The 72,089-nt window shown below is 43.8% G+C and overlaps 3 protein-coding genes across 4 annotated transcripts; 2 read left to right on the forward strand and 1 right to left on the reverse strand.

The window, feature by feature from the left end:
• Window positions 1–27,105: 27,105 nt before the first annotated feature.
• Window positions 27,106–39,817, reverse strand: ralba (v-ral simian leukemia viral oncogene homolog Ba (ras related)). The gene is made up of 5 exons (XM_028991237.1): window positions 39,712–39,817; window positions 30,790–30,958; window positions 29,975–30,183; window positions 28,656–28,833; window positions 27,106–28,156 (listed from the first exon to the last, which is right to left on the reverse strand). Exons 2-5 carry the CDS (start codon window positions 30,901–30,903, stop codon window positions 28,037–28,039), a joined length of 621 nt encoding a protein of 206 aa, XP_028847070.1. The 5' UTR covers window positions 30,904–30,958; window positions 39,712–39,817; the 3' UTR covers window positions 27,106–28,036.
• Window positions 39,818–41,399: 1,582 nt separating this feature from the next.
• klhdc3l (kelch domain containing 3-like) lies at window positions 41,400–48,599 on the forward strand. Of its 2 annotated transcripts, none has more exons than XM_028990258.1 (8): window positions 41,400–41,876; window positions 43,715–43,878; window positions 43,956–44,038; window positions 45,038–45,116; window positions 45,241–45,287; window positions 45,799–45,919; window positions 47,549–47,735; window positions 47,918–48,599. In XM_028990258.1, the coding sequence occupies exons 1-8, from the start codon at window positions 41,854–41,856 to the stop codon at window positions 48,486–48,488; spliced, it is 1,275 nt and encodes a 424-aa protein (XP_028846091.1). In that variant the 5' UTR covers window positions 41,400–41,853; the 3' UTR covers window positions 48,489–48,599. The 2 variants fall into 2 exon arrangements, with proteins under 2 accessions (XP_028846091.1, XP_028846090.1); XM_028990257.1 differs by lacking the exon at window positions 41,400–41,876 and adding an exon at window positions 42,266–42,847.
• Window positions 48,600–50,497: 1,898 nt separating this feature from the next.
• Window positions 50,498–57,095, forward strand: inhbb (inhibin subunit beta B). Its single transcript, XM_028992119.1, has 2 exons — window positions 50,498–51,388; window positions 54,915–57,095. Exons 1-2 carry the CDS (start codon window positions 51,001–51,003, stop codon window positions 55,694–55,696), a joined length of 1,170 nt encoding a protein of 389 aa, XP_028847952.1. The 5' UTR covers window positions 50,498–51,000; the 3' UTR covers window positions 55,697–57,095.
• The last annotated feature ends 14,994 nt before the right edge of the window (window positions 57,096–72,089 follow it).

The raw sequence follows: 72,089 nt of genomic DNA on the forward strand, positions 1-72,089 counted from the left end.
AGAAAAGGAAAAAAATGGTTGTGTTCCCTCTCCAGACTTTAATCTGGAACATGAACCTTGAGAATATAGCTGTCTCTGTGCAGATGGACAGTGGACAGAGCAGCATGGACAGAGTAGATAAGTGGCTAGTATTAAAATATGCCTCAACTATTTGGCAGACCTACTCCAGTCCTACACTCCACCCCATTCTATTGTCTGTTCCTGGGCCGCCCCACGTCTATGGAATGACCTACCAATCAGTGTCAGACAGGCGCCGTCAACCCCTGCGTTTAAAAAACTCACTTTTACACCCTGGCTTTTAACCCAGTGTTTTATTTGGTTTCTTATATGGTCCTTTCTTTACTCTTTTACTATGCTGTCTTAAATGTTTTCAGTTTTATCTGACCCCTTGTTTAATTCAAATTGCTGCATTATCTGTCTTATTTTATTTGATTCTATATTATTTTATGTCGGTCTATGTCATTTTAATTTTACAGCACTTTGGTCAGCTCCTTTGTTGTGTTAAAGTGCTTTCTAAATAAGTATGGTATGGTACGGTACGGTACGGTACGTTACGGTATGGTGAACCAAAGCAATTTTCAGGCATGTTCCCTTAAACCAGGTATAATTATAGTCAGGGATGGACACAGGTCTCACAATATCATGCTCTGATGCCTAATTCTCAGCACAATTTGATCCAATATCTGCTAATTGTAACTTGTGCAATTATTTTGATGTGTTGTCTAACATCCATTGGTGTACATTGCGGTTGACCTAGTATTAGTGCAACTTGATGTGTTGAAGACCAACTTTTGGTATTTTGGTTTACAACCACTCTACATAAAAGCCAAATGAATAAATGAGAGGAGAAATCTGGTTCATCTATTTGTTGAAAGAAAATTGATGAAACACAAACCATTTTGTCAATCTTTCCATTATCATAATAGCTTTATTGGCATTTTTCATGGTTTCCCATGTTGAACATGATGCCAGATGAAAATGGCTGAGGTGAAAATTGTCAGTTGCTGCTTTGGCCACAAGTTTTCATGGCATCACATACTCCTGTGGGACTCAGCTATCAGCCCTGGTTTCTAGTGGACATTCCAGGCTCTGTTTGTCTATGTGAAAGTTGGATGTGTACAGTGCATATGGAAAGTATCCACAGTCTTATTCCAAAATGGATTAAATGCTTTTTTTATGTTTCCCATCCAACCTGATGAAGCTTGAGATGTGCTGCAAAGAGAAATAGGCAGAACTGGCCAAGGATAGGTGTGCCAAGCTTTTTTTTTTTTTCATTAAATTTGTCAAGTAAACTTTTTCACATTGTCGTTGTGGGGTGTTGTGTGTAGTATTCTGTGGAAAAAATCCTTTATTCCATTTTGAAATAAGGCTGTAACATAAAATGTGGAAACAGACGGCCCTGTAATGCACAGTATATGACCGTCAGCACTATCCTACAATCCCATGTGTTGTGCTGTGTGCAGTCACCATAGCACTGTGCACAAAAAAATGAAATCTGTTCATTCATTCACTCATTCTCTTTAGAGTTCGCTACATGGCAGAATAATTATGGAATGGAGGCAAAAAGTCATTAAGGACTTAGATGTTGTAATGGATTGGATGACATGGCTAATTAATGTGAAACTGGAGCATGAAAGGAGTCTCATTGGATGGAGCAGATCTTAATATTTGCTACATAATTATGCTGCGGATATATCTTCACATGTGTAAAATGTACCGGAAACACCATTACCATGCTGTTCCCTCAAAAAGGTACTAATCTGTCATTTTTAAGGCACAATCTGACACGGTCCCAGCACGGGACCAGAACATGAGCGAGTGTTGGATGAAACGAGAACACAAGGAGGCAGGTAGGTTTTCTCCAGTTTAATATGCGAACGAGAGCCGGCGTGAGCTGTAACACCACACGGATGCTGACATTTGCGTTTTAGATTGAATTAGGGAAGGGACAGGATGGAGGGAAGAGTTGAGTGGAAAGGAGATGAACAGGATGAGTCTTACGGGTTGAGATGGAGAATGTGCCGAGTCGAGTTGACGGATGCCAATCAATGAATGAGCGGCTGGCAGTGGCCCTCTTGCCAATTTATAGGAGTCACGTTACCTCATCTCCATATTGCTCCCAGTCACATGGATGGAATCATGTGACAGAATCTCAGAAAATGACGGTGCTACAACTGAAATACGTACACAACCAACAGATATATTGAAATTATTTAGTCAGAACCAAAGAATGGTCAAATCCCTTTCCGTGGTGTTATAAATACTTCAAATTAATACAAATACAATCATCAGACATTTACGGCATTTATCCATCAACCATCGACTGAGTTATTAGAATGCATTCATTAAAACCAAAACATGATTTTTTAAATTCAAAATACATGACATCAAACATGCATCTAAACTTATGCGTTCGTCATAGACACAAACAATTATAAAAGCCTCACTGAGGCATCCGAATTTTTTACATGCATTTTGATACAGTGAAGTAATTTGCTCTTTAACACTTAAATACATTCAAAACTGCTTTATTATGGATTCTCAAATCTATTTGAATTGTACAGTTAGATGGACATGAAGTTTGTGACCAGTAAATACAATACAAAATATTGTACTGCACTATATTAGTGAATTTGATTTTTAGTGGACATTTATTTCAGTGCTATACACTACACAGTGCACTAGATATTGGGCTAGAGTGTGGACATTTTGGACACAGGGCTTGTCTCATACTAAGAATGCATTTAACCATTTTAGATGCCTATCATGGAATCATGTCATTGGAATTCGTTGAAATAGCTCTTGATCACAATATTGCTCAAATGAAAGTGAAAGACAAGTGATTGTCATTGTGAGACACTGCAGCACAGCACATGGTGACACAACGAAATGTGTTCTCTGCTTTTAACCATCACCTTTGGTGAGCAGTGGGCAGCCATGACAGGCTCCCGGGGAGCAGTGTGTGGGGATGGTGCTTTGCTCAGTGGCACCTTGGCGGATCGGGATTCAAACTGGCAACCTTCTAATTACAGGTCCGCTTCCTTACCCGCTAGGTCAACCACTGTCCCAATTGTATTCATATGTTTTTCATATGTATTTCTAACTTACCTTTACTGTTTGTTATTTTGCACTAATTGTGCAACTCACATCCATGGTTGCTAAAGATTGTCTTGTGAGAGCCTACTTGCTATATCCAAAATGTCCAATATTTTCAATTCATTCATTTCTTTTGGAAGTCAACTGAATTCTTAATGTCTGTCAATTAATCATGAACAGCCCTAGGAGGCACCCTTACATTGAGCTGCTTGCTGCCATCGCACCATGAGCATCTGAAACATAAAACGTACCAGCCTACGGCATAGTGCTTGATGGATCTGAACAGGGATTACACTTTATATCCAAGGAAACAATCAATTTTTTTTTCCTGAACTCTGTTCCCTTCCCATACAGGCAATGCCAGGCCTACACGCAATCTTAGAGAGAGCTTTGCTCTCGGCAGCAGTTTACGGGATGATCTTCCTTCCAAATAGAAGAGCACAAAGAGCCTGCAGTGGCTTTGGTTACAGCTGATAATTGTGCTTGAGAACACTTCTGATATTTCTCCTTTGGGTATGTCTTTTACAAGGGTGCCTCCCACATAAGTGGGTCTCACAGAGCAAGTAGATCACAATTGAAATTGCTAATTACTCATATGAGGCAGGCAACAAAGACAGTCAGGCTGAATTCAGCAGCCCACACTGTCGTTTAATGATCCCCTCGCTCTCTTTTCTTTCCAACTTCCAACTGGAGGGGCTTAGTAGGCGTTTCATGATGTCTCAGTACTTTTGCTGGACTCTTCTGTTAGAGTGCACTTTAACACAGTCAACTTATTAAGCATTCAAGAAACAAGCTGTATTAAAAAAAAAAAAAACCTTTAAAAACTGGCAGAAGGAATTAGCATAGCTGACTTGAAGATAGGAAACTATCTGGCCTTTTTGTCGGTTTGTAACTAATTCTGTCACCCAGAACTCAGTCTTTAATGATGTTTGGAAATTATGTATTGATGGGCATGAGTTTAAATCATCCACAATGACGAAGTAGCGCAGGGCTCATCAGCCCTGATGCTGGAGGACTCGCTTTTGGTTAAAATCTCGCTCATCTCACTTTTTAACACCCAGTTCTTGAACTGAATCAGTTGTGGTAGAGCATGGAAAGTAGATTATGTTCTGGGTGATAGAAATATATCACCCATCCCAGTTCGTTCCAGTGGTAGTTATCTCTGTATGTTGATCCTGAGGACGTTAAAAAACAAATACCACGCTTAGTACCAGTTTAAAAGTAGAGCCCAGAGTGCTTGAATACGTGTTTGCAACTCAGGCCATTGATGGAGCTCTTGGGCTGGTTTTAATATTTTGCACAGTTGGTTGCATTAGAATTTTGTATTATTATTGGCTGTATATCGTTAAATCACTGGCACTGCATATTAGGTCACTTCTGACATATGGGGGCTGTGTGAATGCTGAGGTTGGAAGATGCTTTTGTTGCAAAGTGTCCTACGTCAATGAATGATTCTCTGAAACATAGCCATAGATTTGCACATATGCAAATGGTGTGTGTTCCTCCCAGGTGTGCTGAGGCAAACCCTTGGTGAGGGGACGGCTTTAGAGAACTGGGTCCCCCATGATTAAGAGCCCCTCTTTGCCTAGGTGGCTTTCCCCCCAGAGACGCATCATCCCACTGATAGCTTCCCTGCTATTCCCCTCAGACAAATGACAGGAAGCGACTGGAGAGTCCTCCCTTTATTCATGCATTTATGCACCAGTGATTAAATGTGGGCTGTGGTACATGGAGAAATATGATCCAGTGTAAAACTCTACAGCCATATTGTCCTGTTCATTGCTTAAATATATGACCCTTTACACAGCAGTTTAGAATTCGCTAGCAGATGAAGTTAATCGGGATTAAAAATTGCATTTCAAGCCTCGTGGCGCATCAGAAGTGGGCGGAAAAGAACAAGAGAGCTGCTCGCATCTCATTGGCTTTTGTGAAACAAAACCACTCGAGTGTTGTTTGTTAATTCATTTTGATAATGCAGGCCCACAGAAGGGCGAGTATTTGAACTCGCCAAACTAATTACTACCTTTAATACCAGATACCATTGATGCTTCTCGCGCGCAGAGCATTTCTCGCCCACTGCCTATGGAGTGACCTATATGCAAATGTTACGTCAAGCAAGAGTCAGGCACCAGTTGAGAGGAGGAGGAGGAAGAAAAAGAGAGAGAGAGGCATCACATGGCGCGAGAGCACTCAGCCAGGAAATGGAACAAAGGTCCACCGAGCCCCTGCAGACCACTCGCCTCCACTGACTTATGTCAGAAGGCCGACATTCTTGGTACTGTGCTATCGGCAACTGGAAAGTTGCATAATTAGTAGTACAAATGTACGTGTTTTTTTTTTTAACTGGGCAATTGCACCACAGATAAATGCCTTGTGACATTAGCGTGGCAGTTCCAGGCTTTGGTTTCACTTAAATGCGAGGCAAGCGATGAAGTAAAAAAGAAAAAACTAATAATGAAAAAAAGACAAGCCCACCGTACAAAACACAGGGACAACAGCATGTGGATCTATTGTGCTCTTGAACTGCACTCGAGTGAGCACACAGCTGCTCTTTACATTGAAACGGAATCGGGACTCCTTAATTAACGTGATGCTACAAAGTCCTCTAATGGCCGATTAGCTGTAAAAAAAAAATAAAAAAATGGTTAGTGTTTCAGGAGCAAGTGCAATGCAGCTCATAAAAAAATCTATTGCAGGGCCGTGAGCCTTAAATACGCTCCTCGGTGCAACTCGCCGTATAGGTAAACGCCGTTAACTAATTAAAGAGTGAACAGGGTTCAACAGTTCATTATCATTATCGTTACCTGCTGTACGCGCCGCTGGTTAGAGGCCCGACTGCAGTTGTTGTACCCAACCGAAGGCGATATCCATCACATGGAGCTGCAGAAAGTGGGTAATGTGATGCAGAGAGCCACAAAAACTGGTCACCTACTAGTTTTAGGCGGTGATATTTAAATGGAAAACTTGTATACAGCTGCTTCAATGAGAAAAACACATTTAATATATGGTATATGGCCATGAAATGGTTGCCATCAAAATGACGACATGACATTTTTAAAGACTGAATGAAAATTAGTAATATATGAATGAAACAATATCCTTCAGGGATCTGCTTGCCATGCATCTCTGGAGGCAAGCTGAAGCTGGTTTTCCATGGAGCTCCTATGTGGTCCATTTTAAAATTCTATCAATCCACCCTAAGTGCACAAATCAATCTGAGCCTGTGTTTATTACCTCAAAAAGATTATGATAAAAAAAAAATATTAGTAACAATTTAACTAATCATAATACAGTAAAACCTCTGCATAAGATAAAAAAATTTTAGACGGTAGCAGCAGAATCCCATTGCACACATCATTGTCAATCAGACAGTGAGGGCAGTGGTGGCCTAGCGGTTAAGGAAGCGGCCCTGTAATCAGAAGGTTGCTGGTTCGAATCCCGAGCCGGCAAGGTGCCACTGAGGTGCCACTGAGCAAAGCACCGTCCCCACACACTGCTCCCCGGGCGCTTGTCATGGCTGCCCACTGCTCACTCAGGGTGATGGGTTAAATGCAGAGGACAAATTTCACTGTGTGCACTGTGTGCTGTGCTGCTGTGTATCACATGTGACAATCACATGTGACAATGTCTTGGTGTCCACCAAAACATTCTTAGCCCTACAAGGCTGTCCAGGCTCAACATCAGGTTCAATAAAATAGGCACCCAGAAAGTTTAACTGAAAGTTGCATGTTGTAATTTGCTTGATTGTAAGTTATGCTGTAATCGTGGTTAATTTACATAAACTCTAGTTTTAGACTTGCAGACTTTTTTCGTTGAAGTTATTAAATTTTCATTTTCATTGAGTTGTTAAATCAAAACATTTTCATGAGAAAAATGATATGGTTCCCCATACACGATTGTAAATTTCTGCTTGTGTTTAAGCCAAAAAATTTGTTATGAATAAGTAAACCTCAAAAAGTATTGCATTTCTATAAAGGGAGGAAAGCCACGCATTACCAGGATTCTCTTTTAATCTCTAACCCTGCCCTTTATTCAAGATTTAGTGCTAGAACAGCATTTGACATTTTCCTTTTCCCTTTCAGCCAGATGCCTCATTGTCTGATGCAGCTCTATTTCATCCGCAGCTAACTGCCATTTGTTCCACCCCGGTTGCCTGTTTAAGCAGAGTCGGTCGAGTTTTTATTTCATTATCTCGTTGCAGCATGCAGGCAGAACCCAACCGCCTCGAAAATAAAATTAATAAAGTACTGACAGCTAGTTTTAAAGGACGAGCCATTCAGCCTGCTCAATTTTGCATGACCTTTGACCTGTCAATCAACAAGAAGCATCACCACTAACAAGTGTGACAGTCTGCTGTAGTTGTGGTGCTGAGCAATTTATTTTTGGTCCACTGAGTGGTTCATGCATCGTAGCAAACATCAGCAGAAAACTGATGAAATAACATAACAGGGCCATGTTTCCCAATAATGATGACCCTTGGGGGTTACAAGGGATTTCACAAGATTTCGTAATCTGCATATAAGAGGTGCTTATTACGAGCAATAGATCACATACAGGGCATGTGGCTTATATCATGATTAATATGGTAGCGCATTTCAGTCAATGACATAATTAAAAATCCTGTTCTTCTCTGAAGGATTATAGTATCAAAAAATAATGAGAAACTCAGTATTCTGAGACAATTTGTCAATATTACAATTGAAAACCATTTTGAATACAATTTTAAAACAAAATTGTAATACTATTGTGTTACATATATGTTACATACATGTCAGCATTATTATGAATTTTTGACATTATGCTATTTAGGCTACCCACCCTAGATCTCTATACTACAGTGTACATGTTCCTTTTGCCTTTTCTACAATATGTCTGCGCTGAGTTCTATGAGTCTTAATTTCCAGCTAGTTACTTGGTCAAGAATTTATTTGACATTAACCCGATTGAAGGCCTTTATGTTAATCTACAAGCACTCTTATGTAGAATTAATTTACAATCTTACAACTACTCAGACCTTAGATGCTTAGATGGGAAATGCAGCCCATAAAAGCATTGATCTCGGGCCGTGACCTCTGACTGTGGCCATACATTCTTTAGTACTCTAATTTCAAGGCAAATTCTCCTCTCAATGAAACAGTATGGTTTAAGTATTATTGAAGTATTGGTTTCTAGTCATAAAATGTTTTCAAACCACGCCACATTTTGCTCTGACCTCCTCAGCCTTCTCAGGTCAAGGCTGTGGAAGGTGTCTGCTGCCTCCCTGCTTGCTGAATGCCGCCACCCGGCTAGATTTCTCACTGAATACATTCTGCTTCCAAGGCATCTCTATTGTCAGCCTAATGCTGGCAGCCACAGCACGCCAGAGCACCCTGCTATCCAACACTATTCCACTCCCTCTCATACAATACCTGCACACTGCATCAGACATGTCAAGTCAGTCAGGCATCTCGATGCATTGCCCCCGCTCATTTTAGCCTAGAACCCAATACATCATTAAAGGGACATAAACCTGTCTGGCAGATCACATCACTGGAGCTAAACAAGCACAGTGCGTTCCTTCGCTTTTTCCAAGGGAAATGTAATGCTTGATCAGCATTGAGTGGAACACTTGCTTTGGGATAACTTGGGATAACCAGGTAACACCTCTGCAATCTTTACCATGGACTACAATTGTTCTTTATTTTTCACTAAATGGATTTCATTAATGCAGTTACTTCATGAAATGTGCTCACTGATGGTGATTTTTCGACATTTTTTGTATCTTTTGCTGTGGAATTTGAAAATTGTTCATGCAGTTTACGTGTGATGCTTAGATTCCCCCCCCAGTCGTGACAGTAGCATCAGTGCCGGGCAGCTAATTCTCTGTCATATCAGTGTAAGAACGCAGAGACAGGCAGTTTTTATCAGTCAGGTGATTATCCTTCACTAAGGACTACTCCGTCACCCTCATCACCAACGTGCCAGAGGATTACTGTGAAATGCAATTAAGACCTCAACATGAAGCGCTGCCTGTCACTCCCTGATAGTGTTCAGTTTCTTAAGAAGTTTCCTGCTCCAGATTCAGGCTGTGAGGTGAGATTCACACCTCATGCCATTTTTCTAATGACTTTCAATTCCCATTCAGTCCAGTGACACTGGTGTTGGCAACATAGCTTAGTGCTGGCAAATAGCTGAAAAATCTAAATTATGAAGTTGAGAATTAAAATGTTGTTATGCTGCTAAATATATGCATGTTAATTGCTCTTTTACATTTTAATCATCTTAATTTATACATTATATTAAATTTATTAACATGCTGCTTAATAAATTAAAATGCATGTGACTTTATAGGCTTTCATGTACAGTGCTGGTGTAAAAGGAGCATGTCAGATGAAAATATGTTTAACTAATGTGTAACTATGATATGTTGTGTCTCTGGAAGAAAAAAAAAAAAGATATAATATATATAGTAGTATTTATTTTTTGCAACATGGAAAAAAACATTTGATGCCAAAGGCTATAAGAAGGTTGACAAAGTTCAAATGAATTAACATGTTAAGCGGCCCCGTAATCAGAAGGTTGTCGGTACGAATAACAAACCATCAACGTGCCACTGAGCAAAGCACCGTCCCCACACACTGCTCCCCGGGCGCCTGTCATGGCTGCTCACTGCTCACTGCTCACTGGGCAGTGGTGGCCTAGCGGTTAAGGAAGCGGCCCCTTAATCAGAAGGTTGCTGGTTCGAATCCCGATCTGCTAAGGTACCACTGAGGTGCCACTGAGCAAAGCACCGTCCCCACACACTGCTCCCCGGGCGCCTGTCATGGCTGCCCACTGCTCACTCAGGGTGATGGGTTAAATGCAGAGGACAAATTTCACTGTGTGCACTGTGTGTTGTGCTGCTGTGTATCACGTGTGACAATCACTTAACTTTCACTTTTCACCAAGGGTGGTTAACCAAGGGTGGTTAAAAGCAGAGGACACATTTTGTTGTGTCACCGTGTGCTGTGCTGCTGTGTTTCACAACGTCAATCACTTCACTTTAATATCCTATTTTTTTTTTTATTATTATTTTACACTAAGAATCACATCAGTAATAATTACCTTCAGATTGCAATAAAACAGCATTCAGCGCAAATGTGATAAAAACTCTCAACATGCATTTCTATCAGCTCCCTCCCACAAAATGTGTTCAAGGACGCCATCAAGCACAACTGACACTACATGGACAAACAAAGAGCCGTGTTACATTTGTATTCGTTGAACGTGTTCACTGCTTTTATAAAAGTGCACGGACGAGCATCTCTCACCTAGTCGGAGAGAGTTACTGATTCTGTAACGCTTGCTGCTGCAGTAACCCTCCCCCCTGAGGTACTCGGTGGTATTGCATGACAGGACTGACCTTTGCGAGCTGGTTAGCGTGCTGGCCAATGTGATTGTTTTTTACATGACCTAAGTCTGTTTGTTATATGCTGTTGTGTGAATATTTTAATTAGGTTTTCTAACTAAAATGGCCTGTCAATTAATTCATAGCCACTTCATCCCCTCACTTTTTGTCTTTCTTCATACGAGCAGCTTAGGCTCAGCATAATGACACCCTGAGGGACTGTGGGATCTGTTCATAACGTCTGGGTGTTTGCTGTCACCCGGGGAGCAGAATTCTCCACACAACTTTGACACTTTGGAGTGCTCCGTCCTCCCCGTTAGTGCTCAAGTGATGGAGAAGTGTGGACACCAGGCTCCTGCTAAGAGGTGTTGCAGAATCACTGCACCATGACAATGAGAACATTTTGGAGGGGTGGTGGGTGTGAGTTTTTGTGTGAGTGTCAGTCGAGCTCACTGAACACAGTCAGAAAGTTTAGAAGAATCTGGTAACTTTCTTGTCCAAACCTCCTGCTTCTGACCTTCTCCTCACGTTAAACTTTGCAACTTGGTCTGACTTGCATGCACCACATCTCCATTAATTCACAATCACGTAAGGCCATTAAAGTCGACAGTGATCTGATTTAGGTGACCCTGTTCTCTGTGTGCTTATCTCTTGATTAAAATCGAACGCAGTGGCTGGCAGACATTAGTATGCAGCTCATTTGAGGTTCGGGCAGATGGGTACATGTTTTACTGTCTTCCTGTAATCACCTAGTTTGATTCATGTCATTATTAAGCAGCTGAAGAACAATAAGCCGTGCTGATAATGAAGAGAAATAATGTGAGTAAGTCCAGAGTAAAGACAGGGTTATAATTTGACCATTATTAAATTGTGCAAATATGTAATTTACCATTTGTTATTTGCTGTAATCTACTTTTTCACGATCCAACCCCAGAATCATTTGTGTGACACTGAAGGACACGCATTTGTCATTTTTGTCAGATGGAATTAAGTTGTGTTGTATTATTCAGTAGGGCCCATTGTTCAAATCACAATGTTCTCCTCTTTGTTCCCACAACAAAACAAGAACAGAACTGTGGTCTTTATCAAAGAGACAACCCCATCAGAACCGGGCTTGACTGCAATTTATTCCCTTTTTAATGAATTGTGTTTTTTCCATGAGTGAGGGGTTAAGGTCTAATTAACCTATAACAAATGTGCTACCCTGTGAGATATTGGCCAACCCCCACTTGTTTGTCATTTGGGATTGTACCTCACCTTTTAATGTTAATTTGTGACTGTTAGGAAATAAATGCATGATAACGTTCCATCTGATCTAGCTGTTCCTAAGCAGCATCATGCAGGCAGTAGCTGGTACAGTTATGTTGTGACCATAAACGTGATAAAGGGAAAGTCATGTGATTGTCATCGTGAAACACAGCACGAGGTACACACAATGAAACATGTCCTCTGCTTTGAACCCATCGCCCTTGGTGAGCATTGGCCAGCCATGACAGGCGCCTGGGGGACGGAGTGGCATCTCGACAGACTAGGATTCGAACCGGCAAATGAGCTCAGTATGAAGCACAAATAAAAGCTTAGTTAGTTTATGCAAAAAAATTCTTAATTTCTCCATTCCAGCCAATCACTGTACAAACAAATTGAATCTAAGAATGTTTCAGTTCTTCTTCACTAAAACATTCAATATACTATGAGACATCCAATTAATCAATCTGTCACATGTAGGTAAACCAATTAAACCTACTGTTACCTAGTTTATTTACATTAGATTAATGCTAATTTTTCTTTTTCTGTGTAGTTACATTGAAAACGTATTCGTTTAAAACATAGATGTTTAAACTGATGCGTGGATTTGGTACTTGAAATAATATAATTTTTTTTGACACCACGTGCTGTTGCTTTAGGTGGAATTGGGACAAGATTAAACAAATGTTCCAATGAACCAACCCTGTCTGAAAACCATGTCAATTGGAGGGCTGTGTGTGACAGTCCCATGTCAGACTGATATCTCCCCACTCACATCTCCATCTCCACAGCTATCAGTTAATGAGCGCCGGGCAGAGTCGGTGCGTCTCTAGAGTGTGTCATAATGAGTGAGGAGTTCTGCAAGGTGGAGAGGTAGGGAGGCGACTTTCAGCACCTCTTTAGATTAACTTGGGTTTACTGTAATAAACCTACTCCTAATTCAAACTCCTTACATTAATTGAATAGTTCTTTGTTTAAAGTTACTTTGATACCCTGTGTAATATGGTAATGCACACATCATACAATGCATATTCATGAGGCAGTATCAACAACAGATCCATACATTTGAATTTCAACTACTGCCTTAATGATGTGATAGCACAGCATTAACTGTGTGCATGTAAATACTTTTAAATTGAATAATGGCTATGGGCTGCAGCTACGAGTTGTGATAAAAACATAAAATGCAGTTACATTATTAGCCCAAATTTGTCACCGTTTCAGTTCGTCATAAAAGCACAAAACTTAAAATGAAGGAAATAAACAAGGATTTTATTGGTATCAACATCTCAAACGTAGCTAAAGTAGTTAAATAATTGGTCTAGGGTACAATGTCATATTTCTTTCTTATAAACTCGTAACAGTATGCAGTGTAATATAATGAAATATGATTGTGAACATGCAAATGAGCTGTCAGGCTTTTCATTATCGCCCTTTTGTGGTCTCCAAAAGCTATCATTCCAGAAAAAAATGAATAAATTAATGGATATGAGGCTACATTATGTTTTGACATGTTCATACTGTGCTATGCTGGCCCTGAAAAGCAACATAATGAGCACTGAAAGTCACCAAAAAGCCTAAATGAGCAGGTGGAAAACACTTTCTCTGACCAAACACAACAATGGAACGTCTCTAGATGGAGCACAAAAATGAGCATTTTGAGAGTTTAGATGTCTTTTCCAGATACAAGATTCTCATGAGCTGAATCAACATTTTTTTTTTCATTTGTAGCTTATATGGAGAAGCATCAATTCTGACTGGCAGGTGGGGAAATGGTCTGGGGGCTCAGTTTGTCATCATTTTGCTTATGAAAATGTAGATCTCCAGGCCAATACTCAGGAATATTTTCATTTCGTACATGAAAAGGGGAGGTCTGATGGTTTTCACCCACCTCTGGAACATAATTTAAGACACAACGATTCAGGCATTACATGGTGCCGTTTGCATCTGTGATCCTTCCCCTCTTCCATTCCGATTTTCAAAATGCACTTTCACTTTTCACCCAAAAATCCAGGCAAAGCTGACAGCATTCAAGCGCGTAAGGCACGTGCAGCTTCTTCCAGCCACAAGAAACCTGGGAAACTCTTCATGCAAACATGCAGAGCCGCGTGGCATTTAGAATCGTGAAGTGTAATTGCTGTTGGGCACCTCAATCTGTCAACAGCCCTGATCCCAATAAACACTTGGCAGGGACTGTATAATACATGTCCTAATATACAGTACAAACACCCCTTGGTTCCATGCGGCGGGCTGATGCTGAGAGAGTGGCACACCCTCCGAGCCGGCACACTGGCATCAGGGAAAATGCCAAGTGCCTTGTTAGTGATTTTTGCTGGACTGGGCTGGAAATCAATGGCCGACCTGCTGTTCACACAGCGGTGCTCCCGGAGACAGGAATCATTGCTCCTGACTCCTTCAATCTCTCACAGACGGGAGAGCGGGGGGGGGGGACTTGCAGGATTTCTCGGCGTTCTACGGGAGTCGGCGGGAGGCCAGGGGGTGACTGCATGTGTTGCAGTGTTAGCGGCAGCAACTCTTGCAACACGTTGGACTTTTGCACTTCAGGACAGATACTGAGGCTTGGTTTTGGACTAAGTTGGGGCTAAATTGGGACTAAATTTGGTGCTTATCTGCTGCCCTGAGGTAGGCTCTATTGACCAGCTTCATCTCCCTGAAAGTATTGGGATATCTGACTCGATCTGCAACTGCTAACTAGCTTTGAGTAATATCTGGCTGATTTTGAGTTACTACCAGTATTCTGTTCTCTTCAGCAACAATGCAAAAAAAATAGCTGAAAAATACATTTTAATCTCAGTTAATTTCAGTTGTTTTAAACTAATATGACAAAATGACAAAAATGCCTTCAGACTGAAATTATAACCTTGATGGCAGAGGTACACAGAACACAGACTTCCACTTTCATTACTTTCAGCCATTTGAGTCTGTGCTCTCATTATCATACTCTGATTTCTCATTTGACTAATCCCACCATGTAATGCCATGTAATGGATGTTTCTGCACTCAATACAAATCCAGCTCCTCTGCGCACAGGGGAGAGTGATAGCAGAGGCAGCGAGAAAAAAAGACACTCTTTGTAATTCTCCTTTGTGAATAGCTGTATTCAAATATTAATAATTATATTTGCTATGCTTGCCATGATTGAGGGATTTAGTTCTTGAATGTCCTTTACCTACATCAGTTATAATATATGAGAAATTCTTACGTTACAGTGTATTTCTTGGTAAAACTTTGGCCTGATCGATTGTGTGGACAACCAGCCTGGGTGATCCACTGTGGCGACCCCTAATGGGAGCGGGTGTAAGAAGACGAGGGCGGTAACACTGTCAATAAATTGAATGGAAAAACTACATTCGCCTGTGAGTGATGAGCAGTGTATTGAATCTTCATCACTGCCACCAATACATGTAAAGTAAAGCATTTATCAGACGCTCTTATCCTGAGAGACTTACAATCAGTAGTCCCTATTTTAGGGCTTGAACCTGTGGCTTTGTGGTCTTCATAGGCGAGTGTGTCACCCACTAGGCTAATACCACCCTACTAAATAAAGACACTCCCCACTTTGACAAGCCTCACGTGCCACTGATGTGTGCTGATGCTGTTATTATTAACTCATTTTTCAGTGAAAGTTTCACTTTGTGAGATTATTTAACATTAATATGATAATATAGCCTGTCTATGGTCCTACAGTGGCCACACCTATTGCAAGACAAAAAACACAAAACACCAGGGACCTGGGATTTTCCATCTTACAAATGAAAGTAATGACAGAAGATCTAGCATTCATGCCTGGAAGTGTACAGATTCACCGCACCAAGTGAACACAAGGTTTCACTGGCATATTTAATTCAAGATTCAAGATTGGTTTTAATGTCAGTACAACAGTATACATAGTATACCATGTATAATGTTTCACACAGACCCCCCCCCCCCCAAAAAAAACATATATATATATACACTGTATATATGTATGTGTGTGTGTGTGTATGCTAAACTATACTGTAAATATTGGTGTGTTTTTTTCCTTTTCCTCTCTCTGTGGGGCAGTGGTGGCCTAGTGGTTAAAGAAGTGACCCTGTAATCATTTTAATCCCGATCCACCAAGGTGCCACTTAGGTGCCACTGATCAAAGCATCGTCCCCACACACTGCTCTCCGGGTGCCTGTCATAGCTGCTCAATGCTCACTAAGGGTGATGGTTAAAACCAGAGGACACATTTTGTTGTGTGACCGTGTGCTGTGCTGCAGTGTTTCACAATGACAATCACTTCACTTTCACTCTAATAAGTAAAACTTAAATACTGTACAGTATCTCTATAAGAGAAAAGTAAAACTTTTCTGTACAATGAACAGGACATAACAGGACATCATCATGTAGAATGCTGTTGGATATTTAAAAAATGACAAACATGTGCAAAATGTGTAGGAACGTGACAAAGAAGCAGAGATGTGCAAAATGGTCAGTATGTTATCAGGTGCACTCAGACCAACTATGCCCCTTTTTTAATTCACGACGAAACACTGTGAACAAACAGGTCTCAGCACATCATCAGGCTGTAAGTCAATTCCCACAGCTAAACACCTAAACACCTCTGAATGTGTCCAGTGTCTGTTTTTGACACGTTGAATTGTTGTTCAGAAAAGACATTGCTCATGAAGTCCAGGCACAATAAATATTTAATTGGAATGTTTAATTTAGTACATTGAGAGAAAAAATACATTTTAACTGAGGAAATAAAGAAAAAAGCAGATAGAAATCAAAGTACATATACCAGCTCAAATTCAAAACCGAAGTACAATAAGCTGGCTGCGCACACCAGAAGGCTATTACACCATGCAAACCATGCGCTCCCGTCCTGAGTTGGTATTTAAGGCAATTTGAAAAAGGCTTAATTCATAACAACGCACTGAAAAGCTGTCACGTGACATTCTTGTATAATGCAGAATGTCTGGAAGAAGGAGGAATGACTCCTCACAAATTTCTATATTGTTACAGAATGAAAACTATTTAGTTGATTTCACCTTCCAAAAATACAACTGAAGTTGTCATGTGCTTTTTGCACTACAAACAAGTTACATTAACGTAACATGTGCGTGTGAGCGTATTCTGTAAATTCTTTGCAATCTGTGGATCTTTGTTTTGTCATTATTAATACCAGCATTGATTTGCCGTCATTGCCTCTTTAACGGTGCAAAATAACTCTTGTGAAATGGTGGCACTGTTACAATGAAAGAAAAATAGAAGTGAACCTATGAGTGAGTCTATTTACATCCCTTTATAGAAAGAATTGCAAATGCCTGACTGCCCAAAATTAATGCTTTTCTGCGTCCAGACAGGTGATGTCACGCTCCATTTTCAGCCATCAGACCGAGTCGCACATTCACAGCCCATAACGTTGATTACACTGTCCTCAGTGCAACTGAGTTCACGTGGTCCCCTGACACGCCAGCGAAAGGATGATTATTCGCTGCATGCCCGCCTCTGTACTTTCCATTCTCTGTTTGATGAAAATTAAACACCCACAGAGAAATTTTATCACAGATCAAACGCGGCCTTTGGTGAACATTTTCAGTGTCCTCTGAGGTATGTGTCCATTTTTATTCTCCTCTTTTGCACTGAAAAGGTCGTGTTAATGCACTAGAACGATGGAGAACTGTGTGCATAAATGTAATGCCATGGGTAAAGTGGCAGGCACAGGCACTAAACATCATGATATTGTGGTTTTATTAATAAATCAAATAACAAAAGGAAAGCACGACACGATGGGCAGAACCACAAAACAAAAAAGCATACACACACACTAATTAGCTTTAACACTCAGCACCAGCCAATCTTGTGATCTAGTGATTTAGAGGCACCTTGGCATCACAATAAATATAAAGACCTCAATTGTATAGCTCTGGCATGATCTCCAGAAACGTAGCTTATCTGCATTTCATCCATTTTCTTCAAATTTTTCCTGGTTTATCTGTAGATTGAAGACCAAGGGCTTTAATACAGCAATGCTGTTTCTCTGCAAGTTGCCCTGACCACTAATAGCAATGGAATGGAATGGAAAACTAAACAAATTGAAAAATTCTTGAATACACAATATCATAATACAAACATTTCTCAAGGTCTAACTAAATAATAATATATATAAAAATATAGCCCATCTTACAATACTAATTAGAAATTACAGCCCCACTGAGAACTGCAGTGCATCTTCTCTTAAGATGAATGAATAAATGTAAATTTAAATCATATACTGTACCTTTACAGCTCAGTGAAAATGACTGATTGTAGAGACTCACCAAAAGCAGGATATTTGTTTCCTTGAAATCATGGCCACTATTCCCTTGTTTTCACCATGGATCATTAGTGATTAAAAGTAATTGTGCTGTACTTTTACTATCATAATACACAAGAGATATCTGCAAAAAAGGGTTGTATTTGTACACATTTGTTTTACAAAAAGAGAGCAATCCAATCCAGATGCTTACACTGCCTCAGTTTTAAAAAAGAACATAAAATTACTATAAAAAAATTTGAGGATCATCTGCTGTCTGAGGGCCATATCCTCAAGGTTGCGAAAGCCTCAACTGAGGACAAAAACACAGGGTAAGTCTCTCTGTACGCATTAATGCAGACGCGTCGTCCGCCGGCTGCTCTCTATATTAAACAGGTCCTGATCGCCCCGGCTACAATATTATGTAAGATAGTGGTGCTCATGTCAGCAGGCTGAAGCACTTCATCACCTCACCTCTGCGTCCTTCGGCTCCGGACCCTCCTCCACCGCACATCATCGAAAGGGGGCCCGGCTTACTGAGTGGAACACACACTGGATTCGCTCCGCCTGGGTCGTGGAGTCCAGTACCGGCCACGGGCCCAGTAGAGCGGTCCTGGATTACCAGCCGCTTCCTCCTGGACCCGGCTCTCATCAGAGTTTTCCGGGGCCGTCGGGGGTCGGCCTTGGAGAGTGGGGTCCTGTCACGTGACGCAGCTCCCATGCTCCAGAGACCCCGGAAACGAGTGACGTACATAATCAGCTGTGCACCTGTTGTCTCCTCCCGTCCTGCCCTGTTCCTTCCTCTCGCCTGTGTTTGCGAACGGCAACATTCCGGCAGGCTCGTGTTCACAGATTAAACGGGCGGAGAGTCACTCGCCTGTTTGTGCAACTTCTGCAAATGGCTGCTCTTCATCTCCTACAGCACACGCTCTTCGTCTCGGTTTCCTCATCTTGCGTGTGTGTGACAGTTGCACATCGGCTGCACAAATTTTATTGGTGTTTTCGAATTGCTACTAGTTTTGTGCAGGTGTGTGTGTGTGTGTGTGTGTGTGTGTTCTTGTCCCACCAGTGATGGAGTGCCACCTGGCCACGGGTTGTTACTTCATGTTTCTGGAAATTGCCGGGACCGTGACTGTGAACTAGATAAGCGAGTGTGGAAAATAAGTAGATGGATTGATATGGCGTGCGTTTTTACTATTGCTGGGTGTTGAAGGTGTGCGTGTGTGTAGTTTTCAGACTTGTGTATTGCATAAAAAAGCTGCCTGTTTCATTCAGATTCCGTGGTACATTGAAGCTGAATTGTGCTACTACGCTGAAACGCGACCATTTGTACGATCACAGTGTTCAGAATCACAACTGTGTCTGATCCACACAAAGCATATATCCAGCTAATTTTAACACATCGATCACAAAAAATATTAAACAGATTAATAATCAGTAAATGTGTATTTATAACACCCCTTTTCTAACCAGTGTTTATTGCCGTGGTAGATTTAGAAGGGGACCTGTAACCGTCAAGGTGCCACTGGGGTCCCTCATGGCTGCCCACTGTTCATTAAATGCAGCACCATGTTTACCACAGTGAGAATAATAGTCACTTTCACTTCATATGATGTAATAATGTGGGTTGGTCGTGTGTGTTAATGCGCGTTTGCGAGGGACAGATGTTGTTTCTGACAAGAAGGGTTAAATGTGTTGAGCAGTCATGTGAGTGTTGATTGCTGTGTTTAAATCATTAATTTTTACTGCAGTACCTGTCCACAACTGTCATTTGTACTGCAACAATTGCTACTGCTGCAGTGCAACAGTTCTCATTTTTATGTATCATTTATGATGTTGTGTAATAAAATGTAAATGAATAATATGATTTGGCATTTTAATATTGAAATGCCCAACTCTCATTTGAAGTGCAGAATTATGGAGCTGTGTGTGGAAGCATGTGGTCGCTGGTCTCACCCTGTTCAGTGAGGCAAACTGTTCAGAGCACCATGGAACATATCCAGGTGAGTCGGCTGTCAGCGGTCCAGATTAAAGGTCAAAGAATTATTTTGTTCTTTTTGCTGCTTGCCTTCCCAACGGCATCCGGTGAAGAAATCTGTTATTTTTCCTTTCTGCAGAAAGAAATGAATAATTACTGATAGCAGCATGCTGGTGGAATTTCTATAAATATCGCATGTAATGGCACTTCATACAGTGATTTCACTTTTTTTTTTGGTCAAAGGCCAGTTTCTTTTTTTTCTCACCTATAAGTAATTCTGAGTACAGTACCTCTAATGTATATTTTACTTCTTTTTTAAACAGTGTCAGAGCCTTGCTGGTGGAACAGTTTCTGATCAGAAGCTCAACAAGGCCAGCCTGTCAATCTCATGGCTGAGGAGGACAGACTCTGCACCGTATGTCTGTATGTGTGTGTGTGTGTGTGTGTGTGTGTGTGTGTGTGTTTTTGTTTGTGTGTGTGACTATGTGCCAGTCAAAAGTTTGCGCCGAGCTTGGCTTCAGTATGTGGGTGGCACATACCATGGTGTGACCACGGTGATGCTGTTTGCGAATGTGACCTCTTCATTAAGCAGCAGCAGCAGTGGATCAGTCACACTGGGGCCTGGTGATAGAGGCAAGGGCAGCGGAAATACGGCTCCGAAAATCTTCACAAAAATCCAACAATTAAAACAAAGGGCGCTATTTTCACTAGCTTAAGGTCAAAGTTGTGCAGAGGATTTAAATAAATAGATGAAACTATAAAGAACCTCACAGTAGTGATCTGTATCGTGAAGAAGGCGAGCTAACTACGCATTATGTTGATGTGTAATTATTGTCCTGGAATTAGCATGGAATTATGATCACAATGTGTTTTAATAAAATGTGCTAAACTCACTGTCACAAACAGAAACAAAACCAGCTATGTCCTCGTAACTGACTCAATAGTAAAACTTGGACTGAATCTTAAATCTGAAGAATTTATTGGTAAATGTAGATGTAAACTCTATAATAAAAATAACAACCTTAAATCACAAAAAATACATATAAAACCAGAGTGGGAGTTGGTTTGCTTATGCAATACAGAGCAAAATATTATTAATGACCAGTGGGTAAGGAAACAGACTCGTAATCGGAAGGTTGACAGTTCAAATCCCGAAGCACCCAGGTGCCACTGTGCATGGTACCGTCCCCACACACTGCTCCCCAGGCTCCCCTTTCACGGCTCACTAAGGAGCTCGCTCAAATGTAGAGGACACGTTTCGATGAGCGAACCATGTCCTGAAAATCCTCCTGTTGTGCTCATTGTGTGTTCATTTCAGCCAACTGCTCCACACCCTTTATCAAGGAGATCGAGGTGATTTGTTCTGCTCTCGTTATGTAGTTATTAAAAGAATGAAGGGCTTTGCATTGCTGAATAACACATCAGCGGTGATGGCGAACAGGGTCGTTTGTAACACAGCATTCATAAAACCGCGTCCGTTAATTGCAGCTTGGCTGCGCGGATTCTCGGTTCTGTCTGCGCGTGCTGCTGATGATGACAGCCCTGACATGACAGAGCAGTCGAGAAAAGTTTCAATACTTAATGACAGAGTCAAGGCATGAACAATGTTGGCAGCTCCAGCAATGGAAGTGCTAACAGAGGTAGTCCTGTCAAGCAGCATGAAATATACATCTTTATGTCAGCCAGTGACACGCACATGCCAATAAAATGTCACAAAATCTCGCAATAGAGTTTTGTCTGGGCCGGCTGAATAGCAAAAGTGGAGACTAACATGTGTGATTGTGTTATAAAATGTGTCACAATCACAAGCAAGAGGGAGTGAAATGAAAAATTAGAAATATTTTATATGCTGACATTAAACTTGTATGACTGGTAATGTCTCGTGCACAATGATGATGTGCGATGGTAGCCAAGTGATGCAGGTCTTCCAGTTTTCATTTTAGCTGATATTGCTACATTATTAAACAGAAATCTCTATAATTCACCCATTTGTTAATTTAGCATTTATTATTTTCTCTGCAACTTTCTTGAAGGTTCATGCTAACACAGGTAGGTGGCACCACACTGGAAGGAAGGAGTGTGTTACATTTGCATGTGTTTTGTTTTACTTCAACAGAAGACATCTTCCCACTCAGCACAGAGGGAATCCGGAGGCGAGGAACTCATGCATACAGATGGAGCAGAAGTGCTTTGGATAAGCGGCGTCCGGTCTTATTTCCACGCCGCCACTTCATTTAGGCCACCATCTAATTTAAACTGCTCTGTTGCCATGTCACTATTCAACATGGAACGCAGTGACTTCCACTGATGCGCATGCACACGGATGTGGGATATAGGATGGGAGTTGATTGCTAACAAAAAAAAAAATACAGAATATATTCATATATACATATATTCATATAAATATATACACTACCAGTCAAAGTTTGCACCTTTATGGGTTTATGTATTTTTTACATTACATAGGACTATGAAATAACACATGTGAGGTTATGTTATAAACAATGATTGTATTGTTGTCAGTGTTTTATTTTGCTCCTTACAATACATACAGTATTATAAGAACATGCACGCACAGAATATTCCTAATATGTACATCATTAACAAAAATAAAAAATAAAAAATCTGCACGCCAACCCCATGTACCACTTACAGCCCAACCCATGTGTTCAGGAGAACAGAACTGACCCAAGGGCACGGCCGCTAACATACAGTTTTTGGGGAGTGATCAGAGTTTTATAACTCACATAACTTTTCACAATAACCACAAATTAAACAACCAGAAAATACAGAAACATGTTTGATATAATCAAAAGCACTAACACACACTCTACATATATTAGCCTTCAAAAATTCATTGTTCTTGACCCCATAAAATCGGTTTGAAGCATTTGCTGATGCACCAGATACTCAGCTTGTCTGAAGAAGGCCTGTTTCATTGCTTCTAAGATAATTGCTTAAGTGAAGACGATATTCTACTGAAACTCAAGACTAACAGTTGCAGATTTATTCAGATATTGTGATTATTAACCATAATTTCCAGCTTCCATAGTCATTTCTGGTATTTCTTCATTTCCGAATGTTTTGAGTTTCATTAATTTGCACAGAAGGAAAAACTGCTCCAGTACCGCTGCTTACTGATCAGAATCCAATGCAACATCTATATAATACTGACACTGGAGAAATCCAATCCTGCCATTCCTGTGAGTAGGTGATTAGGTCCCGCGAAAGGACGACCGAGGGCAGATCTTTCCACCATCTTGGTGCTCTGTGTGAGAACAGCCAGGAGTGATGGTAACGATGCAGAGATGCAGGTCGTCCTTCTTGGTGCAGAGTATTCATCTTATGCCAAGCCCCATTTCCTGAAGCAATCAGCCCTCAGCACGGGGGGTGGGGGGGTGGTTGGGGCACTTCTGGCACCTCCTGCTTCCGTTTTGGCTCCAACCCTCCACGTCCTCCCTCAGCCTCCATGCCAGGTTTCATCAGCAGTGTTGCCCAAACCGGCCCTCGTGATGGATCAACATGTCACAGTTCAAGATATGTCACATGAGTCACCTTGACTTTGGAGAGTGACTTTCTAATAGAGTTGCCACCTGTTCCAGTTTGCCTGGGACTGTCCACGTTTTTGTCTGCAGATTTCACCCTTTTTTATGTGAAAATGAGCCGATAATTTAAAATTACTTCAAATAAAACCTGGCTTGGTTTCCTTCTGCTTGATTATGCTTCCACAAGAGAAAGCAGGTTAAAGACATTAACGAGTGATATATCCATGCTTTCAAGATGCTGAAAGTGCTGCTATCTACTGCCAAGCCTTTAGGGCTGCTTCGCTACTTTAACATTTACAAAATTAGGCAGACATCAGTATCCAGGGTGACTTACGCAAGTGTCCTGAGGTTCTTTAGGTGAATTCATTCCATTTTCATATGATGTAAGAATGTGGGTTGGTTGTGTGCGTTTATGTGCGTTTGCGATGGACGGATGTTGTTTCTGACCAGAAGGGTTAAAGGGGTAAATGTGTTGAGCAGTCATTTGAGTTGTTGATTGCTGTGTTTCAATCATTAATTTTTACTGCAGTAACTGTAAGTGGGGTTTGAACCTGTGACATTGTGGTCTGCTGGTTAATAGTACCATCCCACTATGTTCACCATGTAGACCACCAGTCTGCAAACTGTGCAGGTCATACAGTTAGAAAGCGTAGAGATTTTTGGACAGTTGTGATCCATGTACTTCGGAAAGAGGTAGGTCTTTTGGAGACACTCAGCGACACAGCTGTGAGGTCCCTGGTTCGTGGGGGTGGGGAACCTGGTTCATGAATGGCCAGATTGAGTCAAATTTTTGTGGATGACCCTTCACCAAGCTTGTGATAATTTGTATATGTCGGAAGAGTCACATATTAAGTCATTGTTATGCATGGGTTGTATTTGAAGACATAGCAGGACCAGTGGAGCACTGCTGCAGGATCAGAGAGTGGAAGGCAATTCCGATATACAACTAACACTGCTAAAAAGAGGAATATCTTCTGTATGAATAGAGACCCGTTCTCCACCACAGTAACCTGTGTTTCGACTAGATTGGTTCTCTGTTAAGAAATCTTGTTAAGACGTGTTCAAATCAAATAATTTACCGGAATCATCTTTAATTAATCATCCACACAGAGCACTGGATCGTTCTGTCCCACACGTCATGCAGAACAGAGTGCTTTATTTTCCCACATCCTCACACCTTTAGAACACTTGAAGAGAAGCCTGTACTCTGCAGACAGAAAAGGCTGTGGGGGATTTTAAAGCTCTCGAATCAGGCAGAATAGCAGGACTGCCATCAGGTGGTGGGGAAAAAAAGGGACTTCATCACAGTCAAGATGATGTAATTGGATGTAAAAATTTTCGCACCCATGATGGACTAAAACACATTAATGTACACGTCTTGTATAATTATTCTCATGACCTCAGATGAAGGTCACTGTCATCGTAGCTGCCCCACGCTGCTGGGTGTCACGACCACGTGTCTCTAATTATTAACAGGGCGCAACGAGGTGTATGGGGGTTACCATCACCGGGGGTATTTGAAGGTTTTGGTGTAAGGGTTTTTAAAGGTTCACAACCAGTGCACCTGTAAATATTTGCACATTTTGAACATTTTTGGGAGGAAAAAACTTTTGGACTCCACTGCCGGGTGCCCTGCAATGCTCACCATGGCTAGAACATGACCGTAAGTGTGCCAGAATTCTGACCGTGTATTGATAATATTGGGGACCGCACTAAACATCATAATAGTCTTAATACAACGTATACTATAATAAAATAAATCACACACTAGTATATTACAACTGATAATGAATTAAAGCTGATTGAATACAGAAGGTGGTTATGAGAAAATAAGACATTAAATAACCAGCTTTGTGCTCTGTTTGTGATTTCTGTTTTTCAGATTACTCCCTCCTTCACTCAGTATCCGTACATGTTGAATCCAGATACGGGGTGGTGCGGCAGCGTTACGTATGCATACCTGTTTAATGCTCCAGAGATAATATTTGCTTTTCACCGGCAGAGTGTTGAAGCTATTCTGCTGCAGTTAAACAGCTGATGTGTGCCACAGAAAACAGTCAGATATAAAGAGACACGGCTCTGGTGTGGCCACAAGAGGGCGCTCTGCCTGCCTCCCTTCCATCACATTCAATCAAAAGCTGGCCAGGATCTATTGTTATCATATCTTGGCCACAGCCTCGTCTTTAAATAGCAAGTTTTGTTCGATTAAGGGATCAAATGTCCATAATATATTTATTTTTCTTTTTTTTTTTTAGCAATTAACGGTTAATTGTATGGTACAATATTACACTAATAGATAACTCTGAAGCCCACCAAACAAGCATGTCTGTGATGAATGGATCCACAAACCCAAGAACATCGTGGCAAAACTGCTGCTCGCCCTGATCACCAGAAGGCCTCGGCAGAGAAATGGTACCAGCATCAAGAGCAGTCAAAGTGCACCCCATGACTGCAGTAAACTGTGTTCTCTCCACCTGGATGTAAAACACGTCTCTCTGTGGCCAGGCTGTGACGTATAAAGTCTCTGTCTCTGTTGAGATGGTGTGTGGTCGCCGTGCTTTAAAACCCATAAAAAAAAATCAACTACATTTATTTTGTTTATTTGATTATGTTTATTAGGCGTAAATCTGATTATCTGGAATGAACCGGCTCCTTTAGGGATTTTTCATGTGTGGTAGGACCGATACAGACCCCGGAATATAAGTGCACAAGCAGAGATAAGCATATTTAGGTATAAGGCAGATATTTCTCCCAAAAAGCTCCCACAATTCAATGGGCTCAAGCCGGGGCAAATGTTTAGTGCAGCCAGGATATTTTCCCAGTGACCGTCTGGTCAAAGTTACTGCAAAATGTGGTTCTAATGGAGCTCAGGGCAAGACTTGGAGCCCCTGCATAGCTCACTAGCCATTAATCACACTACACATTAATCCTGCAATCAGAGTAAATGGAGAGCATGGGTCATGTTTATTTACATGCTTTGCTAAAGAAAAATTGTAATATATGATTTTTTTTTTTGCAATGATGAAATCTATTTGTAGACTAATAAAGACATTTTATTACTTAACTTTTCTGGTGATTTTAAGTGCCATTCTTTGTATTTCATGGTTTTATTTATGTTTAACCATTTTATCATTTAATGTATATTTTATAACTTGGAAGCCTGAACCAATCACTGCGCTCATGTGTCAGTGAAGGGTTTGCCCTTCGCCACCAGAGAGCAGCCTTGTGCGACCCGCATTCTGCACACACACTGCAGCGACACCAGTCATCTGTCGGGCCAGCAGTAACCCAGCGTTATAATCGTTTATGACTTCAAGTCCTACCGAAACGGGAGTGCAGAGGGCGAGCGGGAAGTAAAACTTTATAACAAAGTCATGTGAAGACCAGGTTCCAGCTCTGATTCTTTGAATTTGCCTGCAGGAGGTTTTGAAAATGTTTCTCATAACCAGAATTCATCTGGGATATTTTTAGTTTGAAAGCTGTAGATTTAGGCTAAAATAACCATAAATACACTACAATAAATGGTCTTTTTTTGTAATGTGTATCCCATGATTAAACACATGGAGAGAAATGTAATAAACAAATGAGGTACAAAGAAAGAAAAGAATTTATTTGGCAAGGTTTTAACATTTTAATAGGTGATGAGAAAAATTATAAAAAAAAAAAAAAATTATACAAACTGTCACCAGGTTAGAAGACACTGTTATAAAAAGAGCAGGAGGGAGTTTTCACAAGACTAAAGGTCAAAGCAGTAATCCCGAATGAAGCAGCCAGTGGTGAAAAAAACAAGAAAAAGGCCAGCAGTGTCATTCACAACGAGAGAAATCTATAAAGAACCATTTTTTGTGTGTGTGTCTCTTCTTGTGTTGGCACATGTTGCATGGAATTCCTGCAGAAACGTCCTTGCTGGGGAAAAACCCGGGTCTATTAGTATGTGGTTTAGACATTGGCAACGCGGTACTCAAAAACAGGACACTTCACAGTTTGCAGTGGTCAGACAGGGCGGGAGGAGACCCGGAGTCAAATCGGAGTGGAGTTTTACCCTCCCCAACTAGCAGCCGTCCTGTCAACCGAACCGTGGCACAAATCTGATTGCTGCGTGGCTGCTCAAATTCATAAAAATGTTTTAAAAAAAGCATTATGAGGAATTAATAACAAAAAAAAAAATCTGGCTCAAGAGAAGCTTCAGGTGTAAGGTAAAGGCAAGCAGATGCATTTCTAAAAGCACAGGGTAGTGTTGGCCGTCGGGCTGCCTCTGTTACGACAGAGGCGCTAAAGTGCTACAATCCTTTCCATAGAGTAGCTATAGAGTGGTCACCATCAGCTCTGTTAGACATACAGAGTTTTAGTCATTAGACGGGTTGAAATCGACCTTTTTTAACCAGCATTACTGTTAAAAAATGAAGATGGGGCCAAAAAAAAAAAAACACGTTTGCAGTTTTGATTTTGCAGGCTCTGATTTGGAGCGAACTCCTCAGGGGCGACGGGGATTTTGGGGCAGAAAGGTCCGTGTGTGCGGCTCAGAGTAAACAGCATCGCTCTTTCAAGCTCTTCTTCTTCTTGTTTTTTCCCTTTCCGTTTTTGTCTTTGTTTTCCGACATCTTTTTGGAACGAACTTCCCTCATTAGGTCAAAGAATACCTTTGGGAAAGAAAAAATAAATAAATAAAGACGAGTTGTTTGTCAGATTCTAAAGGACAACCGATAATAAGTTCCCCCAAACCTTAAAATGCCATAAACGTCATAAAACATTTATGAACCATATATTCATTTTGGAGGCACCAAAAACAATATCCGAACATGACGGGGTCGCTAGGGTGTTTCATCGTGAATCCTATGGTTAACTGGTCATTACTGGTATAATAAAAGCACCGGCATTATGACATGCTTCTCAGTTTCTATTCAACGTAATCTACCACTGTGACTGTGAAAATGCTTTATTGAGCACAAAAAAACAAATAAGGTGTTTTTTTTTATGTTAACTATCATCTTCTTTAAACCAGTACATTTAAATACTTGTAACAATTGATTCTCATTCATGTAACAATTTTGAGTGAGAACTTTGGTATGCTGCTGATCCTGACTGCTTTTGAAGCCAGCAGAAGAGCGTAAATCTCTCTAAGCATTTCCTAGATCGTACCTTATCCACATTGGCACGTGTCTTGGCTGAGGTCTCCACGTATTGGACCCCCCACTCCTCCGCCTTTCCCCGAGCCTCGTCCACCGTCACCTGCCTCCTATCCTCCAGGTCGGACTTGTTCCCAACCAGTAGCAGGGGGATCTTATCCTCTTCGGCCTTCACCCGCAGGATCTGCTCTCTGATCAAACATAGAACGCACACATTACAAACATACAAACAAGTACATATAAATCTGGGTGGTAGTAGCCTAGTGGGTAACACACTCGCCTATGAACCAGAAGACCCGGGTTCGAATCCCACTTACTACCATTGTGTCCCTGAGCAAGACACTTAACCCTAAATTGCTCCAGGGGGGACTGTCCCTGTAAATACAGATTGTAAGTCGCTCTGGATAAGGGCGTCTGGTAAATGCTGTAAATGTAAATGTAAATGTAGTAGCTAGAAGGGTCAACCTTCACTAGTCTCATGATGTTGTAAAATTCAAGAGTAAAGGTCTCAGGCGCCCGTGTGGACGCAACAATGAGCAGACAAACTGTCGGTGTTCAGTCCGTGCTCACCTTGTAACAGTCACATATACTGACAGCTCTTCTCGAAATGCACACGGCACTGCGATGTGGGCGGAGTTAGTCGTGCAGTGCAAAACTCCTACCGGGAGCGGCACTACCGGCACTACTTTTTAAAGAGAATTGTTATGCTGCCGCCAGAAAATCACCAAGCAACATCATTATGAAGTGATTGATTACGTTCTGCACTGCATCGATTCAGAATTAGCATCGCTATGCATCGATTATGCGATTAAGTTTAACACACCTAGTAGTAGCCTAGCGAGTAACAGAAGTGCCTATGAACCAGAAGAGCACAAAGTCACAGGTTCAAACCCCACTTACTACCATCGTGTCCCTGAGCAAGACTCTTAACCCTGAGTGTCTCGGGGGGGGGGCTGTCTCTGTAACTACTGACTAAGTAGCTCAGGACAAGGGCGTCTGATAAATGCTGTACATGTAAAATCTGAGGTCATATGCTAGGTGTAAGTACAAAGACATTCTGGGGATTTGATAGTTATCCATATCTTGAAAAAGAAACGTTGGTGTTTACCCTGAACACAATAGTCAATAGTGGCGTTTAAAATGGGAGGAGCCCATTTTACATTCAGCATGCCACTTCCTCTCTCAAAACTTCTTCCTCATTCTCGATGATTATACTTGTGCCCATCAGTACGTCATGAAGTTTCCATGCAAACATCATAAAAATCATGGCACCACCTCCAAAAAAAAAAAAAACACAAATATCTGAACGTGTTCATCATCTGCTCTGCTGACCTGAACTCAGCAGTGGCTGTGAAGGACTCGTGCTCCGTTATGGAGAACACCAGAAGGAAGCCCTCGCCGCTGCGGAAGTAGTTGTCCCGTATGGCGGCGTAGTCCTCCTGGCCGGCTGTGTCCAGTATGTCGATCTGGACCTCCTCTCCATCCAGGACCACCTTTTTCCTGTAGCTGTCTGCTTTCGTGGGCTCGTAGTCCTCCACAAACTGGGGAGACACACACCACTGTATTTACAGACAAGCTGTCCCATGACTACTGTTAAATTTTCACAACGTTGAACCTGGAGAAAGAATATGGAATTTTAGACTAAAGTCAAATGCAGGTAAACAGTTTATTACACCGCATTTATAACATGATTCCAGCATATTAGGTTCAGCTGATCATTGACATTTTCATTCATGAAACTTCTAGGTGCAAGAAAGACCAAATGCAAGCCATTTTGCAGAAGGTTTAGAAAGGATCAAACCCAATCAAACCCAATTGTGTTGATGAAAGACAATGACTTTGCAATCCAGGGCCGAGACAAGGTTATAGGTTGAAATCCCGTTACCATCACTCACCCCTTCCCCTCCATTTTTTTAGACTGTTCGAAGTCTATACTCGTTAAGGGTGTCTTTCCATTTCATGCTATATTGAAGAAAAACACCTTCATCCATCTTTCATGTTACAGCTCAATTTTAGAGCACTTGGTTGCAAACTTAAAGACCGTAGGTTTAAATCCCACTATAATTGATGAAACAAGAGAAAACCACACAAGCATATAATCACTTGAATGCGGCATAAAACACAACGTCAGAAACCAGCGCACTTACCTCATCGTACATGAACTGGAGGGTCAGGGCGGACTTCCCCACACCACCACTGCCCACCATGATGACTTTGTGCAGAGCCAGGGAGCTCTGGTTTTTACCCTTGTTGGCTGCCATGTCTGGTTTCTTCTATCCTCCACTGGCGCTAACGGCAACTACGAACTGGCACCACCTGTGGAAATGGCAGTTAGACCAGAGATAAAGCAAAACCAAACACTCTTTCTGCTCATCTTTAATGTGTGAGGCTTTGTTACTGTGGAGTGTTTGGGTTACGCCCAAGGCGCTAAATGAAAAGATGGTTGGAATCTAACACTACAAGCATTACTGTGCATCAACAGCATGGAACAATTCATTTAAAGTATTTTGTGACTTCATGGCATTCAATAAGAAGCAGAAAAAGCTCCGTACCACACAGACTAAACCAAAACTAAACTACAGAACAGATGGAAGAGTAAAGAAGGCTATTAAGCACAAACACTGTATTCTGGTAGATTTTCTGAAGACCAAAAACGGTCACCAGCCACATAGAAAAATGATGAACTGACGAGCTCGTTCCCAGTTATATCTGCGAGTAGAAGCATAGCTGCTGCAGAAAGTCTAAACGCAGGGTGGTCTAACGCTTCCACCCTCGCACAGAGCCATGCAGCCCAGGAGGCAGGCGCCGCCACCAACGCCCGTTCGCTGAGAGGATTTCACGTGACGCTCCATGTTGGACGTTCTCCAGGAGTCGACTCAGACCTGCCCTTCCTCTACAGTAACACCAATTAGCCTACTGACACACATCGAGACGACACTGGGATAGAAAAAAATATTCAGAGCGAATTTACTTTGGTTTTCTTTTTTTATTGTTATTCAAAGGATGAGGCAAAAAAAATGCAGTGAACCACGTGGCGCATGGAACTGTGGGAGTTTAAATAGGTGCATCGCGAACACGCCGCAAGAATCGTAAAATGAACATGAAAAAGAAAATCCGGCTCTATCTTTAAGCAGGAAGAGCTCCATGTCGATCAGAGGTCAGACCCCACACAGGAAGTTAACCAAAAGTTATAAATTAATTACAGCGCTTCATGCCCTGGGTTTTTTTTTTTTTTTAAAGCGAGTGTGAGACGGAGGAAACGCTGAACGCTGCTTACTGCAAACGTGTGTAATCTGGCCAGTGCTGCGGTGACTCAAAGCTGTTTTCACCACGCCAACGGGCTCAGATGTTCTCGAGCAGCCCGCTTCCCTCCCCCAGAAAGAAGTTTGGACCAGAGCTTCCTGCCATTGTTCCTGGCAACATTAACCCGAAAAGATAGCATCTAGGAAGCAGCAAAAAATCTCCAGGAAAGGCTGAAGCTCAACGGGAATCTGCTGACTATAGGGAAAAAAATGGCCTGGCCACTGGTATGCCCAGAAAGAAGCTCTCCCCACCATCACCGGTCCACATTAAACAGTAGATGAGGTGGTTTTTACATTAACGGCAAGCCTGTTCTGCAGCTTTTTTTTTTTTTTTTTTAAACCAGTGTCAGTGAGATATCAAGACTACGTATGTGGGTTTGATCTCCATTACTTCCCAGAGGCAGCGTGAGGGAGTCAGACGGAAAAGGGAAAGGGGTTCGATGGAGGACGATCGGATCGGAGATGCTGGGCTGTTTGACCTACATATGCCCACTTATCTCAGCCGCTCTCCAACCGCTTGGGTGCTGCTGAAATATAAATGACGATCCCACTTGGCCGGAGGAATTCGCTTCTTCTAGATTCTGCATATGGAGGCATGTGAACAGCATGAAGGGCGTGCTCGCATTTCACAGCTGAGCCGAGCTGGAGGGGGGGCGGGGGCTGGTCCCCAACGTCCCAACAGGGCGGTCTGTGCGTGGATTAGATCACTGACCTGGTCCTCTATCTTCCTTTACGGAAGGTCATTCTTACAAGATTCATGTCTTTGTGGAATTAGCACTAGAAACTAATATTTCATAATTTTTTTTTGTGTTGCATGCAAACCACTGGCTCTCAACACATTTTAACCGAGGCATGCTGACCTTTTCAACCTCACACCCTCTCCACCCGGGTGATAATTTGACTATGGTGGGACAATCAGGGTGACTTCACGGCCTAAGCCAACGACAATGGGCAGGACGGGCCAGGCAGGTGACTCTGCAGTTGGAGCGCAGCCAGAATAGATTAAACTGGGATCATGGCACAAACATGGCCACACAGACGGAACACTCTGGACCTACAGCTTCCTGGCTGGATCAGAGAACTCTGAACTTATACAGACAACCTCTCCCAAAGGGTCGGCCGGGAACAGATTTTAATAAGATCAAATAAGGTCAGCGTGGACGAAGACTGTAACCAGGAATTCAACTCGACATAAAAGCAGGCACAGAGTACAACTACATTTATTTAAAGGGTGATTTCGGCCATATGCTTTTGTGGCTTTCTGTTTGCCATATGAAATATCAAAATGTTCTCACATTTAATGCAAACTTCCCTTTATTATAGTTGCAGATATGACAAAGACTTTTTAAAGATGACTAAAAATTAACGTTGCAAAGATGCAGGCAACAGAAAGCAAAAGGAAAGGAAACAGAGGGAAATAAATCGTCCAATCGTGATGCTTATGCTCACTGAATGAGAATAACATATTCGGCCTGTCTGCGTCAGTACAGCAGGAGTTGGGAAATGATTTGACGAGCTGGGAACCAGGAAGACTCTACCAGAGCCAACATTTCTCTACAACAATTTGAGCAACAGGAAGTCAGACGAGTTGGAACTTCCTGGGTTTTCAGCTGATGTGGAAAACAGAGCACGGCAGACCCTCTCCTGTTCTTACTATCAGGTCTTCACCCTCCTCCTCTTGGTTCGAGCGTTCCTCTTTAGTGATCAGAGGCCACCGGACAGAACTGAAATGGTACAACAGAACAGCAGCTCCCCTCCAAATGTTGAATTTGTACAGCAGCGATGTTTGGACCGTGCGGGTCTACTCAGATGAGTCACAAAGGTGCTTAACAGATGATCCGAGATCAAGCTGGTCTGTCTGTGGTGAGGCCACTGTGAGCAAACACCTATGAAGGAGTTGATTACTTCACTAGTATTAGTAAGGTGAGTCAAGTCAGGTGAGTTGAGTCATCAGATTCTGATTGCTGGTTTTCAGATGGTTGAACAAGGTACGGACTTCATCTACATCTTGAAGACTCCTCTATTCATGGAACATCTCCTCTCCACACGTCCACTTTGTCTGAATCTGTGCCCACCTGAAATTCAACGGCACTTTTTACGTCTCCAGTGGTCTAGGCTTCAACGTCTGCCGTTTAGTAGAGCTTTGTCTACTGCAGGACTTTCAAATTGGACTGCTATCCTTGTCCCGTTATACATGCACTAAGACAGGTGGCCATTTTGTGCCTTTCTTCAGTTGACCTTTAGAGACATGGTCCAAAAAATACACAGACTACATCCTGGTGCCACGTTGAGCGGTGAACTGGACAAGCTTCACAGATCTACACTCTTCTTATGTGCTGTAACCTGTGCAGATTTTACGACGGTTGTGGCGGTTTGAGGTTTATCCTGGAAGCATATTCTGATGCTGATCAAGTTAGGGTTCAGCTGAACATATGTTTTAGTATCATTTCAGCATTATGGATGCAGTACTATCCATTATAATGCAGTCCTGCCAGGATTTCACAAATTTTTGGGGTGATTATCGCGATCAAAATGCCAGATTTTTTGACGTGTTCTCAAAATTTGCGACACAGTTTGCATTTTTTTTTCTAACATATGACTTTCTCCAACGTTGTGTAAACGTAATGTATACGTTGCCAAACTTCATTTACTTGAACTTATGAAGACCAAGGTAAACCGCAGAGGTCCAGAGCTGTTAAATTCCAATTTTTTATCCACATTAATCTCAGTGAGCATAATGTAAAATGAAATTTCGGCAACTATTTGGTGCATCGCCAGATCAGTGTGATATGGTGTATTAATCTGAAGAAAGAATGAAACCAAGAACAGTGAAAAGCAGCTCTTTCCTCTCTCATTTCCCAATCCCCAACCACCCTGGCAGAATACTAACTATCCCGGCTCGGACAGTGGCCCCATTGAGAGATTTAAAGGTCCTGAAATGGGGTTTATGTAGGTCCGCCAACATTCTCGCGCCCGAGCAGAATAAAAGGGCGGGGAGATACTGTCCACTGGCCTTCACGGGATGGAATAATAATGTCCGAGAGGTTGAAGGGTGGGACGACACGGAATGATTTCTTTATCCAGAGATAAAGAACTGGTCCATCTGGAACTGGCGGGACGAAAAAAAAAAAAAAAAAAAAAATCACATGGCCAAATATGAAATATGCTGATGACTTCAGCAAGGAGGAGTCAATTTGCTGGCTGAAATATGGCGACGACAAAACCAAAGTACCTCTTCATTATAGAACATCATTTTTAAAATAGACACACCCATGTTTCTGTAGTCCTGAATCCCCTCTTTCAAATAAGTTTATGACATCCTTGGGCAACATCATACCCGAGGGAACATGAAGAAACTTTTACACCGCATGCAAAAACATGCACTCACTACCACACTTAGTTGTCATGGTGACACGGAGCCTCCTGGTGCATGCCTTCCTTCTGGGCACGGGACCCCAGGAGAGGACTGCTGCTATATCCGTCATGTATAACACCCTCTCCAGTAATCTGCATCGCCGGCGTCACGTCACGCAGCCACAATCTCACCGGCGGGTTTCCAAGCCGCCCTCGGCGGCCAAACCCCGCCCCTTTTTACCTAATAACTGTAACGAAGTGTACTGAACGCAGCCATACACTGCATCTCGTACCGTTAGTACACCCTACATACAGGGAGTGCAGAATTATTAGGCAAGTTGTATTTTTGAGGAATAATTTTATTATTGAACAACAACCATGTTCTCAATGAACCCATAAAACTCATTAATATCAAAGCTGAAGTAGTTTTTAGTTTGTTTTTATTTTTAGCTATTTTAGGGGGATATCTGTGTGTGCAGGTGACTATTACTGTGCATAATTATTATTACAAATATATATATATATATATACCCATTTCAATTATTTATTTTTACCAGTGAAACCAATATAACATCTCCACATTCACAAATATACATTTCTGACATTCAAAAACAAAACTGAAACAAATCAGCGACCAATATAGCCACCTTTCTTTGCAAGGACACTCAAAAGCCTGCCATCCATGGATTCTGTCAGTGTTTTCATCTGTTCACCATCAACATTGCGTGCAGCAGCAACCACAGCCTCCCAGACACTGTTCAGAGAGGTGTACTGTTTTCCCTCCTTGTAAATCTCACATTTGATGATGGACCACAGGTTCTCAATGGGGTTCAGATCAGGTGAACAAGGAGGCCATGTCATTAGTTTTTCTTATTTTATACCCTTTCTTGCCAGCCACGCTGTGGAGTACTTGGACGCGTGTGATGGAGCATTGTCCTGCATGAAAATCATGTTTTTCTTGAAGGATGCAGACTTCTTCCTGTACCACTGCTTGAAGGTGTCTTCCAGAAACTGCCAGTAGGACTGGGAGTTGAGCTTGACTCCATCCTCAACCCGAAAAGGCCCCACATGATACCAGCCCAAACCAGTACTCCACCTCCACCTTGCTGGCGTCTGAGTCGGACTGGAGCTCTCTGCCCTTTACCAATCCAGCCACGGGCCCATCCATCTGGCCCATCAAGACTCACTCTCATTTCATCAGTCCATAAAACCTTAGAAAAATCAGTCTTGAGATATTTCTTGGCCCAGTCTTGATGTTTCAGCTTGTGTGTCTTGTTCAGTGGTGGTCGTCTTTCAGCCTTTCTTACCTTGGCCATGTCTCTGAGTATTGCACACCTTGTGCTTTTGGGCACTCCAGTGATGTTGCAGCTCTGAAATATGGTCAAACTGGTGGCAAGTGGCATCATGGCAGCTGCACGCTTGACTTTTCTCAGTTCATGGGCAGTTATTTTGTGCCTTGGTTTTTCCACACGCTTCTTGCGACCCTGTTGACTATTTTGAATGAAACGCTTGATTGTTCGATGATCACGCTTCAGAAGCTTTGCAATTTTAAGATTGCTGCATCCCTCTGCAAGATATCTCACTACTTTTGACTTTTCTGAGCCTGTCAAGTCCTTTTTTTGACCCATTTTGCCAAAAGAAAGGAAGTTGCCTAATAATTATTCACACCTGATATAGGGTGTTGATGTCATTAGACCACACCCCTTCTCATTACAGAGATGCACATCACCTAATATGCTTAATTGGTAGTGGGCTTTCGAGCCTATACAGCTTGGAGTAAGACAACATGCATGAAGAGGATGATGTGGACAAAATACTCATTTGCCTAATAATTCTGCACTCCCTGTATAACAAAACACCCTGCGCTGGTAACCCGCGTGGGCTGGGGGGGGTGGGACACAGACACCAGCAGATGACCGCAACCTTGTGTGTCCTCCTTACGCATGAACGCTCGCATTGTCTCGAGGAAGACAGCATCACAGATGTGGCAAACGGACACGATCGGCGTGACGTCCGGCTGCTTCGCTTTCAGAGTGCCATTCCTGCATTGCCAGGTTTCTCGGCAAAAATGGAACCGAACAATATATTTGGATGGGGGGGGGGGGTTGCCGTGGTTTCTGACCAAGTGCGCGAGTGTAATTGTGTAATTAATACGACCGTGGACACAAGTGCTCTAGATAACAATCTGTACGTTGCCTGAACAGTAATGCAGCATCTGAAACAGCGAAGGCGCCCCAGAGAGTTTTAATAAAAAGCGGCAGTGAAGCGCCGCGGAGACGGAGGAAGCGCGTGACACCTGAGAGTTGTAGGCAGGCCTGGATTCCTCCACCGCGGTGAAAACGTGCGAGCACAGTTCCACGCGCTTACTTAAAGCGCTCCTGGTTCTGCTGGTAATTAATATGAATTAAAGTTTCAAGAAGCGTCCTCGATGGAGGGGGGAGGACGTCAGCAATTCGAAGCACACAAATAACAGTTGATCAGATAAAGCCATCATGGCAGCTCCCCCCCCACAAGCAGGAAGGAAAGGGAGGGAAGGCCCTCGAGAAGACGGCAACACCGACGCGCGCAGGTAGAATTTCTACAGGAACCTCGACTGTAGGCGGTTTGCGCAGATAAAGGCACGGAAAGGTCAGGCGTCCTCGGGCCTCGTTGCGGGCGTGACGCCGGGCATGTGACAGCGGCGTTATCACGCTCAGCAGACCTGAATGGGCATCTGATAGAGCGGCCGAACCACAAGCAGGAAGAATGCTCAGAATGCCGCTTTTTCGGACGCCTCGCCGCTAAACTACTTATCGACGTCTGCATTTGGCTTGTGTGTGTGTGTGTGTGTGTGTGTGTGTGTTTCTTTTTAACAGATTTGTTGAGAAAATGAGAACAGGATACCTGGGTCATTCCAGGAGGATGTGGTGGGTGTGGCCACAAGACTTCATGTTTAACGGTAAACTTCCTGAACGTGCCACCTCACGGTAAAACAAGGACCTGCTGCACCACAGCTGTCGAAAGTGCGGTAAATATTGATTCATTGCAGAATTTGCTTATTTTCATGAAACCGTGATGATGTGTATAGAGACAGAGACTCTTATTCTGTTGTTCTCTGAACCGCAACTGAGTTATTTTACTGAGTTATTGTTGGGAAGTGTCGCTACTGCTCAAAACTTCTGCACAGTAATAAGTACACATGCACAATGTATATAGATAAACTGCAGGGATCAGACATGAGGACCAGTGGTTGCCAGGTATAGATCCCTCATTCTTAATAAAGATGGACACGAGACCCAGGACCTTCACTTTCCATGCGGCCAGGGGTATGACACTAGACTGGTCACATGGCACCACAGCAGCAACACACACACACAGAGACACTCTCAATATATATAGATAAACTGCAGGGATCAGACATGAGGACCAGTGGTTGCCAGGTATAGATCCCTCATTCTTATTAAAGATGGACATGAGACCCAGGACCTTCACTTTCCATGCGACCAGGGATATGACAGTAGACTGATCGCATGGCACCACAGCAGCAACACACACACACACACTCTCAATATATATAGATAAACTGCAGGGATCAGACATGAGGACCAGTGGTTGCCAGGTATAGATCCCTCATTCTTAATAAAGATGGACACGAGACCCAGGACCTTCACTTTCCATGCGGCCAGGGGTACGACACTAGACTGGTCACATGGCACCACAGCAGCAACACACACACACACACAGACACTCTCAATATATATAGATAAACTGCAGGGATCAGACATGAGGACCAGTGGTTGCCAGGTATAGATCCCTCATTCTTAATAAAGATGGACACGAGACCCAGGACCTTCACTTTACTGGTCGCATGGCACCACAGCAGCAACACACACACACACACACACAGTCACATCCCTCCATCACGGATCAACAAGTAAACAAAACACAAAGCAGGTGTTATTAAGCAGAATGTTAAAAGTGGGGAAAGTGCATCACGGGAGTGGATGAATAGAGGAACCCAGACCCCAGTCTGATATCACACACGGAGATTTATATTGTTATTTGTTTTAGAATACCAAGCAAATGTTTGCGATCAGTAACGATAATCGATCATCACTAGTTATTAGTTAATTCGTCCCTCGTTGGAACGCGGAGCGGCAACCGCCCCTCCTTTGTGCCACATCCCTAACAGCGGCCGCCCGTCCCTCCCTCCCTCCCGCGCCGCGCCGCGCTCCGTCGAGCGGTAAAGCGGCTTCCTGCGCTTATTCGGAGGGGGGAAGAGAGTCGCGGCCCCGCGACATGTCATTCAAACTGTGGCCGGCAGCCACAGGCAGCAGAGGCACGGCCGGGACCGCAAAGTGACGCCGACCCTCCGCACCTCCGCCTCCTTTCCCCCGCGGAGGCGGACAGTAAAACGTTCCGGCGGCGTCTTACCGAAGCAGCTCTCGGTCGTCTCCCCGGTCTGGACGCTATCTTGACGCCGGCATTAACGGGCCGAGTTCCGCCCGCCGACAGCCGCTGCCCAGCCCTGACCCCACCCTCCCAGCGCGCAGAGGACGTGACGTCACTGCCCGCCGCTTCTCGCGGCGTTGCCAGGTCCGCCGTTTTCACGCCGCACGGGGTTTCCTGCTGTTACGATTACACCAACTGAACGCCACACGACAGACGTTTCCAGGAGGACATCTGTTGCTGACAACTCACAATGATGATGTGGTGTGGTCAAACCGGTATTTATCTGTCTGGTCTCTCAGGTCATCGTGTGTCCAGTGCCATGGTTGGGACACAGTCTGAGTTCTATGGAGAAACAGCAAAAAAAATCCAATCGACCCATATATGACTAAATTCTCAACACATATTCACAGGTGAATCATAGTCAACATTGAATTATGTTTCAATTTGGAAAAATGTAATTAAGTCTTACTTTTCACCGCAGTTGAATTATACTCTGGTATCGAGACAATATTATCGTAATCTAAACACATTAAGAAAGTCCAGAGCGACTTTCAATCAGTAGTTACAGGGACAGTCCCCCCCTGGAGACACTCAGGGTTAGTAGGTGGGGTTTGAACCTGTGACTTTGTGGTCATCTGGTTCATAGGCAAGTGTGTGAAATCGTTTTTGCATCATTGTCTTAACATGCCCAGAGCAGGAACATGTAACCTAAAAAAACACAAACTGGATAATCAAACATTACTGACAGTGTCACGTCAAGAATGAAGAGAGGGACCAAGGTGCTTGTACAAAGAACCATTTTATTGAAAGTACAGGACAAAAAAACATATAGGAATCTACTTTGGGAAAGGGGAAGTGGAAACGGGGAAGGAAAGGCTCACTCACACAGTGAACACTCCACACACACACACAAAACACCAGCTTCATGACCACAACCATGCACAAAAACCACGTGACCCTGAGTCACCTGACTCAGGCCATGACTTGGACCAGACCTGTTGGGGCGGACCGCTTGGAGTCTGCCCTGCGGCCACATCAGCTCACTGACCCTCGCTGGCACGGACCAGCACACAGACACTGTGACACGGACAGCTGAGCAAGACCGGGCCCGGAACACTGGTACAGGCTTTCCTTTAAAGGAGGGTCAGGGTTATTGCTGGACGTCAGAGAGTCTCGTTACAGACAACGCAACAGGACACGTGACTTTTACCTTTTTTACTTTAAATGTTTTTCAACTCATTTTTTCTACCTCTCTGAGGGATTAATAAAGTTCTTCTTATTTATATGCAATAGTCACGTCGTAACATCGTAACTGGGGCAGTGGTGGCATAGCGGTTAAGGAAGCGGCCCCGTAATCCGAAGGTTGCCGTTTCATGTCCCGATCCTGAGGTGCCACTGAACAAAGCACCGTCCCCACACACTGCTCCCCGGGCGCCTGTCATGGCTGCCCAGTGCTCACCAAGGGTGATGGTTAAAAGCAGATGACACATTTCGTTGTGTCGTCATGTGCTGTGCTGCAGTGTTTCACAATGACAATCACTTTCACTGTAAGCAGTGGAATGTTGAGTAATTAAAATGAAATCATGCGATACACTATATCCCATCTGCTATTTGATTAAAAATGAAACATGAAAGTGAAGTGAAGCACCCAGGGAGCGGTGTGTGGGGACGGTGCTTTGCTCAGTGGCACCTTGTCGGTTTGGCATTTGAACCCACAACCTTCTGATTACGAGGCCGCTTCCTTACCTGCTAGGTCCCCATAGCCACCATTTTATAATGATGGATAAAAAAGTTTGGAATTCCTCTATTTTCCGGTTTATTTTAATGTAACTGTCATGGACGCACACAGGGGTTTAATACACGAAAGGGTGTAAGACATGAAAACAAGGCAGAAACACATACCGGGTGACAAACCGATGCTGGCACGCAGGCTAGAAACATTTATAACAAACTGTAGGTGGTGACAATTAAAGGTGCACAAAAGACGGACCATCCGGAAAACTGGGCCCGGTGTGCCAGGTACGTTTGGGGCCATTACAGTGGCGCAATGTAGCTGATCCCAGACGTGACCACCAGGCCTGTACGGTGTGGACTAAAACATGATGGGAGCATCGCTTCTTCCGGATGCACCGTCACTCTGGAGCAGGGTCAGTGTAGAATCCAACCTTTATGATGATCCCGACATGCAAGTGGCTTTCTTGAGGCCCGTTCCCAGGTGTTACTAACATGCTGAACCGTTTTTTAGCCAGTTTTAGTCGTTTCAGCATAGTAGTAATTAACCAGTAATTAACCAACCGAGGGAAAGATGGCGTGTTTAATTCGTAGGTAAAACTGACAGCGCCTAGCGCCCTCTGCACGCCGAACGCCGAGTAGGTTCCATCACTGCAGACTCGCACTTCCACAAAGGTCTGCGTTACAACCCCGCCCCCTCGCCCCAACAAGCCCCGCCCCCTCCCCGCCCGGCGCCGCCCCTCCCTCCTCCACGCGAACCGCGCGCAGCGAAGCGGACGAGTTGTTCTGTCCCGAGTGGGTAAGAGCGCGACTTTACCCTCGTATTCCCACTTTCCTCGGTGCGTCGTTTATGAGCTTATACGTTTATAAGTCAAGTCGTGCGGCCGCCGGTTTCTCGGCGGGCGGTTCCAACGTCGGACGGTAGCGGAGTTTTTTTTTTTTTTTTTTAAACTGTTATTTCTTTTCGTTCTTTATTGCTTCGTGAATAAAAACACAGAGCACGGCGCTTCCGGTCAACTTTTTCACCCCCCTCCCCCCGGAACCGCACACATAGCGTCGGAGAATGAGCTCCAGCCTCGACGACCGCACGTTTCCTGCGCGGTAACGGTAACGCGACCGTAACACGCAGCCAAGAAGCACGCCGCCCGCTCCGCTTTTTTAAAACTTTCGTTTCTTCCATTTTCGGTGCAAATGTATGTCCGGTCACCCCGAGATCGAGAGGGTGCGGTCCCCTGAACTTCTTTACTCCCCCCCCCCCCTCAGTTAAACTCCAGGGACGCGGCATGTTCTGGCTGGCAGGACCTGGATCCACTTTGCATACCTTCACTTTTGCAAGGAAATACAGGACAAAAGAGGCACTGAACGTTTCCAAAAATGGTCCCTGGAGGTAACATTGGAGTAACGTCAAATTCAAATTTTATTTGTCACATACGCAGTCATACGCTGTATGATATGCAGTGAAGTGCTTTAGCGACTGCTATAGACCTCAATATAGCAAATATGAGAAGTATGCAATGAACCAATATGCAAATATTGCAAACATAACCAAACGTCATCATGTTCAGCCTTCTCACAGCCATACTGTGTTTGGTCTTGTGTGAAAGTGCTTTAAGACTTTCTCACTTTCTGGCAGTCGTATATATTAATATCGAGATTGTGACGTTTGCGCCACTCCATTATTTCAAACCCTGCATTCATAAAAAAAAATGTTTTCAGCTGGAGCTTTGCAACTAAAATAAGTTCCTCTATTTTCCGGTTTATTTTAATGTGACTGTCACGGCCGGTGCCGGCAAAGCGGGACGCACACAGGGGTTTACATTTACAGCATTTACATTTACAGCATTTATCAGACGCCCTTATCCAGAGCGACTTACAATCAGTATTACAGGGACAGTCTCCCTGGAGCAATTTTAGGGTTAAGTGTCTTGCTCAGGGACACAATGGTAGTAAGTGGGATTCGAACCCGGGTCTTCTGGTTCATAGGCGAGTGTGTTACCCACTAGGCTACTACCACCCTAGGCTAATACACGAAAGGGTGTAAGACATGAAAACATGGCAGAAACACATACCGGGTGACAAACTAATGCTGGCACGCAGGCTAGAAACATTTATAACAAACTGTAGGTGGTGACAATTAAAGGTGCACAAAAGACTGAACATCCGGAAAACTTTTTTCTCACTTTCTGGCAGTTGTGGCGACACGTCTAGCATGGATGTAATGCTGATAACATTTACGAGTTTTTTTCCTGGGCAGGGTACGCAGCATGAGCCGCCCCTGTCTCTGGAACCAGCGCCCTCAGGGAGCCCTGAGCCCGTGCAACCGCTACAAGCACGCCGCATGTGCACACAGGGGACACGTCTACCTGCTGGGGGGCCGGGGGCTGAGCTTGTTGAAAGACCTCTGGAGGTACAGCGTAGGTAAGAGGTTTCTTTTTTCTTGTTGAAGATTTTCTGGAATTTCTGAAATTCTCTGTGGGTTTTCACTATGTGTGTAGTGACAGACGAATGGAATGAACTGGACTGTACCTGTGAAGGGGCACCAGAGGAACTTGAGGAACACTCGATGGTGGCTCATAAGGTACCATTAAGAAAGCCACACTCCTTCATTAACCCCATCCATGTTTATGATGATTATCCACCTCTGACAGGGTGTGACAGGGTTCTTCAACTTCAAATCAAGTTCTGGGCCTCAGCGTGTTATTTGCTGGCTGAGCTGGTCAGAGAGCCTCTTGATTCGAAGAACGTTGTTGCAGATATGCACATGGATTTCTTTCAACTGAATGCACTAAAGGCCTTCAAAGACCGAACGCTCTCCGAATCCTTTTTTCTACGGGATGAGCATCTGAATAGCGGCATAGAGATGCTGCCGGTTGCACGGCAAAGCGATGCTCTGTGAGCCTCTGCATATTGAACATTGTTCAACTCTGAAGTACCAAGATGGAGAAGTTCATTACAGCAGTGATTATAAGTTGATTATAGCGATTTAATTCAACCATATTATCGTACCACGAGAAAGGAGCAGACTGTTTTACATTGTTTATGCAGTGAAGATTGATTAAGGCTCGTTTTTAGCTACACACACACACACACACACACACACACACACACACACACACATATATATATATATATATATATATAGATTAAGACTAAGTTTTAATGGTGTAATATTTAAAAGTATTACAAAGACATCCATCCAATGACATCAAATCCATTCAGACCCACTTACGCAATTGTCCGGAACGCGAATGTGTTGGCCAATTCGATGGGTTTGTTGCGGCTATGTTGTTGTCACAGTTGCCACTCCTGTGCTACCTGCATGGCAGACACGCCCATCATCTAGCGTTAACAGTGTTAATTTATTGTAAAATGTGTTATATGTTAAATGTTTAACACATTAATTGAGACAGGCCTAATATAGATTTAATCGATCATTTTCCATCACGCATAGTGTATGGCCATGGTATAAAAACTGGCACATATTTGCTTAATATTTGTAATTGTGTAATTACATGTGTAATTGTGCTCAGTTTGTTTTTTGTTTTATGATATCCAGTGGATGTTTGAATTGTTTTAGGGGCTGCTGTATGTCTTTGGGGGGATGATAGATTCCGCGTACACCAGTTGGAAGACCGCCTTTTGGGTTTTCAACACAAGTAAGCTCGTCTCTTCCGACCTAGTTTGGTCGGTCGCCATATTTCACCCGAATTGCCATTTTCTTCATGCATGTGTCAATCCGGTACAAATGCCGTGCTTTGCCGTGTTGCTTATATTTTGCAGTAAAAGGCCAGTGGGAACTTTTTCAAGGCCAACGCCACTCACCCCAGGTACGCCGATCTCCAGATAACCACGGCAATCGCTGAAACAAACAACGCTCCTCTTTTTAAAAGCCCTTAATTGTTCTCTTTGCTATCAAATGCATATTTGCTCATTGCATTGTAATACGAGTAGAAGAACAAGCGGCACGGAGATAAGGACTTGAAATGTTCCCTGGGCAATTACAGTCCACACTACCTAACCACTGACAGACTATCTGTCTGTGGTTGAAACTCTAGCCCTTTTTAATAATCGCTTTGTTGACCTAATTGTTGTTTTGCCTCCGTGAACCATGTAAATGCTAATTGTTAGCAACTGTATACTGTATCGGTGTCCTTGTTACTTATTTATTCCTGTTGCCTCTTGGCTGCGGTCACTCTCGCGTGGTCATTTCCCCTCCATTTAGCTAACACTGTAAAATCGCCCGTTAAAAGCTTGCGAGCTGCAGGTTAAAGTACTTGATGGCGTTTGACGTTTGCGCAGTGTCAAGTCGATGCCAAGTGAGTGTCGTTTGCATTTCAGAGAGCGATGCCCGTCAACAGAAAGGCCCATAGTGCTGTGGTCATGGGCTCGGCCATGTACATCTACGGAGGGTACATTGACATGAGGGGGTCCTCGCAGGAGCTCTGGGAGTATGATTTCGGTGAGACGTGTCCCCAGCCTCACTTTTTCATACGAAACATCCTTATTGAGAAACGTCAGTGTTGCTAAACAAGCACGTTCAAGGTGCAGCTTGTTGTGTAAGATGGAATGATAAGTAAAGAAATCCACTTGAAGTCAATTAAGTGCAGAAACTAAGTTGGTTTCACTGTGTTAAAAAAAAAACACATGAAGATCTGACTGCTCTTCAAGTTACCTGAAACTGTCAGTAGATGGCCATTAAAAACCTGGAAAAGTTCTGGAATTTGAAAAGAGATTTGGAATACGAAATAAACTTGATTAACATGAAGTACATAGTTCGAGAAACGTTTTTCTGTGTTTACAACTACATGTCATAACTGTTGTCATAAGTTTAGTTTAAGAATTTTCTGCTAAATTTGACTTTTTTGTGATTTTTTTTACATTTGCACAGAAGTTTCAGAGAACATATGGTCATGAAAAATTGCCTTAGAGTAATTGAGTCTTTTGAAAATATGCTGCTCAAAAAAATATAGGGGGCATTTAAACGACGCAATGTAACTCCAAGTCCATCACACTTCCGTGAAATCAAACTGTCCACAACAACTGACAATGATGGAGGAGACAGGCCAGTACATCAGGAGACGTGGAGGAGGACGTAGAAAAGCAACATCCCAGCAGCAGGACCACTACCTCCGCCTTTGTGCAAGGAGGAACAGGAGGCAAAATGACCTCCAGCAGGCCACAAATGTACATGTGTCTGCTCAAACGGTCAGAAACGGACTCCATGAGGGGGGTATGAGGACCCAATGTCCATAGGTGGTGGTTGTGCTTACAGCCCAACACCTTGCAGCACGTTTGGCATTTGCCAGAGAACGACAAGATTGGCGAATTCGCCACTGGTGCCCTGTGCTCTTCACAGATGAAAGCAGGTTCACACTGAGCACAGATGTGACAGAGTGGAGATGCCGTGGAGAACGTTCTGCTGCCTGCAACATCCTCCAGCATGACCGGCTTGACAGTGGGTCAGTAATGGTGCGGGGTGGCAATTCTTTGGGGGGCTGCACAGTCCTCCATGTGCTGGCCAGAGGTAGCCTGACTGCCATTATTTACCAAGATGAGATCCTCAGACCCCTTGTTAGACCATATGCTGGTGCAGTTGGCCCTGGGTTTCTTCTAATGCAAGACAATGCTAGACCTCATATGGCTGGAGTGTGTCAGCAGTTCCTGCGAGACGTAGGCATTGAATCTAATAGAGGATATCTGGACATCATGTCTCGCTTCATCCACCAATGCCATGTTGCACCACAGACTGTCCAGGAGTTGGTGGATGCTTTAGTCCAGGTTTGGGAGGAGACCTCAGGAGACCATCCACCACTTCATCAGGAGCATTCCCAGTAGTGTGTTTTTCCACTTTATATTTGAGGGTGTCTCCAAATCCAGACCTTCATGGGTTGATAAATTTGATTTCCATTGATAATTTTTGTATGATTTTGTTGTCAGCATTCAACTATATAGATAACAGAGTATTTAATATGAATATTTAATTCATTCAGATCTGGGACTTATGGCTTTATTTTTTGAGCTGTGTATGAAGATGTATGTTTTTGCTGCCCAATAAGCTAATGGCTATATGTTGTGTGTTTGTGGGTAGACACTAGGGTGTGGTCACTTTTGAGTGGGGCGGCATGTGGCCGAGGTCCAGGACCCAGACATGGACACTCCGCCATGGCCCACCAGCACTGCATGTATCTGTATGGAGGTCTGAGTGGCCTACGGGAACAGAGGGATCTTTGGAAGTGGAACACCACCAGCCAGGCATGGAGCTGCATCAAAGCACCGTGAGTAGTGTCTGCTTTTAATCACTATACAATTTACAATGTTATGGGCAAAATATAATTTTCTATTTCACTTTAGTGGACTTTTTTATGTTCCCCTTTCTTGGACAGGAAATTTCTGTGAAAATGAAATAATGGCATACAGGGGGAGTACTTTTAATACGGTAATGTGTTGTCTGTTGTAGCTCTGGACCGTCCAAGCTGGTGGGCCACTCGGCAGTTGTCTACAGGGACAGCATGCTCATTTTTGGTGGTGGCGAGACCCAAGACTGCCCCACAAGCAGCCTGTGGAGGTTTGACTTGACAGCACAGTCCTGGGAGAAGCTATATGCCCTCCATGTCGCTGTGCCACCAAGCCGTATCCACCACTGCAGTGTGGGATTTGGACCGAGCTTCCAGCAGGCCTGTGCCGGTCCTCTGAGGGAGGGTTCTAATAACAACCCCAGCAGACCCCAGCATGTCAAGAACAAGCTGTGTCCATTCGCTAAGGGCGACATTGAGCTGAAGACGCTCTCATCTGACAAGAAGACCCTCAAGGAGACCGACTTCGTACTGGCAGGCAGCAGATTAAGAGGGACGTGTATGACTTTTCGTAATGAGGACGCTTTCAGTGAACCGCAGGAATCCGAGGGAACGGCGGTGGACTCGGGCGACAGCGTGGACCAGCAGTGTCCTGATGTGCTGCTGATTCTAGGAGGCAGACCCCTTGGTGGGCAGCCTGCGATTTCGGTGTGGCAAATGACGCTGAGCGATTAGTTAACAGAAAGGGGTGCATGTCAGCATGTCTTTATATTCTCTGAGAGAATAGTGATTATATGACTATAACATGTTGTTAATGTATAATATATGTTTGGACAGTCGTGCTTATTTATGAGTCTTGCGTTTTTCACATCATGGGACAAAACTGAAGACACACATATGAGGTTATGTCATTAAAAAAAAAAAAAGTTGAAGACTTGCGTCTTTCCAAAGTAGAGAGCTTTTAGACCGCTGTTTCCAACAGTTCTGAAGGTTTTATGCTGAACACTTTCTTATCATTCAATCTTAAGGCAAACACAAAAAAAAATGAAGCGTGTGTTGGAGGAATTGTATGAATCGCCTGATTGAAACTGCTTTAACACACCCACCAACAGCCAATCAGCTGGCCTGGATCCACATGGGCCTTTTTTCCTCTTCATTAAGATCAGGCTAATACAAATGAAAGCATTTGGGAAGTGCTGGTGTGATTGGTTAATACCCTGACAGTGATATCGACGTGCTGATATTTCGGCGTTTAAATCTGCACGTTTTTATTGCAGGAACGCGAAGGGGTTTTTTCGCCGTTCTTTTAAAATGTGGGCTTTATACACATCGTGAGCATAGCATCCTTTTTTGGTTCAGAAATGTACGTTGGTATAAAACTATTTTGCATATCCAGAATTTTATTAATGGATACAGTATTTAAGTTGTAGTTAATATAGTTTAGTTTAGTGTGTATATACATATATACACACACCCACACACACACACACACACACAGTACAGGCCAAAAGTTTGGTCATGACCATTTTCATGACCGTTAACATTGGTCGATTCTGACTGAAGGCATCAAAACTATGAATGAACACATGTGGAGTTATGTATTTAACAAAAAAAAGCATATATATATATATGGGATTTGTTAACTTAATTAAATTTTGACACCTATTTCCACACATTTTAATTATGCTATTTAAAACTAAATAGATCAAAATAGAAGGGTCCTATTTGCCTGTCTTAGTTTCAAATAGCTTAATTCAAATGTGTGGAATTGAATTGAATTAATTTAACCCTACAAATGATTTTTTTGAGTGTGTGAAACATTATTTCAGTACACGGTATACTGACAATAAACCAACCTTGAACTCACGTCTGAAAACATATTTCTTCCGTGTACAGCAACGCTCTACTTGAACATTATCGAACGTGTTTGCGCTCCGCGGAACAGCGACGCTGGCCCGGTGACACCGTCTACCGACACCGGACGGGAAAAGTACAGCGCGTCTAATCCCCGTTATTCGCCCCACTGACCTAAATGAGGACGCAGACGAGAGTTTATTTCCAGGAGTGACCTGAACTCTTACTCCGCCACTTCGCCGCCGGTTTTACGCCCGCCGGTTCATCAGAAGTCAAGAAGGCCGTGATCCGTCTTGTAGTGAAAGTGCGAGTCCGAGAGGTGGCGCTGTTTAGTAAAAACTCTCACTGGCGGGAACTACCTTGTGTGGAGCGTGTCCGTTCTCTCAAAAACAATTACATAAATAAAAAAATAGGTTTATTTTAGGTTTAAATGGGTTATGCCGACACAAAATGGTGGTTAAATTATAAACAATATTTACAATCTACGTTAGATTAGGAAGCCATGAATACAAATGAAAAAAATCATTAAACTAAATTACACAAAAATAAAATCAAGCTTTATTTGCAAAAGTAAACACAAATAAACAGTTATTAACGCGCGCAAAAAAAAGTGCCGTAATTGCGACTCGTCTGTGACGTCCGGTGACCGACGCGTGTCACCAGCTGGAAGGTGACAGACCGGCGGGGCTCGTTTTTAAAGTAAACTGCGGCGCGGGGGTAACGGGGGTAACGGGGGACGCGGCGTGGCTTTATTCCCCCTCCGCGGCCGGATCGCGCGGCTCGTACCCCGAGGTCGGCCGCGCTCAGTGGCCGAACCCGCGGCCACGTGGTCGCGGCGGCCGGGCTATAAAACAGTTGGAGGGAAGCGGAGGCTCCAGTGCGCCCTCGGTGTCGTGATTGCGGAGGACGACGTCGCTCTTCCTCCTCCTCCTCCTCCTCCTCCTTCATCTTCATCTTCGGTCCGAATCCATCCTCGTCCGTTCCGCGCCGCACTGTTGCTACTTTGTTTCTTCCTCGCGGATACAGTTTTTCTTCCCGAAGAAAGAAAGAACGAAAGAAAGAAGAACCCGTTCGTGATGGAAGGATAGCGTTTCCAGCTTCTTCTTCTTCTTCTTCTTTTATTATTATTATTATCCGGAGGGCTTTTTAATCCAATGTTGGTTTCTGCGCTTCTGAACTGTTTCCTGCTGGAGCTGCAGGCGACCTGAGCTGCCCAACTCGAACCGAAGTTGTCGTCCATGGACCGGACTCCGGTGCGCGCAGGTGGGACGGCGGCTTTATAAAGGGACCTTTTTTTCTTTTCTTTTTTTTAACTAAAAAACGTCTTCAGACGCGCGTCGATTCTGCGAAGAATACAAAAAAAAAAAAAAACAAAAAAAAAAAAAAGAAGAAGATGAGGAGGTGCGTCGTAGCCCTGGCGTACTTCACGTCGTGTTTCCTCTGCGTCGGCGGCGCCCTGACGCCGGGACCCGAGAGCCAGGCGGCGGCCCAGGAGTCGTGCGCGTCCTGCGGACTGGCGCGTCCCGGCGAGCCCGAGCGGCTGGACGTGGACTTCCTGGAGGCGGTGAAGCGCCACATCCTCAACCGGCTGCAGATGCGCCAGAGGCCCAACATCACGCACCCCATCCCCAAAGCGGCCATGGTGACGGCGCTGCGCAAGCTGCACGCCGGCAAGGTGCGGGAGGACGGCAGGGTGGAGATCCCCAACCTGGACGGCCAGGCGACCTACAACAACGAGGTGCAGGAGGAGACGTCGGAGATCATCAGCTTCGCGGAGTCGGGTATGCCGCGCGTACTACTACTACTATTACTGCTACTGACTAAATACTTTTGACATATTTCTTACGTCTGCAGAGGTTGAATGGAGCGAAATTATACATTTATATAGAAAAAAGTATTGCATGAATGTTTCCATATTTCATAGCGCATTTTATTTGAAGAAGCCCGTTTAATAACCGCAGCGACTCTCGCGTAATGACGTTGTGACGTTTTTTTTTTTTTTTTTCCCACAAATGTGATGAATCGGGCCGCCTCGTGATATGGCGGCCCTCTTATCTGCTGGCCTATGAAAGTACACTCGTGGCCTGGACGGTTTCCTAACCCCCTTTTCCCCAATAAGACTGATCTGAACACACTCATGACAAGAGAACAAAAGCCAGGCAATTATTGGAGAGCACTGTGCGTTCTTGCTAAACCCAATATGTCAACATTGGGAACAAAAAAAACAAAAGAATACAAAAGAAATCACTCAGAATAATGCATGAGACATTCGAGTCGTGGTGGGTGACAGAGGGTGGGGTGGAGCGATGGGGCGGTGGCTTTGGGGCGGGTTGCGGTGGTGGTGGTGGGGGGTTGGTTTTGCTCATATCGCAGTTTTCTGAAGAATGCTTTTGAAATATCAAAGTCGGGCCCCTTCGCATGCTTTCTCCATTATCCCCGACGCTCTTTAACCCTCGAGCGGCGCGGTGGCGTGGAACTGGCCGTGGTCCCTGCTCCCTGGACCCGGTGTTTTCCAGCTGGCACTCGCCGCCCGAGTGGAGGCTGCCAGCCCGGGCATGGCACCGGGACAAGCCCCCGGGGCTTTCTGCGGCGGTGCGGGCGCATGGCGATCAAGATGTCAATTAAAAAAAAAAAAAAAAAAAAAAAAAAGAGGAAAAACTGTCATGAAGGGAGCAGGTCGTAGGAGGAGAAGACGGGGTCCGATTCTCGCCTCACCCCGTAATGGGTTTTGCCGTGCGGTCTATCAGGGTACCGGTCCGGCGCTTATCTCTCAACGCTCCTCATAAGTGGGGAGGGAGGGGCGGGAGCTGCCAAGGGTGCAGGTGAGGATGGCTGCCAACGCCACGTCTCCGTTGACACTGTCCCGGGGGCCGTTTCAGAAGGATTCGGTGTCCCGTAGCCACAGGAGCGGAGCGGGAGGAGAGGGGAAGCGGGGAGCGGGGGCAGAAGGGTGAGCGCGAGCTTCTCATTTGTCGGTATATAGCCGCTTGGACCCAGTGAACTCCCGGTGACTGGTTCGGCACCCGCAGGGAATTGAGGCTTCATTATTTGATATTATTCACAGTGGCACCGTCCTCAAAGGGTCACAGAGCTTGCAACAGGACCTCTTCCCTCATCAGGAGGTGTCAGTCAGTCATATCCCATTTGCACTGATGCTTTTTGATATTTGATCCCGGCGCAGAAACATGATGTGATCTTACAAAAAGAAAAGGACTAAATCTGACCGAGAGACAGGTGAGGACACTTCATGGCACTCGCACTGTGACTGAGTCAAGTCATCCCACGGTGCCTGAAAATGACATGGGTCTGGCGGCTTTCCCAGGTGCCCATAGCCGAGCGGTTATGGAACTCCTCCTTGGGGCAGTGGTGGCCTAGCGGGTAAGGAAGTGGACCCCTAATAGGAAGGTTGCTGGTTCAAGTCTGCCAAGGTACCACTGAGGTGCCACTGAGCCAAGGATCATCCAGAGGTGCCTATAATGGCCTATTGTCACCCGGGTGCCTATCATGGCCTATCGTCCCCAGGCGACCTATCATGGCCTATCCTCCCCAGGCGCCTATCACACTGCTCCCCGGGCTCCATTCATGGCTGCCCACATGATGGTTAAAAGCAGAGGACACATTTCGTTGTGTCACCGTGTGCTGCTCTGTATTGTTTCACAATGACAATCTTAACTGCGATGGTTGACGATCATCTCCACGATGGTTGATGGTTGGTAACGTGGCCGTTTGTCCCCAGTCCAAGGATAGCTGCCTTTAAACCACATATGTGCAGGCTCCAGGCCCACTACAGCGAGCATGATACTTAACTAGATAACATACTGACTTACAATCAGTAGGTACAGGGACAGTCCCCCCCTGGTGATACTCAGGGTTAAGTCTCCTGCTCAGGGACACAATGGTAGTAAGTGGGATTTGAACCTGGGTCTTCTGGTTCACAGGTGAGTGTCCACTACCGCCCTATAACCACGGAGACGCACCCTGAGCAACACACCTAGCCCCCCATCCGAGCAGAAAAGCCGAAAACTGGCTTGTCCAGTCGAACTCCGGCGTCCCGGCCGCTCGCCGTAGCCCAGGATCCGTCACCGGCCGGCGCGGAACTTGTCGGGGAGCGCGGCGCACGCTCGAGCTGTCAAGGCCGGGTGAGAAGTTGTAGCCAGGGGCACCGCGACGGCAGTTAGACGAGACGAAAGCTGTTAAGAATCGATTGAGTGCCGGATTTGCACTTCAGCGCGACTTCTCTCTACACACTTCCCAACATTCGATACTGTGCCTGCGAGGAGAGGTTTTTTTTCTTTTCCGAGCTCTGACTGCGTAGCTGCCAGGGGTTTTGCCGGGGGGGAAGCGAACGAGTCTGAACAGAGCCGCGTGTTTGAGACGGGGGGGGGGGCAGAGAACTGGTCCATCTCGAGAGGTGAGCTGTTGACACTGACCCAGCTAATCAGTTTGCAAACACGGCGGTCCAACCGTCTCATCTCGTGCCAGGGGCTGGCATCAGAGAGAATATAATTAATTTGTTAAAACCCAGCATTAGGACAGTTTCTGTAGTTATCTACAGTCTAAAAAAGAAAAAGAAAGGATCGAGCGTACAAAGGGAGAACCCGCCAAAAGAACCGGCGATTGAAATCTTTTGGCATCAGGGTTTGAAAAAGTGGCCAGTGTCATGTAAATGACTTTTATTTTTATTTTTTTTGCCCCATCATGCTTTTTTGCTTGAAGGCCACACGTTCAATGCCAGGCCGTGCCACGGCTGTCTCTTAATAGCGCGCGGCGAGCATTGTGCTGTCAGTCTCTGGGGGTTCCCGGAGCTCCAGGTTTTTCAGAACCCTCGCTGTGAACTCAGTGAACCCCCCGGGGGCTGAACCCACACCCCACCCACCTCCCCCGTCCCCGTACGGCCCGTGCATCTGCAGCTCGCCCCCTGGAGCCAAATGGGCCCGTTCCCAGAGCGGCGCTCTCTCCCCGCCAACCCGGCCAGCCCCGCAGCCCAGTCAGACGCCGTACCGTACCGTAGGTGACAGAGCGCCCGAGGAAACGCGCTCTCACTTTCCACTTGGCAACGGCACGGCGGTTTTGGAAGAAATGAGAGCAAATTAGTGTAACGTGTGTATTGTAAATTAGATCTAAAAGGACCCGCAGCATTTTTGCATATTTCAGAGTTGTCAAGCGGGTGGCAGTCCATACCACATGGTTACATGGCATTCTCCTTGCCAATTTGCCTTAGATCGGCTGCTTTCTGTAGCCGGGAGCACGACGGTACGAATGTCGTGGTCACATAATTAACGCTGAAAACATTTTCTTGTCCCGCAGATGAGCCGGCGACGTCCAAGTCCAGCCTTTACTTCATGATCTCCAACGAAGGGAACCAGAACCTCTTTGTGTCGCAGGCCAGCCTCTGGCTCTACTTTAGGCTCCTGCCGGGCGGCCCAGAGAAAGGCCTCCGGCGCAAGGTGACGGTGAAGGTGCACTTCCAGGAGTCGGCGGTGCAGGGCAGCCGCTGGAGGCTGGTGGAGAAGCGCGTGGAGCTGAAGCGCAGCGGCTGGCACACCTTCCCGCTCTCGGAGGCCGTCAGGGCCGTGTTGGGCAAAGGCGGCCGGCGGCAGGACCTCAGCATCCGGTGCGAGGGCTGCGAGGCGGCCGGCGTGCTGCCGGTGATGGTGGAAGCCAGCGACCCCTCGCACCGGCCCTTCCTCATGGTGCGAGCGCGGCAGGCCGACGGGAAACACCGCATCCGCAAGCGGGGCCTGGAGTGCGACGGGAACAACGGCGGCCTGTGCTGCCGACAGCAATTCTACATCGACTTCCGGCTGATCGGCTGGAACGACTGGATCATAGCGCCAGCCGGTTACTATGGGAACTACTGCGAGGGCAGCTGTCCGGCCTACATGGCCGGAGTGCCGGGATCGGCCTCGTCGTTCCACGCGGCCGTGGTGAACCAGTACCGTATGCGGGGCATGAGCCCTGGGTCGGTCAACTCGTGCTGCATCCCCACCAAGCTCAGCACCATGTCCATGCTGTACTTTGATGACGAATACAACATTGTCAAAAGGGACGTTCCCAACATGATCGTGGAAGAGTGCGGGTGTGCTTGACACGCCGTTCGCCAAAGGGAACTGCTATCCAGAGAAACCATATTTATGGACCTTTTGTACCACATATAGTAGATATATGTTATTAAGCGTCCATAAAACACACATACAATCACACACGAGTGTGTGCACGAAGCGAGGCTGGTCAGACGGATGGTCTAATTCTGCTCAAATGTGCAGGTCAGTCACACGATGGACACAAAGGCTCGGGAAGTGAGGGAAATCACTAAATGTTTATTTTTTATTTTTGTAGATTTCCTCAAAAAAAAAAAAAAAATGGACCACCAATGCCCTTGGAAAGAGGGGGACATTTGGGAACTTAACGGTCAGCATACTGGCACAGTCTCAATAAGTACTTAAGCTAGCAGCTGATAACTTCAGCATCATCAGCAACTTATTTCTTAATATAAAGAACAGCACTTCGGTAGCATCTCAGTGACTTTGCGGTGCTCCGCTTATGATGGACTCCGCGCTTTGGCGGTTTGGGTGGAACCAGGTCCAGCAGGTCGACAGCAGCTCCTTCACATCAGGCAGGACCCGGACGGCTTCCCTCTGCCTGGGCGCAGACAACCACTCGGCCTGCGGGCGCGGCCACACCCAGAGGGTCTGGACTGAAAAAGCCTCATCACTTCCTGGTCTGTGGAGGAGTTGCCATATTGTCCATTCGGTTACGGTGCAAAACAGCACTTGTAAAAAAAAAAAAAAAAAAAAAAACTCTTCGAAATGCACAACTTCATAGCACTTGCATATTGAAATGCCTTGAAAAGGGTACTGAGTGGTGCACCTACCCTTGCTCACATCATCCTGTTGGAATAAAGTGCCGCATGAGCTATGCAAAGTTTCGTTACTGACTTTCGTATATATCGAGTCCCGAGTTTCTCTTCTGGTAGTCTTTAACTCTCTTATCAATACTTGAAATGTGATCTTTCGCTTGCTCTCCAGAGCGACTGATTGTTACAATGTTTGCACTGAAAAGTTGCGGGATTTAGCTAAAATAATAATAAAGTAAAACTGCCATTGATCAAAAAGTTATTTTTATAGTGGTAAATTGAATTTTGTGCAAAATGTATTATACGTAATGGAACCAAAGAGGCCAAGATGTTATAATAAGATGGCAAGGCCATTGAATTGTTGTGTAAAATAATTGTTGATCATTTTTTGAGAGGCCTAATCACTGTATCAGGGTACAACATTATGGATTCCATTTTTAGCACAATCTCATTATTTTTTTCTACTCTGTACAGTAAACAAATGGAAACCTTCTTTTTCCACCTTTTAATCCTTCATTATTTTCTATTTAATAAATGTCATTTTTAGATGTTGTTTCAAATTTCAGTTAGTAAAAAAAAAATAAATGTCACTTGTACAGTTTAAGTAAAATAAAATCAATATGTTTTCTTAAGTGTTTTGTAAGTTTAAAATAAGTCGTCACCCTGCCTCATCTTTATATCGTGAAATAATAGCGACCTAGAGAGTGATATTTGTGCATCATTGCTGGATACACAATGTTCTTTTTTCCTCATAACGTTTTCCTGGATTTGCCCTGATTTTAATGGTTCGACGATAGCACCCACATGAAATAAGCGAGTGAAATAAAAAGCTCTAACCAAATGGTTACCATCGCTGGCAATTTACCAATAAGGTCACAGACATGGATCTCTTGTGTGCATATCTGGGCTCCAGCACAGTTTATGTGCATTATGTGGTTGGTTGTGGACTGGCGGAGCCTCGGGCCACTCTGACCTAATATCGGGATTTGCTCTGATATTGGCCTTGTGCAACCTGTGCAATACGAGGCTGGCTTTACTTCGGGCGGTGTTTACTCGGAAAATTGAAAACTGTTAGCTATGTGATAAGCGCTCCATTAGAAAATGTGTTTTAGTTTAGCTGCTAGGCGCCAGGACTGACATGTTGGTTTGTTTTGGGCACCTAGCTGCAGCGTGTTGCCACAGAGTCCTGATTACATCAGTGGCTTCCCCCAAAAAAGCCTTACCTGTGTTGCATTTTCTAACCGCCCCAGGCAGAGCTGCCAGAATGACCCAGTGTGTTCGCATAGTTTAAACAAATACAACGGGCCTGCACACCTACCAACGGCTGCAGCACAGCTTTTTTTTTTCCAAAATATGCCAAAACCACGGTGGGATAATTGCCTGAAATGCATCCATCAGATCTGTCTGAGACCTGCCTGGTGGATAAGCTACGGCTGATGTATGAAATAACACGTTCTGGGCGGACAGGCTTGAGTTGGGATGAGTCAGCACTAGTATACCTACATGAGAGGGAATTGTGCTGATGGGAAGCAATGTGTGTATTGAGGAGAAACAGCAGAGGAGAATGAGAAATCGACAGAAAGGGGAGTGTTGTCGGCACTCAGAGCTGTCTCGTCATGCAGCAAAGCACCGGCGGAGCCGCCTCGGCTGATGGAATGTTAATGACACCGTGGCAGTGCTGCAGGCAAGCATGTGAAGCCACACACACACACACACACACACACACACAGCAAACATCACAGGCCAAAACCCATATATCACACAATCAAATTTACTGAGGTCATCACAGGTCAAGGCCATTTTATTGGAAGGAAAAATGTACAAACATAGACACACATGTATAGAACTGCTTTAAAATTCACTTGCCTACTGTGAAATTATTTAATTAGTTGTAATCATGCAGGATTTAATTACTTTAAAAATAGACATTTAAAAAAAGTTATCAATTACTTTTATTGTGTTTAAACAATGCTGATATCTAGAAAGAAGCTAAAAATGCAGGATTTATGTATAAATCTTTGCAGATGCATTCATTGTATTGGAGGTTTTTGGGATTACTTTAAAGTCGGATTTTCAAACCCTGTCTTTATCAAACCAGTTCATAACAATAAAGTTGTACGTAAACACATAAAAAATTAATGATCCATATATAAAAAAATCATTTGTTTTGTCTTTTAAAATAAGATCACATTGAACAAAACTCTAGTCCAGACATTGTTAATGCTCTAAAAGAATTTAATATCTACATAAATGTTTGTCTTGTTCACTGTTAAATCACAATTAGTGCTCACTAATCCCTTTAAAAGTTTCACAAAAAAAACCTTTGCAATGATCTCTAGATAAAATGGCAATAAAAATGTAATATTTTCTAAAAATCATGACATTTACAGTCTCCTAAGGTTTTGAACGGTAGCGTAAATTATGCATGCCATTCCTTACCATCATTACCTTACCATTACCTTAATCTCCATGAACTAGCCTAATCCTATCAATCTTTAAATGAGCCTCCCTGCAATAGTGCAGCTTCTCGTGGCACGGGTGCTGATTATGCAAGACAACACAGGAACACAGCAATATCAGATATTACCAACATGCGTCTGCATGCGATGCATGCGTCTGTTATAGTAGGCCTGTGCTGAAGCCCTTGATGTATGTTCGCTGCAGTTGTGCCCTGTGTGTGAATACATGCAGTACATTACTGGCCGCTCACAACACAAAAGTTCTCAAAGCTATCTGTAGTTTTTCTAATGCTCGGTGCCTCCGCAAAGCCTGTTTGCAACACTTTTATATGAAGGTGACATTCTGACCCTTGGATTGCCAGTCTGCATTCACACAAGGGTATTAGCTCCTGAAATTAAAAAGCTTTACAACTTGAAAGCATATTTGTGAGGACCTTATTAATCCAATCAGTGTCACACAAGCAAGATGCTGCTGAAATTTCCATTCTTCCAAAAATAAATTGTAATACGTGGCAACAAAAGTCCACTTTCATTTGTGATGAACACTAAGCAAATTGTGTTGTCAGTAGGGTGACTTTTTTCTATCACTTTGTCAACATGAAGGAAGCAAGGGGGGTCTCCCAGCCTGAACGTGAGAGTCCGGTATTTATGAAGCCCCAGTGGAGAAAAAAAGGTGCAGGTGAGGCTTGTGAATGTGGGGCGTGGTCGTTACTGGAAGACCACCCACACCGACAGAGGCAATAAGTTGGAGGGCGTGGCAATAACCTCACGGTTATATAGCAACCAGGACTTTTGGAGGACCACTGGACATCGGGTGTCTTTTTTTCCCTGTCCAAGGCTTGCTGCTACCAACCTCTTCCCAAGATCCATCTGACCCAGGTCACCGGAAACTTCTGACCACATATAGAAATCAGGGTGTATGAACCATATGCGCTTTACAAAACAGCATTAAAAGCATTTCTGAAAACAAATAGGGATAATATACATCCCTATATATAGTATATATCCCTATATACACCCCTATATAGTAAACCATTTTTAACATTGTATTTTTTAACTGCAAAATTGTCACATGTTTTGTGCACCAAGTGCTCTTGCGTGTTCAGTGTTGTCATTTTTGTTTTATTTTTACTCTAAAACAATTTAGATTGGGTTTTTTTTCTACTTCGCCAGTAGAAAAATCTGATCAAGAGCTTTCGTTTGGTTCTCGCCCCTTGATACATAGGCACTGGCCTGCCAAGCAACCACCTTGAGCCAGACAGGAGCATCCTGGGTGCACAGTGAGCACCGTGTTGTGTGGTGGTCAACCTTCATGATATTTCAGGCTCTCCTTGGTGATCTACTGTATTCATATACAGGGAGCGCAGAATTATTAGGCAAATGAGTATTTTGTCCACATCATCCTCTTCATGCATGTTGTCTTACTCCAAGCTGTATAGGCTCGAAAGCCTACTACCAATTAAGCATATTAGGTGATGTGCATCTCTGTAATGAGAAGGGGTGTGGTCTAATGACATCAACACCCTATATCAGGTGTGCATAATTATTAGGCAACTTCCTTTCCTTTGGCAAAATGGGTCAAAAGAAGGACTTGACAGGCTCAGAAAAGTCAAAAGTAGTGAGATATCTTGCAGAGGGATGCAGCACTCTTAAAATTGCAAAGCTTCTGAAGCGTGATCATCGAACAATCAAGTGTTTCATTCAAAATAGTCAACAGGGTCGCAAGAAGCGTGTGGAAAAAACAAGGCGCAAAATAACTGCCCATGAACTGAGAAAAGTCAAGTGTGCAGCTGCCAAGATGCCACTTGCCACCAGTTTGGCCATATTTCAGAGCTTCAACATCACTGGAGTGCCCAAAAGCACAAGGTGTGCAATACTCAGAGACATGGCCAAGGTAAGAAAGGCTGAAAGATGACCACCACTGAACAAGACACACAAGCTGAAACGTCAAGACTGGGCCAAGAAATATCTCAAGACTGATTTTTCTAAGGTTTTATGGACTGATGAAATGAGGGTGAGTCTTGATGGGCCAGATGGATGGACCCGTGGCTGGATTGGTAAAGGGCAGAGAGCTCCAGTCCGACTCAGACGCCAGCAAGGTGGAGGTGGAGTACTGGTTTGGGCTGGTATCATGTGGGGCCTTTTCGGGTTGAGGATGGAGTCAAGCTCAACTCCCAGTCCTACTGGCAGTTTCTGGAAGACACCTTCTTCAAGCAGTGGTACAGGAAGAAGTCTGCATCCTTCAAGAAAAACATGATTTTCATGCAGGACAATGCTCCATCACACACGTCCAAGTACTCCACAGCGTGGCTGGCAAGAAAGGGTATAAAATAAGAAAAACTAATGACATGGCCTCTTTGTTCACCTGATCTGAACCCCATTGAGAACCTGTGGTCCATCATCAAATGTGAGATTTACAAGGAGGGAAAACAGTACACCTCTCTGAGCAGTGTCTGGGAGGCTGTGGTTGCTGCTGCACGCAATGTTTATGGTGAACAGATCAAAACACTGACAGAATCCATGGATGGCAGGCTTTTGAGTGTCCTTGCAAAGAAAGGTGGCTATATTGGTCGCTGATTTGTTTTTGTTTTGTTTTTGAATGTCAGAAATGTATATTTGTGAATGTGGAGATGTTATATTGGTTTCACTGGTAAAAATAAATAATATAAATGGGTATATATTTGTTTTTTGTTATATTGCCTAATAATTATGCACAGTAATACTCACCTGCACACAAAGATATCCCCCTAAAATAGCTCAAAATAAAAACAAATTAAAAACTACTTCCAAAAACATTCAGCTTTGATATTAATGAGTTTTTTGGGTTCATTGAGAACATGGTTGTTGTTCAATAATAAAATTATTCCTCAAAAATACAACTTGCCTAATAATTCTGCACTCCCTGTATTACAGTGTCCTGTTGTTAATACTTTGTGTAGGGCATATTGCTACATCACCGTAGCTCGTGTTTTGTTGCACTATGTTAAACGTAATTATGTCCATTAGAACCCTCTCATCAGCAGGCTATAAATACACATAAAAAATGACTACATATAAATCTGCCAGTCTAGCCTACATCATATGTTACCGCAGCCCTGGGCATGTATGGGGCACGTTGTTATTGTGGTCGGGGTAGTGACGGGATGAGCACCACAGGACCATTTTTTCAGGCTGAACTGTTTTGCATTAGGGGATTTTTTTTTTAAGTGTTAATGGGACAGGCTACGCACATGCAGAATAAGCTGCAGGTTGAAAGCACACGTCGGGAGGCAGACAGCCGGGCTTTTGTTCAGCAGAACAGGGCTTCTGTTCACATTCAGGTGACGCGGTGCATGAGACGTCGGGAGCCGCTCGCTGTGCGCAGCGCCGCGTATGAATAATGCTTCCGCGTCAAGTCGTCCGTGGCTGTGTGGAGGAAGAGGAGGGCCCTTCTCTCCTTCTCCGACACGGTGTGAAGGGGTAAACAGGGAAATTCCATTTGATGTGCGTGCATGCGTGCGTGCGTGTGTGTGCAACTTCATCCATGAAGTGTGCCACGGCAAATTGCATAATTCAGCAGGTGACTCACTATTGTGGTGGCATAGAAGTAAAAAAACAGGGATGCAAAAGTTCAGGGTTTGCCACAACAGTCCGTTGTTCCGGTGGCTGGGATCAAGTCAGATGACGGGCCGGGGTGAAGGGAAGTGGGCAGCGGCAGTGGAAAGACCAGTGGTTGACGCTCCACAAAGGACACACCTCACGTTTTCATGGTCGTCCCCAAACAAAGGCACAAAGGGATGGCAATTTGATCAGAGGGGAGGGAGCGCAGCCTGCGGTTTCGAGCTTTCAAGCTCTATGCCTGTCATGCCTTGGTGTGACGGGCGAGAAAAAAGAGGCAGAGAAAATTAATATGCTAAAAAAAGACAGCGCATGAAAAATGGTGTGTAGAAGAAGAGAACGGGGCTGGGAGAAAAAAAAAGATAGAAGGGGAATATGAAGCAAGACAGAACATAAATGGTGCTAAATTACCCTCATGCATCATGCTGGAGGCAGAGAGATGTCTAACAGGGCGTTTCCATTCCTTAGTCATTATGTTCATGTTTCAAACTTCTTTAAGTGAAGAGAACGAATGGAATGTTCCGCTGCTTTTAGCAAAACAAGACCATGTCCCCGGGACTCCGTCTGCCGTGCACAGACCAGAGCTGGTGAACAGACGGACGGATGTTCTTCCCAAAGCTAATGAAACGTCCATGTCAGGGACGTATTGAAGTGTGTGGACTGCGCTGATGCGGTGTTCTAGTTTTTCTTTTTACGAGGAATTCCACAGCCTGGTGTTTTCCTGAATAAACTGCAGACTTTCTGGCCAGCTGTTGTTCCTTGTGAAGCAACAACATGTTCAGCAATTTTTGGGGCACTGCTGCATCTGTCAGTGGTGCTTGAGAAACCCCACTGTGACACAAAGCCACTATTTAAGAAGAAACTCATGAAGGGTGTTTCTGTGATTTAAAACAGAGCATTAAGGGTCGATTTCCTGTTCAAGGATAAACCTGTCAAACTCTGGGCCATTTTCAGAGATCCCTGCTTGAAAATGTCAAACCCCAAGTAAACGAATTATAACTCTCTTGATAATGAACGCTTCTGAGATTATTTCAGAGGTGTACAAATCAGCACGTATGCTACTAGTTCAGAGTAAAGAATGAAAATTATTATTTTTTTTACACCTTTAGTGTGATTATCCATCTGAACGGAGCTGTGGCAGCTGCAAAACTCATAACCTGCACCAGACATATTGATAAAAAAGTAAACGGAGATATTAGCAGTCAAATATCTAGGGGGAATCCCCAAACTGTCCATTTGGGCACATTTTGCAACCATGTGTGCCATTTGAAACTTATTACAATCCTAACTACTAAGCTCATTTGTTTCACTTTACATATTATACTTAATCATCTATTACAGCTATTTTGGGTATAATAAAATCATTTTTAAATAGTTACATAATAGTCATATGTAATGATAGTGATACAATAGCTATCTATTGACGTTCGTAATTTACCTAGGGAGCAATCAACTTATAATTAAATTTTTTTACAGACTTGCTCATAATGCTTTATGAAACAATGTGATTCTGTCATAGATATGCAGCATGCATAAGTCTGTGCAAGTTTAGTGGCTATTGAAAGCATGTAAATGGCAGCAACTCTGCACTGCCCCCCGGTACCCACTGCAAGGTGCACACACCATTCACTCACACACTCACACCTACATCCAGTTAAGCATCGCCAAACCGCCCAGTTTGCATGGGTGGCGGGAGGAAGTCAGAAAGCCCAGGGGAAACTCCTGTCAACATCTTCCACAAACCTGGAAGACCCATTCACTGATTTATTTTAAGAGATGGCTTGATGATAGGGCCAGGTATCACTGATGAGATCCAATCCCTAATCTAGTAGACACTATTATAAGACAAATTGCTGACCCAGTTATCAGTTCACTGGTTCTCATTCCTTCATCCACTGTGAAAGTGAAGCAAATGCAAATTGATTGTCAGCACACGGTGACACAACCAAATGTGTCCTCTGCTTTTAACCATCACCCTTAGTGAGCAGCAGGCAGTCATGACAAGCGCCCGGGGAGCAGTGTGTGGGGACGGTACTTAGCTGAGTGGGACCTCAGTGGCACAGTGGCTGTTCGGGACTCGAACCGACAACCTTCTGATTATGGGGTCTGCTTCCTTACCCGCTAGGCCACCACTGCCCCATGAGATGCTACATCTCCAATTTCCTTTGGATTTACACAAGGTGTGTGCAGCAGAGCAATGTTGCTGATCAAACACTCAAATATTCAGGCTCTAAGCCTTTAAGGCAGTGTTTCCAAATCCTGATCATGGAGAACTGCTTGCCAGAATTTTTTTTTTCTGTTCCAAACCACACTGATTGAAATCTGCAACTTTCATAATAGGGGTGTAGAAGGGACACCTAAGCCTAACTAATTTTGGGTTGGAGTGAAAACTTTCTGGGTATGTGGTTCTCGTCAGGACCAGGATCTGGACCAAAAGCAATAAAAAAAAAGCAATAAAAAAATGCTAAAGGTACGAAAATGTACCCAGTGCTGCTTTCTGACTATTATCTGAGATAATGAAAGGCATAAACTGCTGTCCAGGTATGTAAGGAGAGAGGAGGACTGCCAGTTGGCTTAGATTAGTGTGTAAAATCCAGAGATTTCCCACTGGGTGTGGACTTTATGGCAGTTATCTCATCATGGTTGTTTGATCACACAGTGTGTGGGAGGCTGGGTGGTGGTGGGTTGGAGGTGGTTGAGAGCCACACACAGCGAGAGATTTGGAGATGCCTCTGATGCTGATGTCAAAAACGAGCGATACCATCTCAGCCCCACCACGCTCAAAGGGCTGATTTCATGAGTCGAGGGAAGAAACAAAATCTGCCCCACCGCCAGGCAAGTGCATACAACAAAAGCCTCAGTTCATGTTCACAGCCCATTGTGTTTGTTTAGTGAGTATACTTATGAGTGTGTGTGTGTGTGTGTGTGTGTGTGTGTGTGTGAGATGTAATGTCCTCTAAATTCTTTTATTGTTGACATTTTCAGGTGCATGCTGAACATTCCTTTGGGTCTTGCCAAGAACCACAGTACAGGTAACTATTTAAAAAAAAACACGGAGGCAAGAGGATTCGACTAGAAAGCCGTAAAAAAAATATGGGGTCGTTGTTTTCCTCAATTGTTTGGCCTCGGTTATAAAAAAAAAAAAAAAAAAGATAGCACACATACACAATGCCATGAATATAAGTTTGCCGTTAGGGCTTTCGCTGTATTTTTTTCTCATAATCTGTTAAAGAACTCGCTTGGCCACAACCGAGGGTTTCCAGCTACAGCGCCCATCGCCCACTCACGAACCCGTTCACTGCACATACACAAAAGCGGCAGGCAGAAGGAGGAATGCCTGGACTACTGTAATGCGTGCGGCCCTGGCGGCTTCCTGAGCAAAGGGCGAGCTGTTCGTGTGGGCTTAATTCGTACGAGGCATGGCTCGTAACAGGAGGTATAAATCAACTTGTTTACCCGCCACTTCACGAGCAGCAAAGCCCTTAAACACAGCAAGTCGGCTGGGATTAAGGGCCGTGCCTATCCCTCGTCCCTCTCTCGGCTGCTGATAACATGCCACTCTGCTTTCCTTTGCCTAAAAAGGTGCCATTGGGCGTGGGTCTCTAAACAGGATCGTGCTGAGGTAATGCCCAAGGATTCCTCGCCCCTTACCTAATGGGCAGCAGCGGTGAACAGCACCTCCGCTATCTCAGCCACTTCCTGAACAGGAGGCAAGTTTCAGGGGCGAAGCGGTAGGACCTTCCGCGAGATTAGATAGCGGACTCGGACCCAGGCGCGATTATGAGCTGCTTTTCCCGTCTCCTCTCATTGGCCCTGGGTGGGTCAGTGTTTGTGGTCCGGGAAGAGTAATCGGCTGTGAGTCATGCCGGAGGGGAGATGCTTCCTTGCTGAGGACATCCACATGTGCTAAACATCCCTGGAGTGCTGGCGTGATTTCGGTGACGCTTGTGCACAGGTATGGCTCAATAGACGGCCAGGTGGTGAATGAAAGGAAAACCTTGATGTTGGTAGCATTTTAAAGGAACCTGTCAGATGGCGCATTACACTGACAAACCCACTAAAAATCAAGGCTTTAGATCATTGTTTTTCTTTAATAAAGCCAGGAAAACTTGACACTGGCTTCCTTACAACTTTATTTAAACCTATCACGAGTGTAAGATCACAATACAGAAATACATAATACTGCAGATAATGTAAATGCATGGAGAACATGTACCTTCATAGGTGGGTATTTTCAGTGCCAGGAATAACAATATTACTCCAGTATAATCCAATAGACTCAGAAATGAGTGATATAGGCATGGCGTATAATTTCTGGGCATTTCTGCCAACTTACAACCAGTGTAGTCAAAACAACACAAACCTAAAACATTGCTCCACTATTACCTACGTCATTGTATGTCATTCATACAACTATGTGCTGGTATCTGCAGGTAATATGCCCTCCACAGGAAACAAGCGTCTGATATGTGTGAACTTGATGTAATCTGTCAACAGATCACAACCCAAGTGAATAGCAATGGGAGATATTTTATAATGCCTCGCCATGTCTCCACCACCATCATCAAAATGCAAAACGAGTACATTTCTCATTGCTTCCAGAGACCATTAAATGTTTTTCCAAGTTTCTAGTCCACATGCAAAGTAGATTCACTAAATGCAAAGTTGCACTGAAGAATGAAAACAAAGGCGAGAGTTTCCTGTAAATGCACTGTGGTGGACAACTTTTTACATCCAGACAACACTTAACACAGTTATACCAATATCAATTTACATTTTGCAATTAAAACAGCATTATTTTGAACACACATGTCAAATACATTTTGTATTAATTAAGATAAATATTTACCAATATTCTGAATATATACCAGAGCACAGAGCTGTGGGTATGTAGCACAGTTTGCTTTAAAATAGGATTTTCATTATCCAAAGGCATAAATAGATAAACAGATTGATTTCTGCAAGATAAATAAATAGCTGCATTCTGAGTATGATATCACAATGACAAGTATGCCACGACTTTGGTGCTGAAAGACATTAGCCGAATGTTTCTTGATGAATTGGCCCCACCGTCGAGTGGCAGACAGTGACTCAGCCACATGGAGTGTTGCCATGTTCAACTCCAGGGCGGAGCAGCCAGAGCTGAAAACACACTACTGACAATCTGTAAGCACCAGCTGATAAGGGAAGGAAGAGGGCTGTGCAGCCCCGGGGGATAAAATCCCCAGCATCGCTCACTTCATCATAACGACAAGACAGTGGGAGCAGGGTTACTTTCTGCAAGTGGAGGGACCCCATTTCCATGTGAAGCTTTATCTTCTGCTGATGGTAAAACGAGGTGAACTAAGCACCGATTACAGAGATCTGTGCACCCACTGTGTCACATGTTACCCTCCTCCAAACATTTACTACTGTTTACCCCACTCCAGAGGCAACTGCTCCCACTTTCTTCAAGATAAGCTACAATGAATGTTCTTTCCGTGCAATCTCTCATTGCATCAAAATTAGGTAACCAAAACACAACATAGAACCTTGGTGACTTCATTGTATTCAGAGGCAAGATGCAAGGCATCCAAAGTTGGAAGCATTACGGAATACTGCCACACAATCACAGTGAGAGACGCACACCTGACACATTACATTTATGGGCGTTTCCAGAATAAAACAGATTTTACTTATTACTCATTCAGAAGTAACTTTTGCATGTAAAATGTAATAAACCAATCAGATCACTTCACCACGGGGGGTGGAGCACCTTTTTCCGAAAAACCAATCAATTATAACACTGAACTGTATGTAAATCTGCACCTTAAATATAATCTAATAACATGCCACTCTCATCAACGTCATTTCGCTGCTATAAAATAGCAATGCGTGACGATGCATCCAAGCATACCTCATGTGAAATACACCACTCCTTGAAGGTAGGCACAGAGAGTGGCAACCCCGTGTTTTCAGGATATTTGCATGATCTTGAGTGATTGGTCTGCATAAAGCACATAACTAATATTCAAAGTGAATAGGAAGTGCCTCCATTAATAATGCTTCTAGCACGTACATGTTTCGGGCGGGAAATGCTAAAGTTATAAAGAATAAACTACTGTCATCTGATAACCCTGAGTTGCTGTTCATACTGGAATAACCCTACCCTTACCTCAAACTTACCCCAAACAGGTCTGGTGTTATTCCAGGATGAGCAGCGAGAATATTAGATCATACACACAGTGACGGGGTACACAAGGGCATTTGAGATGCAGGAAACAATAGCGCTTTTGTTTTTTTCTTTGCCTGAATTACCCTTTCACCCTGAATCCCCACCGGTATGACTCCTTCTGCCCTTACAGTCATCAAAACGATACTAAATAAAACACTTTACAGTCTTTGTGCCAGGACGTGCATGTAAAGTACCATACCATGTCTTCCTGGCATCAGGTTCATGCACTCGGCTTCGTCATTGCCTTTATTAAAGCTGAACCTGAACTTGAATAACAAGGTTCGAAACCGCTCAGCATACAATAAACATGTTTACTTACAGACTCATGGGGGGAGACGGCATCCAAAAAGGAAGTTTAATCAAAGGTGAAGATGACTGCAGGGAAAACCGGTAAGTGACGCGGGGCACGGCCTTCTGCTGCAATGCGTACATTTACTGGAATAAGGCATACACATAAATGATTAAAGAATAAACAGATCAAGAGTTCAAGTGTCTTCTCCCCATTTTTCTTCTCCCCGCTTGTCCTCGTCCTTTTAGTTGCTGCCGCCGCCACAGCTTGTGTTGACACAAACCGGGCCAGGGATCAGAGCGGGACAACTAAACAAACACTGGCCCACGGGCTGCAGTGCTGATTCGGGACGCTGGTGCTGTAGGCATCATGCCTGTATCGCCGTCTTGCTGTTATTTCACATTTCTCGCATGTCGTCATGCTCATTGCCGCCGGTTTATTTTACAATCTTGCTCCATAACTACAATAGCATTTTGGTCTAATGTTATACGGTCTGCACATAACTATGACTGTCATACTTTAAATATATTGTGTTGTATGGTTTGTAAACTGTGTCTGAATTCATTTTTTTAATATTGTAATTGTTTTATAATAATATTTTGCGTGGGAACCACATTGAACTACATTGGAATAGTCATTAAAGTTGTTATGTCGTTGCCAGGTTGTATGCAGTTACTTAAAATTGTTTTACTGCTTACAGGCATGTTTCAGTTCCACAACTAAAGGCACAGCCTTCAGTGATTTATGGTAGGTATGATTTATAATTATAAACGATAACGCAGGAGCAGTGACTGTGTTCCTGTCTTTTACACACTGTGAAAGAGAGCATCGGGGCATGTGGTAATGCTGATTGTGATAGCGCACCGACTGGCGCTGTCCTCTCTGAAATTCCATCACCTGGTCCCCTGATAACATCCCAGTGGGAAAACAGAGACAATTCAGCAGACGCGTTCGCGCCAAACGCTGCACAGGTCCCCCTTTCATCACCAACACACATTATGTGTTACCCCAGGGCTTCTGAAGTGAGTCAGAAAGACCGTGATCTGCAGATAAGTGGAGCCTGTGTTTGTGTGTGTGTGTGTGTGTGTGTGTGTGTGTGCTTTTATAATGTTTGCATGTTTGTGGATCCATGTGTGATGGTCTCTGATTTTCTAAAGAAGAACTCAGAAGATCTAGCCACTAAGGCTCTGCATTCTGTGAAATGCTGGGAGGCCGCTGAAGGGTAAGGACTAGGGATGTACAACACATGCACTGTTTTTCTTTAAAGGACAGCAAACATATTTGTATTTGAATACATTTTGATTCCACAAAAAAAAAAATAATTACCGTCTAAATGTCTGATTCACCATAACCTGTCTGCGCGTGGATGTGGTCCTGGTATCATTATAAATGAACAGAGATCCTGTCCAGTAATTACACATAAACAAAAATTAGTTATAGTTCCTCTTCTTCAAATTACAGATAAACAGTTCTTGATTCTCTGTTTTTTACCGATTTACTTAGGTCAATCCTGCGGACGCCCATGACCTTACCACACACAACGTCTATTATAACGCTTTGAAAAATGTGCTCTTAAAGCTATTGCACATACGGTGGGTACACAAAGTGTACACACCCCAGTTAAAGTGGCAGTTTTTGTTCATGTAAAAAAAATGGAACAATTAATCATTTCAAAACTTTTCCTACTTTCAATGTGACCTATAGCCTGTACAATTCAATTGAAAAACAAACAAATCTGTAGGGGGAAACAATGTAAAAAAAAAAAAGAAAGAAACGTACAATAAGTTGGTTGCATAAGCGTGCACTCCTTTAAACTAATACTTTGCTGAAGCACCCAAATGTATTTCAGAGTTTATATGACAGGAGGCAGCAAGACGAGACAAAAGGTTTTCAACTAGTTACTAGTAATAACTGTAAAGTACAAATACTGTAAGCTCTGTTAATTTCACTTTTTTTTTATTAATACCAAAGTGGGACCCTAAAAAAGTTTTCAAATGGGCAGAGATTTGTGCCAGTAGAAACTGAAATTGAATGGAATACATTTGAATCTGAGCTGCACAAACTAAAATTGCATTGTATACACTGAAATTATTCAAAATATTTTTGATCTGAAGTGCACAAACAGAAATGTAATTGTACAAACTGAATCTGAATGTATTAAATTGCATCTGAATTCCAAGATAATTGAAACTGCATTTTACATATTTAAAAATGTAACGCAAATTCAAAATCAGTTTTCACAATTCAATTAAATTTTTTTGCGTCTCACAATCCAGGGCCTTGAGAAAAAGCAATCGAGGTCAGACTCATTTCCACGTACACCAGGCGATCTGTGTTGATGCGACCAACGGACACCACTTGACATGAGCGACAAACACAGTTAATTCAGAACACTGGAGGATTTGCATTATATTTATGAATTTTGTCCCAAATCATTTTATGATAAATATAATGCAAATCCTCCAGTGTTTTGTTGCGGTAGTAACTTTGTTTCTCGCTCATGTCAAGTGGTGTCCATTGGTCACATGTCAACACAGAAATCCTGGTGTCTGGATACAAGAATACGTTCTGAAATTCTCTGGACAGGTTTCAGTTTATTGGAAGATTATCCCACATTTGGTGTCTCACTTGGGAGTCGATTTCTTAAATGGACCAATCAGCAGCCGTCAACTCAAACACATGAGTCCGCAGGTCACCTGTCGATCCATAACACCGGCTTGCACATGCTTCTTTCTTGCACATGCTTTCTGCAGAGCTGTCGTAAACTGAAAAATGAGCGCCGTTGGGAGTCTGAGCTCGATTGCTTTTTCTCAAGGACCCGAATTGTGCCAGAAATTGGTGCCAAAAATTTCTATTAAATTGTGAAAACTGAATTTGCGTTACATTTTTAGGGATGCAATTTTACGGATGTATTTAACCCATCATCCTTGGTGAGCAGTGTGTGGGGACGGTGCTTTGCTCAGTGGCACCTCAGTGGCACCTTGGTGGATGGGGATTCCGATTACGGGTCCTTTTCCTTACCCGCTAGGCCACCCACATCTGTTTTGTACTTTTACTGCAGGCTAAT

The sequence above is a fragment of the Denticeps clupeoides genome, chromosome 9 (genome assembly GCF_900700375.1).
Source record: "Denticeps clupeoides chromosome 9, fDenClu1.1, whole genome shotgun sequence".
In the NCBI taxonomy this organism is placed as follows: domain Eukaryota; kingdom Metazoa; phylum Chordata; class Actinopteri; order Clupeiformes; family Denticipitidae; genus Denticeps; species Denticeps clupeoides.

What these genes read in the sequence shown, in the direction of transcription:
- ralba (XM_028991237.1), bottom strand. Translation starts at nt 30,903, where the DNA reads ATGGCAGCCAACAAGGGTAAAAACCAGAGCTCCCTGGCTCTGCACAAA. An exon ending in TCCAGTTCATGTACGATGAG is followed by an intron (nt 30,184 to 30,789) that starts GTAAGTGCGCTG and finishes GTGTCTCCCCAG; the next exon opens with TTTGTGGAGGACTACGAGCC. An exon ending in CACGTGCCAATGTGGATAAG is followed by an intron (nt 28,157 to 28,655) that starts GTACGATCTAGG and finishes TCTTTCCCAAAG; the next exon opens with GTATTCTTTGACCTAATGAG.
- klhdc3l (XM_028990257.1), top strand. Translation starts at nt 42,744, where the DNA reads ATGTTCTGGCTGGCAGGACCTGGATCCACTTTGCATACCTTCACTTTT. An exon ending in ACTCGATGGTGGCTCATAAG is followed by an intron (nt 44,039 to 45,037) that starts GTACCATTAAGA and finishes GAATTGTTTTAG; the next exon opens with GGGCTGCTGTATGTCTTTGG. An exon ending in GCTCTGGGAGTATGATTTCG is followed by an intron (nt 45,920 to 47,548) that starts GTGAGACGTGTC and finishes GTTTGTGGGTAG; the next exon opens with ACACTAGGGTGTGGTCACTT.
- inhbb (XM_028992119.1), top strand. Translation starts at nt 51,001, where the DNA reads ATGAGGAGGTGCGTCGTAGCCCTGGCGTACTTCACGTCGTGTTTCCTC. An exon ending in CATCAGCTTCGCGGAGTCGG is followed by an intron (nt 51,389 to 54,914) that starts GTATGCCGCGCG and finishes CTTGTCCCGCAG; the next exon opens with ATGAGCCGGCGACGTCCAAG.